Genomic DNA, 71444 nt, shown 5'->3' with positions numbered 1-71444 from the left:
TAAATGGATAAAATATATGGCCCTAGTGCAGGGGTCGGCAACCTGCGGTTCCAGAGCCGCATGCGGCTCTTCAGCCTCCTTGTAGTGGCTCCCTTTGGCCTTGACAAATTTAATTTTTGTTTTGTTTATTTCTATTTTACTATTTTATTTAGTTATCTTGGAGTTTGAGGTGATAAGTTTAACATCTTATTTTTAAAACGTTTTTTTTCTTAAGGCTATAATTTGTCAACTAAAATATACGTCACAGCAACGTCTATAGCCCTCGCCTTTACCTGCTGGCGGCTTTTGGAGTGTGCGACCCCTGCACTAACCATGAATAAATCCCAAAAAAGAAAAGTCTCAGAAGAAAATAGAGAGTTTAATTCTGCGTGGACAGATTAATTTGCCTTCACCGCCAACGATGCTGGCTTACCTGTGTGCTTGATATGTGGCGAGAAATGATCGAACAACAAAAAATGTAACGTTGAAAGACTTTCGAAACAAGCACTTAGCATTCGCTGAAAAATACCCAACTGAAGATGAGCGAAAGAGAGCAATTTCGGAACTGCAACAAAAAGGTGAGCAGAGCAATCATACTTTCAAGAAGTGGATCACCTCTTCACAGTCAACTACAGCTGCTAGTTTTGTGGCAGCTCAGGAGATCGTACGGAGGGGGAAGCCGTTCACGGACGGAGAATACATGAAGGAATCGTTCATAAAAATATCAGAGCATCTGTTCTCCGACTTCAAGAACAAACGGGAAATTGTTCAGAAAATTAGATAAATGCCTCTGTCTGCAAAGACCGTCAAGGACAGGACAATTAAAATGGCAACAAACATCACCAGCAAGCAAATTGATGACATCAATTCAGCTCAAGCATTTTCAATTGCCTGTGATGAGTCCAGTGATGTGAACGATATTGAGCAGGCAGCTCTGTTTGGCAGATATGTGAACTCTGATGGGCCGCAGGAAGAACTGATTGAACTCATACCGCTAAAGGGCCAAACGCGGGGACAGGACATTTGTGAGGCTGTTGTTGGTTGTCTACAAGCAAAAGGAATACACACCACTCACCTGGCGTCAGTGTCTACTGATGGGGCACCCAGCATGAGAGGAGCACACAAGGGCTTTGTGAATTTATTTCAAAAGTCACTGGATCAAGAGCTGATGACGTTTCACTGCATCCTCCACCAAGAAGCACTGTGCGCTCAAACATTCCCCCATGAATGTGTGGAAGTGATGAACTTAGTTATCAAGATAGTGAACAAAATAATTGCAAACGGGTTAAGCCACCGACAGTTTTGTTCATTGTTAGAAGAAGTCGACAACGTATATTCGGATCTCCTGCTGCACAACAGAGTCCGGTGGCTGTCCAGAGGAGAGGTGCTGAAACGCTTCGCTACCTGTCTGGAGCATGTGAAAGCCTTCGTGGAAAGCAAAGGCCTCAGCTATCCCGAACTGGGAGACCTCGACTGGCTGGAAGAGTTTTACTTCATGGTGGATATGACAAGTCACTTAAACACGCTGAATAAAAATCTCCAAGGAAAGGGAAGCACGGCCCTGCAGATGCTGGAGGATGTTTTGGCGTTTGAGCGCAAAATGACAGTGTTCGCCCTCCCTGAGAAAGTTCAAAGAAGCGAAAAATCACATATATTGTGATGATTTCCACCGTGCCATTATTGCAATGCAAGCTGCATTTGGAGAAAGATTCAGATTCAGAGTTCAGAAAGGAAAAAAACACTGTCACACCCCTGGACATCGACCCATCCCTGCTGAACACATCCGCATTCACACGAGTAAGTAAGCCCGATCTAGAAATTGAACTGGCCGACATAGCGGATAAAGATTTATGGGTTACCAAGTTCAAATGCCTGACAGCGGATCTTGAAGAAGTCACCCGTCAGAAGGCTACCCTCGCTAAAGAGCACAAATGGAGTGAGATTGAAAAACTCCCCAAACCCGACAAACTTGTTTTTGAAACATGGAGTGCCATTCCGGACACGTACATGAACATGAAAACGTATGCTCTTGGGAGTCCTGTCCATCTTTGGCTCAACATACTTGTGCGAGCAAGTTTTCTCAAGCATGAACTTCATAAAGTCCAAATATCGCTCCCGCCTCATAAATGAGAGTCTACAGTCCTGTGTGAAGATCAAAGTCACATCTTACAGCCCCGACATAGGGAAGATCTGCAGCAAACTTCAGAAACAGATGTCACATTAAACAGGTAAGAACAATAGCATTTAATAGGCTAATATTCTTCAGAAAAAAAAACCCATTTATTTCAGACCCAGAGCTGATGTAGGTTTTTTTGTATGTTCAGGTGCTTCAGTTGATTGCTGGCTGAGAAAAAACCCGAAGAGGATGAGAGCACACTGAAACGGACTTGTCACAGACGTTCCTAATTTTATGTTTACTTTTTTAAAGCTGTTAAGCTGCAGCTAAATGTTTTATTTATATTAAAGTGGTGCTAGTTTTTATTTTAATTTTACACAAATATAGTAAGGACTCAAATAAGCCTGCATAGTTCACAGTTTAATTTATTTCAAAGTAGGCCTACACATGCACACTGCATTTCTGTTTGTTGTATTCCGTGGTTGTAACAGGTAAAATTTAAAAAAAGATTAAAACTTTTAAAAGTTTATAAGCTCTGTTATTTTTTGCGGCTCCAGACTATTTTTCTCTGGCAAAAGAGGGGGCAAAATGGCTCTTTTGATAATAAAGGTTGCAGACCCCTGCCCTAGTGTGTGCCAAATGTCTTTTATAACCCAAGAAGGAAGAGGGTCCAAAGAACAGGTTGTTGAGCGTGCTGTTGCAACAATCTTTGACAATTCAGACAATGAAGGGAGCTGGAAGTCTGTCAATCCCTGTCCCCTAGTGACAGTAGGAGCAGCAGCAAGTAATACATCAGAAGTTAGTGACTGTGGTATTTGCAGTCTGATGTCCTCAACTCTGTCATTAAAAAATGAAAGCAAATCCTGCGCTGTCAGTTGAGAGCAGCTGGCCACCTGGTTGGTCTGGGTGAGCTTTGACACTGTATCAAACAGCAGCTTTGAATCATGCTTATTACTCTCAATTAGATGGGAAAAGAACGATGCCATTGCAGCTGACATGGCGGACTGATATGCAGTCAGACTATCCTTCCAGGTTTGATAAAATACAATTAGTCTGGATTGACGCCACTGACACTCAGCCTTCCTGCATTGTTTTTTAAGAGTTAAGACATTTTCATCCACCCAGGGAGTAGGACTCTTTTTAAGTGACTTCTTGACCTTTGCTGGTGCCACCGAATTAAGCAGGCCAAGGAGAACAAGATTAAACTGCTCAGTCAGGTTATCCACTGTAGGAGCTTTGCTAAAAACTGAGTCAGCCAAGTCAGGCAATCTTGAATTAAAATCCTGTATGGCACTTGGGCTGATACAGTATAGCGAGATAACCTCGATGTCACCATTCCTCTATCCGAGGCCAGCGAACATGGGATAAAGATCCATCCATCCATCCATCTTCTACCGCTTATCCTGTATTCAGGGTGGCAGGGGGCTGGAGCCGATCCCAGCTGTCATTGGGTAAAGGCAGGGTACACCCTGGACAGGACGCCAGTCTATCGCAGGGCCAACATGTAGAGACAAACAACCATTCACGCTCACATTCACACCTACGGGCAATTTAGAGTCATCAATTAACCTATCCCCATCCTGCATGTCTTTGGACTGTGGGAGGAAGCCGGAGAACCCGGAGAGAACCCACGCTTACACGGGGAGAACATGCAAACTCCACACAGAAGGAACCCGGGGCTGACCCGGGAATCGAACCCGGGACCCTCTTGCTGTGAGGCGAGAGTGCTACCCACTACACCACCGTGCTGGGATAAAGATGTCAAATAAAATTAATGAATGGTCTAAAATTGGTAAAATACAGAGTTCTTTAACTAAAACAGACAGCCCAAAGCTTAAAACAAGGTCTAAAGTGTGGCCATGAGAGCGTGTTGGTCCAGACACTGATTGCGTGAGGTTAAAGGAATCAATTAAGTTTAAAAAGTCTTATCCTCACAGCATAAATGAATGTTAAAATCTCCCATGATTAAAATCCTATCATAAAAAGCAATAAAACTAGCTAAAAAGTTGGCAAACTCAGAAATAAAATGCTCATTATACTTGGGAGGACGATAAATAACAGCAACTAAAACCACAGAGTGATAATTAATAGTAAACAACTGCGATGTAGCACAGTTTACAGACTGTCTACATTTCAGAAAGTCATTAAAAACTGAAGCCACCCCTCCTCCCCTCCCTGTCAGTCTCGGGGAGCTGAAAAAGCTCCAGCAAGGGTGCAACTTCACCATCACGCAGCCAGCTTTCCGTCAGAAACATGGCATCCAGCTGATGTGTTTCATAAAAGTCCCGAAGGACAAACGTTTTATTTGAAAGGGACCCGGCATTAGTAAGTGCCATTTGGACCCTTCGCTCCTGATCCTGAGGGATAGCCGCACAATGCAGCCGACGCAAGTTGTTTGGGTTGGTCCCACCTCTCCAGCCCTGCCTCCTCAGTGTCCAATATTAGGGACCCTTTATCAAATATGTTAACATTAATTACACAAGGGGATTTCAAGACATTCGATGACACCACTTACCCCTTCAAAAGGCTGCAAGAGATGCAAACTCAAGTTAGCTACTTTTGGAAGCCCTGGAGCCAATTTGCAGGTCCAATGCAGATTCCAAAGGCGATCCAAAGGCAACGTCCAGGATGTCCATGTGAAAGTCTCTCTAAGTGGTTGTGTTCAGGCAAAGACTCCAAAACCGAGGAGTCCGGGTCTAAGGAGAAGGATTTCCAGGGTACCATACTTAATCCTACTTGTCCTGGCAGAGGATCAATTTCGATGTGGACCAGCTTGCCTGAGAGGTACGATCTTAAAGATCGAGTGGGAGGTGATGCGGCGATCTGCCTGAAAGGGTGCCTGCGTGTGGGCGCATGTGACGGCGGCCTTGCTGCGTCATGCGCGTAACAGCGGGCGTGCTGCTCCCCAGAAAAACGTAGAAAGAAATATTTTCAGTTCAATGCCCACGAGAAAAAAACAAGAAAAAACATTCTCGTTTCCTATACCTACAAAGACCATGTGGAATCCTTAATTTCTACTGGATGACAGTGAAGCTTGAACCTCTCCCACATGGAAATTGCCAGTTTTCAGCTATGGCTGATCAGTTAGCAAACCTGGGAATCTTCCGGTCACCTGCAACTTTAAGAGAAGAGATTGTATCGGATTTGTCTGCAAATCCTTTTACTGTTGATGGTACATCATAGTCTTGTTTTGTAGATGGTAATTGGGATGATGACATAAACCATATGGGTGAGGCTGGGACTTTTGGAGATCACACCACTCTCCAACGAGCTGCACAAATGTTCCACACTCAACTTCTAGTTGTTTCAACTCTTGACATGGATGCTACCTCAATTGTTTCACCCACTGAAGGATACCATGAGGAACTGCCCACATTGGTTCTTGGTCACATTGCAGAAGGGCATGGGGATCACTATGTCAGCCTTCGTGGTCCTGTCAGCTCCTACATAGAGAGTATTCAGGATCCCAGCAAGTAGACACACCGCACCAAGGCTGGCATCAGAAGTGGAAGTTAACAGTGGTTTTATTCTTGACATTCCTTTGGTTAGTTCCCCTGAATCTCCTGTCAATGTATCACATTCTACCATAGTATCCCCCATCACCCTGCCCGTAGAAATGCTGGAACTAATCAAGTTCACTCTTGAGATGGATATGATATGTTAGGAACACTGAGATATTCACAGAAGGATGAAATGTTATTTGTTGTACCAAATTGTTACAAAAAGTTGTTAAGCAAAGAAGCACTGACTTGGAATAGTTTGGGATAGTTTGTTGTTATTAGGCCACTGTCACCACTGTCAGATTTGTGTCACCACCATTTGATGGAACTTTATTTATTTAAATGGATATGCTTACAAACTGTTCCTCCAATCCAGTTAATTTACTAAAGTAATTGTCTCTTTGAAATAGGGTGACCAGATCCCAACAAACCAAATGTGGGACAATGTGGGACACATTACCAATGCTGAGAGGGAGTCTAACATTTTGATATAATGTATATCTAACTTTAAAAAAATGAACATTTCTATTACATCCCTTAGCTCGTAGTACAGCCAAAAAAGAAAGGTACAATACATTTCACCCAGTGATATACAGTTTCCCAGTCTTTGTTGTAGCTGCATCGCCTCTTTTTTGTTGTAGTTTCCATCATTTTCCGCCAAAATCCATGCCTGTTTGTGCTCCGATCAAGTAGTGAGTCGAGACTGTTTTCAGCATAGCAATGTTGCGCAACAACACGTTACTCCACTTGACTCAACGTGTGCCCAGTTTGATTGACAGCATCAGCATCAAAGAAACAGCCCCGTAATGACTGTAATGACAGCCTTCTCTGTTTTCTACGCAGCCATTGGATAAAAGCCAGACGTAAATAAAAAAACTACAGCTGCCAATCAAATTGCGGGACATCATCTCAATATGCGGGACGCGGAAAATGTGATGAAAATGCTGTGCAGTCCCACACAAAGCGGGACATCTGGTCACCCTACTTTGAAATCATGTAAATTTTATGTCAAATATTCAGATTTTGTTTATTTAATGCTAATGATAAAAGTTGCATGATGTAAGAGTTCTTAAGAGTGCTTCTATTCTGTCCCAGCTACAGTAGAACAGAAGAGACGGTGGTTGCGTTGCATTTCTAATGACAATGTGCCGGCTACGGTCCGTGTTAGCTTGTTTGTGTGTGCTAACCACTTCACATCGGACTGCTTCAGTAACGAGGGTCAGTACAAAGCTGGCTTTGCCTCGACACTGACCCTCGTATAAGGATCTGTCCCAACCATACGGGACCCAGCAACTTCACCTGAGCCACATAGGCGAGCCATAGCGGTACATTCACCATAAACATTGGTGCATGCTACTGCTAGCGTAAGTGGCATCGTCTCCGTGGACGGAGCTCATTAGCATTTAAAAGTGCAGGCACAGAAACAGCCTGTTCTCAGCGACTTTTAGACAGCTGAAATTCAGGACCATGGATGGGTTTGGGGCAATGTATATCAAATACAGTGTTGTTGGACCTCTGACAGCTGTGTGGAATTGATGAAAAACAGTATAATATGGGACCTTTAACAAATACTTAACAATAGCCAAACTTAGAAAACATGTGTTTGCCACAAAGCTTATTTTCTGCAATGATCCAAAATCCAATGTATGCTCTTTGTTGGAAAGGGCGGAAAGAGACACAGATTCTTCTTTGCAATAATTGAAAATAAATAAGTGAAATCCCCAGTTATTGGTCAAATTAACTGGAGGTTTAGCATTAGAATGTGTTTCCTGTTTCACTGCAACAACAATGCAACGTATAAGCACCCACGGAGGAAACATCTCAAATAAGTTCAATAGATGAGACGTCTAGTTTCAATTTGGGTTAGTTAGGGTTTGTTTTGTTCATCATTCTTTAAATGAACCAGACGTTTGTCTTTCACGAGCTAACCCGCTCGTCACTTTATTATTCTTCTGTGCCCCTCATCCCGAGTGCCCAACGTGGGGCAGGACCGAGGCCCCCCTCTACTGGTTACAGATAGCAATGACACCTTACTATCAGCACATCCTCCCTTCTTTGAAGTAATGAACTGTGAGCATAAGAAACATATGCATGAACACATTCATATGATGCCAAGACGATAAATCACAATTATTGAAAATCACAATTACAACATATTCAGCTCTGCATTAACTTCTTGCTAACTTTTCTTTTTTTTTTTAACAGTAGAACTTCAGCAACTATCATACTGATTTATAGGTCAAGTCTAACCGGTCTTTTGATCTGACGGTCAGATCGCCTCAGTACAGGTAACTCTGTGGCAACATTGCTTGTGTCCACCTGTACGTGTCCATCTGATGTCAGCTCAGGCACTGTGTCAGCCTGTGACACAGCATCTTCTCCATCTGCATCATCAGTTAGCGTCTTTTGAACAGTCTCTTTGGTTTTTAGAAGGTGACGCCGGTTCCTTCTGAACACATGTCCATCCTCAGTTCTCACTGCATAGGACCGAGGCCCTATTTCTTGAAGAACCGTCGCTTTCTTGTTCCATGCATCCTGGTCTTGGATCCTCACCACATCATCCTGTGCAAGTGGTCTCAGAGATCTTGTTGACTTGTCAAAACGCTGTTTTTGTTTCCATTTTAAGTTCTCCATTTTCAACTGTATCTCTGTTTTCTGTTGGTTCTCCGTGTAGCGGGGCAGAGTAGTGCGCAGCTTGCGATTCATCAAAAGTTCCGCTGGGGAGAGACCACAGTCAAGGGGAGAAGACCTGTAGCTCAGTAGAGCCAAGTATGGATCCGACTTGCTGTCTGTGGCCTTTTTCAGAAGCTGCTTAATGATATGCACTCCCTTCTCCGCTTTGCCATTTGCCTGCGCATGCTGGGGACTGGAAGTGACATGATGGAAACCATATTGTCTTGCAAACTGCCGCCACTCATTGCAGTTATAACACGGACCATTGTCACTGACTACAGTCTCTGGTATTCCATGCCTGGCAAACATGGACTTGACATGTGTAATAACACTGTTAGCAGTTGCATTTGCGAGCAGAGCAATTTCTGGAAAGTTGGAATAATAATCAATTACCAACACATAATCTCTTCCATTGCAATGAAACAAATCTGTTCCTACTTTCTTCCAGGGTTCAGTGGGAAGATCAGGAATCAACATGGGTTCCTTGGCCTGTTTACTCTGGTGCCTTTTGCATGTCTCACATTTTCCAATCATATTTTCAATGTCTTTATTTATTCCAGGCCAGTATACAGAGTCTCTGGATCTCCTTTTGCATTTTTCAATGCCTAAGTGTCCCTCATGCAGTTTCTCTAGTATTTCCATTCTCAGGCTGTGTGGAATGACAATCCGTTTGTCTCTCAATAACAGTCCATTCGCCACACTTAGCTCAGATCTGATGTGATAATATTTTGGACATGAACCTCTGGGCCAGCCGGTTTGGAGGTGTTCTATCACAGTCTGTAGCTCCTTGTCTGTAGCAATCTGCTCACTTATTTGCTTTATCTTGGCATCTGACACTGGCAGAGACTCAACTACCATGTTCACATGGTTCTCTACTTCTTTCTCAGTGGAGCTCACAGGACTCAACACTGGAGCACGTGATAGTGCATCGGCTAACACGAGATGCTTGCCAGGTGTGTATATCAACTCGAAATCATACCTTTGCATCTTCATGATGAGGCGCTGAATCCTCGGCGACATCTCATTCAGGCTTTTCTTGATGATTGACACAAGAGGACGATGATCCGTTTCAACTGTGAAGATGGGAAGTCCATAAACATAACAATGAAAGATTTCGAGTCCATAAGTCAGTCCAAGACACTCTTTTTCAATTTGTGCATATTTGCTTTCCGTCTTTGTCATGGATCTGGAGGCATATGCTACTGGCTTCCAGCTTTCTCCTTCTGCTTGCAGCAAAACAGCACCAAGCCCATCTTTTGAAGCATCCGTGGAAATTTTCAGTTTCTTGGTTGAGTCATAATAAGCGAGGACAGGAACAGTTGTCAGTGTGGTCTTTAAAGCCTTCCACTCTCTCTCATTTCTCTCTGTCCACTCAAACTCTGTTGAATCACGAAGGAGCTGTCTCAACGCTGATGTTCTGACCGACAAGTTTGGAATAAACTTTCCAATGAAGTTTATCATGCCCATGACCCTAAGCACACCTTTCTTGTCAGTTGGTCGTGGCATGTCTAGAATGGCTTTTATCTTCTTTTCATCAGGCTCAATGCCCTGTGCAGATAGTTTGTCGCCCAAAAATGTGATTTCCTGCACACCAAACAGGCACTTGGCACGGTTTAGCTTCAGCCCATTCTCACGGACTCTCTGGAGCACTTTGATCAGTCTCTCATTATGTTCTTGAAGGGTGGACCCCCAGACGACCACATCATCGACATAACAACGAACCCCTTTTAGGCCCTCCAACATGGTGTCCATGGCACGGTGAAAAATCTCAGATGCTGAGATTATGCCAAATGGCATTCTGAGAAACCTGTACCGTCCATAAGGTGTGTTAAACGTGCAGTATCTTGAGCTTTCTTCATCCAACTTGATCTGCCAGAATCCCTGCGCTGCATCAAGTTTTGAGAAGTATTTGGCTCCTGCCATTTCACTTGCAATCTCCTCACGCTTTGGTATCTGGTAGTGCTCACGTTTTATGTTCTTGTTCAAATCTCCAGGATCCATGCATATCCTCAGCTCTTTGTTTTTTTTCTTTTTATCCACGCACACCATCGAGTTTACCCACTCTGTAGGTTCCTCCACTTTAGTGATGACGTGCAGCTGGGACATCCTGTCCAGTTCCTTTTGGTGCGTGAATCACTGAGTTTGCACCTTCTTTTAGTTGAATTCTATATGTGTATGGCAGACATCCCATTCCTTTGAAGACATCATCAAAATGGTGAACTAGAGAGTCCACTGTGCCTGAGCATGCACTTATTGCTTCTGAGCAATTAATGTTATAGACTCTCCTCACCAGGTTCAATGTCTTTGATGCAGTCCCGCCCAGCAGTGACTCACGGCCCTCAGGTACAACTGAAAACAGTACATTGTATGTTTTATTTTTCACTTTTACTTTGAGTCTGCACTGTCCCATGCTTTCAATGTCTTTCCCATTGTAGTCCTTTAGCGTCACTTTCCTCTTCATTATTTTGGGCTTTTCTTCCATAGCTCTGATTTCTGTCAAGCTGATTAAGTTTGCCTGTGCACCTGTATCAATTCTTAGTGGTACTACTGACAAAGAAAGTCTCATTCAAGTCAGTTTCTTCCACTATTCTCACTGATTTTGGTTTACCTTTGGAAAGACACTGTTTTGCAAAATGATTTTTTCCATTGCATTTTGCACACTTCTTGCCATATGCAGGACACTGCCGGGGTTCGTGCCGTCCACCACAGCGTTTGCAGGAGTAGCTCGCGTCGTCTTTGCAATTCTTTTGTGGCGAGCCTCTTTTCATTTTGTGTTTAACCACAGCCACGTTTGCATTGTCATTTCCAGCAGTGATACCTGTTTCACTGAATGTCTTTGCATGCTGTAATGCTAACTCACTTGCATGGCACTGTCTCTCTGCCACCTCTAGTGTCAGCTGAGGATCCCGCAGCAGCCGTTCCCTCGTCCGTTTATCATGGATCCCATACACAATTTGATCACGGATCATGGAATCTTTCAGCTGCCCGAAATCACACGACTGTGCCTTCAGTTTTAAATCCGTCACAAAGCAATCAAAAGTCTCTTCCGGCTGCTGCATCCGGGAACGGAACACGTACCTCTCATATACTGTGTTTTTTCTCGGCGAGCAATGTGCCTCAAACTTTTCAAGAACTTTGTCGTATTTACCGCGGTCGTCGCGGTCGTCACGCTCGTCGAACTCGAAGGTGTTGAAGACTTCGATGGCTTGGGGACCCGCTACCGTGAGCAGCAACGCAATCTTCCTGGCGTCGGGCTTCGAGTCGAGTCCAATTGCCGCCACATACAGCTCGAATTGCTGCTTGAAGCTTCGCCAATTGCTGTCGACATTCCCCACTAGTTTCAGTCTCTCTGGTGGCCTCAGCGTCTCCATCTCGAGTCGACCTTCATTAGCTGCCTTTTACTCCTGGTACCATGTTTTGTTCATCATTCTTTAAATGAACCAGACGTTTGTCTTTCACGAGCTAACCCGCTCGTCACTTTATTATTCTTCTGTGCCCCTCATCCCGAGTGCCCAACGTGGGGCAGGACCGAGGCCCCCCTCTACTGGTTACAGATAGCAATGACACCTTACTATCAGCACAGGGTTTAGTAGATGTTTAGTCTGAGCCTATGTAATTATGGTGAAATCTGTACCATACGCAACTCTTGGTCTTTATCACGAGGGCTAAAGCACAGAGGAGACATTGAAAAGATAGTGCTCAATGGGCTGGAATATAAACAGGTGTGTTGCTTAAGCAAAGTTCAAATGGAAGATTCGTATAGGCATTTAGCGATAAGCACTAAGGGAATGTCAGCTGAACGTACTATGGACCGACAAATCCAATTTTAAACATATTCAATCTCACCACTAGACAGCAGAGGGCCCAAAGAAAAATGTCTACCTAGATATTTAGTGGCTCAGTAACGATCTGGGGTCAGTTGTGCTTTTCTGGACCGGCAAAATAAACTCACAATGGAAGGGTATTTAGGAAAAAGGTTCCAACCGTATTCTTCCCTGGCATGCAATACTGCGGGGACATCGACTAAATGCAGGTTTGAATCCTTTCATTCTTGTCGTCTCCGGCTGCTGAGTGTCGGACTTGAACACACCTGGTTTTCACATTAAAAGCACACAAAATATGTTCTACTGAGTTTTAACTGTCGCCAGCTGTTTCACCAACAGAACATCACCGCCACCTTGTGGTCAGTTAGAGAAGAGGGGAATTTGTTGTCATGCATCACTTTGGCATAATGTTTCATGTTCCATGTGACGTGGACGTTTGTTTGAAGACTTTAATTCCACAATGACGAAGATTGGGATTGTGTTGGTGTCTTCGGGTCATTGTGCAGTTAAGGATTTTCTTCAGCTACACTTATTTTCATTTATGTATCATGTCATGTATCATCTGAAGCTCAGACCTTCCTAAACTGGGTGAACTGTTCTCCAGGTTCATTTTCACCCAGAAAAAGCAGATTTTTAGTTGGTCGTTCAGATTGTTGTTTGAAGAGAGGGTTTCTTTTCATTTTTCTGAACTGCTTCTTTTATTTGTGTTACAAATGTTATAATTATACCCACGCATACATCTAAAAGCAAGTTAAAATAGAAAAATATATTAAAATAAAATTCCCAAAACATCTCAATAATAAAAAATATGAAAATAAAATATATTTAAAAATAATACATGGAAATATTATATTCAAGAATATTCACCTAAAACTGTAAGATATAATTTTTTTAAAACAATAAAACTAGGACACGTTGAGTCAGTGATTCAATAACATATTTTAATTTTTCAGTGTTTTAGTATAAAAATCCCACCGGCCTGCTGTCGGCTGGTTTCCGCTCCCGTTGGCTATAACTGTGGTTTTTCCCAGAGAATCAGCTAAAGTACCAAATCTATTTACACACAACATCCACATCCAGAGGGGCCAAACAAAACAACAAGTCTACCCATCGCTACCCCGCCAAAAAGAAAACAACAAACACTATCACCTCACCTCTCAGATTTAATGCTATCACTGATAAAAATAAAATAAAATAATAAAAAAAAAAAAACGTAAGATGAGGAGGGGCCTGTACATACAGCTCCTCATGTGCCCGTAATATTTTCTTACAATACTCTCTCTATAAAGTAATGCATATACATTTTCTGCTTTACAATAAATTAGTACAGGCACATTCTCTTCTCTCCTACAGCCTACTGTAGATCAGTACAGGTGGAAAAGATGATTCCGTGACATTTTACAGAAGACTTGAACTCATCACCGCACACAAACAAAAAGGCTGAAAACCCTAAAAAAACAACTAAACTGTAAAAAAAAAAAAAAAAAATAGTGGGAAACTTGTGGGCAGCAGTTTTTTTTGGTTTCCGTGTGAATGATGCACTTTAGGCATTTAAACTTTGAGAGCATCTATATAGATTTTATATAAATATGTACAAACGAAAAAAAAGTCCAGTAAAAACATTCAGGTAAAAAAAAAGATGCAAACATTTAATGCCAAAGACAATAGAACTTGAAGCTTGAGAACTCAATAACTTACAAAAACGGTAAAAAAAAGGAGCTGAAATAAAAATGTTCATTACAGTATGCATGTTTGTTTTCTCTGTGTAGAGATAGCACCAGCAGAAACACCGACACCGTCAGTGGATCCTCACCTCAACACATAAATATCTGGACACCATGTACCAACCAGAGGGAATAAATTAGTGTCAGGCCTTGTACAGGTATTTACAGGAGCTGCTGCTGCAGTCACACACACACACCCACACACACACACCCACACATACAGTCATACATGCACACGTGCGCGCACACATTTACAGGAGCTGCTGCTGCAGTCACTCACACACACGCGCGCACAACACACGGTCACAAACACGCACAGTCGCACACACACGCACGTATACACACACTCTTTCATGGCAGTGAGATTGTTGCAGCAGTCTTGCAGCACATTTTTTGGAGGTCAGAGGTCAAATCCGACACATTCAACAGGTTAGACCCGTGATTTTCAGTCCTCACAGCCCAGCGTCAACTTCTCTTTCAACTGTTTGCACCCGCTCACTGAGTCGTTTTCGTTGCATAGCTCTTTGACAAAACAAGATGGACGTCACAAGCTACAGTATTTTCGACGGGGGGGGGGTACAGATGTTTGGGGAGACATGAAAACGATGTGGTTCCAGTTTGCAGGAAATGGTAAACATGACGTGTGTGTTTGTTTTGCGTAAGAGGCAGAAACTGAGCACCTCTGCAGTGACTGTCCAAACAAACAAAAGGCTGAAGGAGGGGGGGTTTCAGAGGTGGTGTGTGTCGGGGAGGGGGGGTCGGGGTTCAGTCCGAGGTGGCGAGGCCGGCGCTCGGCTCCAGCTCGCCGCCAGCGCGGTTCAGGTGGTTCATGGCTCGGTCGAAGGCGAGCCGCACAGCTTTTCGGATCCAGGAGGATCGAGCCTCTGTCAGCTTGATTTTGTCGAGCGTCTGGTTGACTCCGAAGGGAGCCATCTTGGATCTAGGAAGCCATTGCCTGAGGAGAGAGCGGACAAGAAGTCAGTGCGACACTAGTGAGCCGTTCATGTTCCCGAGGCATCTCTGCTTTCTGCTGACTCGCATAAACGCTTCACACGGCCACAGTCACAACACGCATCTCTCAGAGGAAAACTCTTCCTCTTTTCATGCCATTTATGAAATATTTAACTCAACAAGTTATGCTGATGACACTCTCGTCTTTCCTCAGATGACCAGTCCTGTGACTCAGCATATCACAGTGACTGGATGTTGCAGGAGTATCTCTCCAGACAAAACACCACCTGTGTCTGTCTTTGGTGGCCCAGAATGAAAATCATCCATCTGTAATAATGGAGATTCAGTCCAGATGTTTGGGTGTTTTCTTGGTTGCAGATCACATTTTACTACTTGTATTAACTCAATCACTGTGTCAGCCTTTTATTATCTTAAAATATGGTGTTCTGGGGAAAAGGATCTTGAAAAGCTGAATCATGCTTCATCTTTTCCCAGGTCTACTAAAAGGAATCAAAACGTGCCAAAAAAAACAGCTGCCAGACTAAAGAAAGACTTTTTTTAGTCCTTTTTTTGTTTTTATCTTAGTGAGTCAGTGAGTTCCTCACCAACTGCGCTTGCTGTCGAAGAAGTGGACGAGGAAGAGTTTCTCTGCGGACCTGAACTGCATCCGCTCTCCGGCTCTGAGAACGTCCAGCGGTGGCTGGGGAAGCCCGTTGTGCCGACCCCCCATCCTCCGCGCTCTGGGGTCCGCAATCTGTGACGACGGAGGAGGAGAGAAAAAAAAAAAAAAAAAACGGATGGAGACTGAGTGAAGACGCCTCCACACAGTAATAGGGTGGAGTATTTCCTGGCGGCCCCCAGCCACACAGAAGAGGAAGCCTCAAGCATGCAAGGCTGAGTCGAGCCGCAAACGCTCTGAGCGAGGCGGCCGACTCCACACACGCGCACTTGCTCACACACACACACACACACACACACACACACACACACACACACACACACACACACACACACACACACACACACACACACACACACACACACACACACACACACACACACACACACACACACACACACACACACACACACACACACACACACACACACACACACACACACACACACACACACACACACACCAAGCAGTCCATGATCGGCCAGCTGGGAGCTCCCGCATGGCTGTGAGCACAAATCACGAGCTACAGCACGCACAATGGCAGAGGAGCGGATGGTAATGAGACACAGACGGGACTGGCACTCACTCACCAGGGCGGGGTAGGAGGGATATCCACTACATTTAGCCCAAACTAGTTTAAGAGGCTCCAGAACAAATGGAGAAGTGGCGGAGGGCTTCCACACCTCTACAGGAACAACGATAAGCAAGTTATGAAGTATTCAATGCAAACAGACACAGAGCACAACCAGTCTTAACACAGCCACACGAACCAGAGGACACAGACACACAGCTGTTTCTTAAAGACTGCCTTTAAAAAACTGTTGAGAGGCTCTTGATGTATCATAGATCAGGTCTAATCTATTGAGAGTAATACAGGGTTCACCCAGTGAGCCGGTAGCACCAGCCAGTTCTGACCAGGTCTTACAACTGTCCGGCTCTGCCATGTACACTCTCATATCATTTCAGTTCATTTTCAGTGTGGCGTTGTGGACTTGGAGCTCGTCATGATTACTAATGTGGTTAGTAATATTAGTTAATATTAGTAGTGACAGTGATACTCGTTACCCAGAGAGGTTGGAAGGAGAACGCTGGCTACTGAAGATCTACTGAATGTCTTTAACCATTCTAACAGTGAATGAAGACTGACTCGGCTCTACAGGAACAGTGTTCCTTACTTTCATTCTCTTCTGTCCCCATCACCAGCTGATGTGCTGGTTCACTTTTACACTGATCTGGATATTTAGCTTCCATCTTCATCTTGTGGACCTGCTTTCACTGTTGAATCAGTTTGACATATTGTAGACCAGCGATGTCCAATCTTATCCAAGAAGGGCTGGGGCCTGTACTACGAAGCAAGATTTGTGCTTAGCGGGGTAACTTAAGCGTTAACTCTGGGTTTTCCGTCCTACGACGCTGGTTCACTTCTTACCGGGGTAGATCGCCATGGTAACTTACGCTGTGGAGCTAACCTGCTCCGGAGCAGGTTATGTTCCTGATAAGAGATCAACGTGGAGAAACACACCGCCGACTGACCAATCAGCTGTCTTGGTGCGCCGACATAAAAAAAAAAGAAGCTCGGTGGATCGTGAGAGGGTCTCGTAGGAGAACTATAGAGTGTACAGAGACCGGCAAAACCCTTTTGTCTGTGTCTGATGATGTTTTTTATGAGAGATACAGATTCTCATCGGAGGGAAAGACTTTTCTTTGTCAGCGTACAGCCTACTGACCACTTTGAATTATGTTTTTATATTTATTTGATTTGCTCCCAAGTCCGTTTTACACCGCCGGGATTGCAGCTGAAAGATTGAGGCTGATATTGTCATAAACCACGTTATAAGAATACATCCATGCAACAAATTCATTGTTTTAAAGTTATATGTTTGTCCTTTTATTGCGGAAGGACATCGTAAGAGTTAAAGGGACTAAAGAAAGAGTGACGACACGATTTAAAAGACGGCCACAGGGCGGATTCAAACCGTGGCCGCTGTAAGGAGCCTTGGTTCTAATGGTGATAACTCCACCACTAAGCTATCAGCGAAGTTGAAGATAGCATGTAATCAGTCAGATCTAGTAGTGTCCTTATAATGGGGTAGTGATATTATACTCCTAATACTATTAATACGACTTCCGCATTCACACAGTCGGTGAGTTTTTGCCAGCTGTCCTTCCTGCATTTGGCAGATGAAACGGTTGCCTTTTGCCTGCATTATATGTTTAACTTTTTCGTATTTCTGTAAGATTATGGTTCGCTTCTCATACGTGAAATACGCCGCTCCGCTGCCGTAGACTGATCCATGTTTGTGATTGGTCAAATGCTGCAAACGCCGCCTCTTTCATGTGCACGCGCTCATAGCTGGACAGGTAAACCCTGGGTTGAGTTAAGGAGTTGATAACCAGCTTCGTGTGACCGCTTATCTCTGATTGCCTTTGTTAGGGTAACTCAAGCTGGATCTCTGAAAGATACCCTGGGTATGTTGAACTCGCTTCGTAGTACAGGCCCCTGGTGTGGGTCCAGGTTTTGTTTGTTTACATGAAGGGAAAACACATATATTTCCACGCGGTTTGGCCTCTCATTTACATGAAAACGCTGTTTTTAACCACAGAAAACGATTATTTCAAAAAACTCCGGCCAAAGTGGAGATTTCCGATAATGCCAGTTATGTGTTATGTGTCAACTGGGAGAAACAGGGTTTTAGGTTCTCAAGCGCCACAGGAAGTTGCTCGTGTTATTTGTTATTGTTGATTCTGAGGATTCTGATTGGCTTGCATGGCTTTATACTTCTCCCTACACTGCAGCCCATAGGTTTGGCATAGTTATAATGGCGCTCAATGGCGGATTTATGCAGGTTGAACGATATTGTGTGCATGATGTAATTTTTGAAAACAGAGGGGGGGGGGGGAATATTCGTTTCTCTAAATACCCTGCTACATGTAAACGTGGCCTTAGCCCAGCACTACCTCACCTGATCCACCTCATCACGGTCTTGATTGAAGAGCATGGCTAGTTTATTAGTTGAATCAGGTGTCTGAGTGCCGGGCTAAAACAAAAACCTGCACCCACACCGGCCCTCCTGGGGAACCGCTAACACTATTCTGTCTGCTTCTGAACTCACTTTATTATTTCCCCCAGAAATGTGATAATATTCACTCAGAGAGTTGGGGGCGTGGCTTATCATGGGGTCAATTCACTTTAATCCAGGGATCAGCCAATGTCTGAGTGAAGAGGCTCCACTGGCTGTGTAACTACATTTGACTCAGTGTTTTTGTAGCTCCAAGAAAGATAATAAATCTCTCTAGTGGATCGCATCTCATTCATTTCAGGACTCATTAAACTTGCATTCACATATCAATAATTCAAGTTTGTGAACTTCATTTTGAATCAGGACTTTCAGTGTTTGGATTATGAGCTTGGGAAACATAACGTGTCAGATTTAGTACTCGCTACATTTGTTTTAGTGCTGCTTTCTAATATAGTTGTACAATCAGCAGCTAACAGACAACTGACTGGATAGTGTTGGTTGAGTAGCAATCATGTGAGCCAATAGTTCACTGAATCAAGCAGAAAATAACCGACTTTTCTTCACTTCCACTTTGTCCATCACATGTTTCCTGTTTGTGGAGCTCATTCAACACTTCCTTTTACTGAGGCTGAAACCAAAGAGTCTCTGCTGACTTCATCGCCGGCCACCATGAGCCCAGTTTCAGAACCAGTGAGGGTGGAGGAGCAACTGGTTTGGTAAAGATTTGATTTAAAAATGTACTTCACTGCTCTTTGGGTAACATTATGGAACGAAGAAACAACGTATGCTCACAAATAAGCAATAATATTATAACATAGACGTTTTAATAAGTTGAGTAACTCAGCAGACAAAGAGAAGAGTTGACCAACCAAAGCGTGCCATGCAGTTTCATGCACATTCATCAGATGACACTGAGCTGGCAGACGGAGCTCTGCTCACCTGGAGACATTTTAGCAGCTTTGGGGAACTTGCCATTCTCTATGCACGTCACCAGAGTGTTCCTGTCGTCCACGGTGCTCCGGCGAGCCGCCGGCGACCGCCCTTTACCGCTTTTAGACACGATGACGGTGCTGAGGAGACAAGAAGAAACCCGGATATTACATAAAACAAATCATCAACTCAATTAATCAGTAACAGTGATGGATTGTGTCTCCTCCATCTTTGGAAGTCAGCCTGCACTGCCTTGATGCCACCATTACAAACAAAACAAACAACTGCTTGTTACAAGAATAGAATATGTGAAATATAATGTAGTCCTGTTCAAGTTTTATTTCTCATTATCATACTTATTTTGGTCCATTCTCCCATTTGATGACTGAATTATTATTGCCAGGTCCAGTATTTTAACAAAATCCTTTTTCCTCCTCACCTTGTGCTACAGAGGACGCTTCCGCGGGAGGAGATGCTCGACTCGGAGGCACAGCGGCGCCGAGGCTCCAGCAATCGGGGAGATGGTGAGATTTCTTCCTCCTCCACCACAAAACCGTTCGCAATTCCTGGAGGGAGAAAAACACAGGAAACTGAGGGTTACGGGCTGTGATCGTTTCATTATTTCTTTAACAATACAGTGAACGTTCTGTCACTGGGGAGATCCTATTTTAGCTGAGACATGACAACCGTTCTCTAATTCAGTACCTGTACCGAGGCGTTTTATCGGTGACTCCTCGTCCTCCTCCTCGCCATCAGCGCTGCTGCTGCGTCGTCTTTTCTTAGGCAGGAGGAGCGTCTCCAGTCGAGGGATCACCACTGACAGGAACGTTTTGGCGCCCAGGGGCGGCGGAGGCACAGCGGATGCCTCATGGGTCTTGAGTGGTTTCTGTGGGCTGGAGCTCTTGGACTTACGGAAGAGGATATTGTTCCGTCGGTTGCACGCACCAGAGGTGTCGGTGTGGATGCCGCCGTTGGGGAGCAGCGGGTCTGGGGCGTGCCCGTTGGGTGTGTCTGTGGGCACTGAGGTAGACGTGTCGGTGTGGCCATCAAGCTCCATGTCGGGTTTGACAGCCGTGAGAGGGGGCGGGGCCGAGTCGCAGGGTGAGGTCTCGACCTGCGAGAGTGAGGTTAAAAGCTCTAACGTTGGTGGAGGTAAAGGCTTCTCCTCCTGAGGCATGCAGGACTCTGACGGGGGTTCGAGTAGTGGTTTCTCCTCGGATTGTTCGGGGGTCAGGGGAACGGGTGGAGTGTTTCTGAGGGACTTCTTCAGGCTCATCTCGCTGCGCACCTCCATAATGGTCTTTTTGAGCAATTTGAGCCTCTTGCTGCGGGACGGGCTGTTTTTCATGGCCGTGCTCAGGTCCAGCTTCTCCAACAGCTCCTTCAGCTGATCCTCCAGAGGGGTCAGCTGACGGTAGGTGGGGCTCAGCAGCCGGTCCACTGGAAGAGAGAGAGAGGGAGAGGCAGACGGTCACATGACATGATCATGGTATTATGTGCTCACTTCAGCACTCTGGGGGCCCACTCACTAGGCAATCGGCCCAAGCACGTTTGACCCCCAAAATCCAGTTTGTTTGTTTGTTTGACTAGTCCTTGGGCGGTTGGAAGGTGTGCTTTGGCGTGGTACAGTTGCTCATGCACAAGCACGGTTACGCAACATGGACATGACATCTAATTGAAAGAGCCATTCCTCTCATTATCGCTCCACTCGGATAGCATCCCGCTCCACTCAAACCCGCTCACACAGATGGATTCTGGACTCGTGAAGTGAGCAGTACCAGAGCACAACTGCAACGGGACGTAGGGCAACACTCCGTCCTTATAAAACAATGCTGCTCCGCTCACATGCTCTGATGCAGACGTCGAGTGTGTATGTGCAGAAGTGACAGTAAAGTTGCATAATCATGTACTCTGTGGTGTACACTATTGTGAAGACTCTGAGACGCCTCTTCTTGGAAACTACATAAAGCCATACATGTGTGGTATTATGATGTGATGATGTGTAAAAGATATAACGGTGCTTGGGCCCAGTCGGGCGGGGCAACAGGGCCGAGTGGGAGCGCGCCCTACAGAGACTCTGGAGCTGTTACCGGAGAATTGACTGTGTTTCCTGAAAATCAATCGACTTACCGTCCTCCCAGGAGAAGGGGGGTGGCGTCTCCAGTTTTGGGACTTCGGGCAGATGCAACCCGCTGGGGAAATCGAAACCGATTCTCTCGGCCTCTCTGCGGGCCCTGCGGAGGATGGCTCCTCCGTGGTCCTGCATACGCTGAGCTGCCTTGTAGAAAAACGTGTCCTTGGCATTGTACTTCATGCAGTTGAAGATAATGAGGTCGAAGTCGGCCTCAAAGTCCTCTAGGCTCCTGTACTCATGGGCGTCGATGCGTTTCCTCATGGTGGAGAAGTCCATGGGGTTCTTGATGTGGTCCAGGTAGTCAGGAACCTGAACGAGACAGAGGGACACTTTTGAGACTGCAGAAGGAATTACTTTAGCATCATTTCTATTTTAAAACTTAACGAGGTGACGAGTTAAATGCTCATTAGCTGACCTCAACGGACGTCTCCAGGACGTCAACACGTCCCTTGGTTGTTTCACAATAAAGGTCTTGCCTTTCACATTAAAACACAACCAGGAAGTGAGGTTAAAAACTGTTAAAACCAGTAGCTTTTTGTTTATTCTGTAGCAGAAAAAAAACTGCTTCAGCTGTGAAAAGTGATAAATGTGGTAAAGTTATACATAGGGTTTCCCCATGGCAGCACAACTGAATGTATGCAGTGGAATCTATAGCTACCAACTAGTGGTTTAAGTGGTGAATGCCTTATTGGTAAACATGCTTATCATGGCTTATATCACTTTCAAATTAACCATTTTTGCACATTTTAAATGTTTTCTGGACAATTTAGTCTGTCTGTCACCAGAACTTGTAGTAACGGCTACTGACTTTAATGGGACCCGAGCAGCACCACAGTGACACTGATGGGTCAGGCAAGCAGTAGTGAACTAGTGACCCACCTCCTTGGGGCTGACGGGCTGAGCGAAGATCGTGTACTGGTCCTTCTCCTGTAGCTGACTGAGCACGGCTCTCAGCAGGATGTTGAAGGGGGTCAGCTGGACCTCCAGCACCGACTGCTGCAGCTTCATCTGACGAGACAACAGACACATGAGTCAGTGATCTCTATGGCACATTGATTATATTGGAATTCACTCAGAGGAATCACCATGACCAGATCGTCATGCTGGTAACACAGCTAACAGCTCATTTTAACGAAGGGTGCTTTGACTTGCATCATGATGCATTCAAGCTATTTAGTAAACATGAGTATTAACGCCATCAGTCAAGACAGTTTGAAGCTAATGTACGTACATGACTCCAGATGTGTACCCCCTTACCTGTCTGTCTCTACATGTCAGTCCTGTGATAGACTGGTTACCTGTCTGTCTCTACATGTCTCCCTGTGATAGACTGGTTACCTGTCTGTCTCTACATGTCAGCCCTGTGATAGACTGGTTACCTGTCTGTCTCTACATGTCAGCCCTGTGATAGACTGGTTACCTGTCTGTCTCTACATGTCAGCCCTGTGATAGACTGGTTACTGATTACAGGATAAGCGGTAGACGAGGATGGATGGTAATCATGTACAGGAGGACATGTTTTCACAGCAATATAAAATAGATATAGAGAGGGAATTTTAAAATGTTCAACTTAGTAACACTAGATCTAAGCCGCTTAAAATGTATAATTAAAACTACTAAAACCAAGCATGTGTTTTTATGGAAATAACCACCATAGATGACAATAACATAGAAAGATCTAGATAGTATTAGATAATAAGTATTATTATATAGAAAATTGCTAATCGGTGCAATTTACTACATTGGGGTGTGAAGCATGACCCACTAACACCCTCCCTCGACCCCCCCCCCCCCCCCCCCCCCCGCAAAAAAAAAAAAAAAACTCGGATCGTAGCACTGTTACTCTTGAAGTACTACTTTACTCAGATGAGGACCTAACACTTGTTCTATTTTTAGCTCTTACTGCATCGGCAATGATACGTCGTGGTTTCTTTGTTTCCTTCTTTTGACAAATGTACTTATTGTAAGTCGCTTTGGACAAAAGCGTCTGCTAAATGACCTAAATGTAAATGTAAATGTGTGAAAAAGACAAAATAAAACAGAAATTCAACTCAACAGTGGAATCTGGGGGGCTTTGGTGAAACCCGGCTAGCTGGTCTGTGTTTCTGATCGCTAAGTGGTCAGAAATTTAAAACATACCCAGACAGGAAACCAAATGTCATTATTTATAGATAGTTTTGATTTCAAATCGAGCTTTGATGGAGAGAAACAGTGACATAGTAGTCAAGTCATCTTTATTTATATAGCACCTTTCATACATAAAAATGCAGCCCAAAGTGCTTTACATTCAAATAAAATAAAATAAAACAAACCCTTTTAACATCCCCACCGAGGGCCGTCCAAGCCCACGACTACAGGGGACACCGCCACAGAGACCACCCCAACCCAGACAGATAGGGACCCATACCACGGCCATAAAGCCCTGGGGCAGGACTCCCCAACTATCCAGGCCTGGACAACCCCTAGGACGGCACCCCCGCAGGCAGGCCAGACAGAGCTCCCGGAGTGGAGGGCCCCCATGAGGAGAACAATGGAGCTGGAAACTAAGAGACAATAAATAAAACTTTAAATGATAAAGTGGTTCTACCTCCTCCCTCTTGAGCTTCTCTCTCTTCCTGATGAGCTCCAGCAGCAGGCGAGCTCGCTCCAGGTCATGGCGGAGGCGGTGCCACTCCTTCAGCTGCTCTTTCAGCGCCTGATTCGTCTCCAAGCGGTCCTGCACAAAACACAGAAACGTAATTTCGGTAAGAAGAACGCCATTAAAGGATAATGCTCCACTGTAAGTGAGTGTCGTGGGCACTGACCATTTGCTTGACTTTGGGTGGTTGAGGGTTGGCCTGCAGCCGCCGGATCAACGGCACGTTGTTCCTCGACTGCCTCTTCTGCACCCAGTAGCTCAGCACCCGCTCAACAAACACCCGCTTCCTCTGAACCGCCACCTGATTCAGGATGGTGTCGAAGCTGACCCGGGGACAGAGGAGATATTTGTCAATAAATAACCCTCATTGCAGAGGGGACCTTCCATCAAACAAGCTTTAAAACGTTGGTGTTTAAATGCAGCTTGTAAAGAGTAATTACAGTCTGACTGCTTGTGTTTCTTGACCCGTTGGACTTCTTCATTAACAATGTCATTTCAAAAATAAGACCAATGTTGAAATAAACCAGAATTCCGTTTTAAAGCAAAATACAACACTCATATACACCCATAGCAGCAAGCGGCTATTTAAAGATATTGTGGAGTAATGTCTAACTGAGTAGAGAATGATGTCACTCTTCCTCTGTGTGGTTAATATGTGAGCTTCTCTGTGCTTTATTTACACAGCCAGGCCGCTCACGTGTGCCACCGCTCTGCACTGCTTTCATCTGGTGGTTCGAGCTGACAGTGGTGTCCTGACCGGCAGCATGGTTGTGAACGCGTAAACCCACCCTCCAGTAAACACGGTTAGGTTTCAGCATGTTTGCTGTAGTTTGCACCGTTAGGTACAAGGTGCTGGCTCAGGCACCACCATGTTGAGAGCTATGGAGTTCTCCCAATCTGGTATCTTGCACCTTTAAATTGTAATTGTTTTCTTCCTTAAGCAGACTGGTCACTACTAATGTTTAGATGTAATGAATAGATCTTCTCTGAAATGGTCATAATAAAAACAGTGGTTATTGTTACAATTATCTGAGTGTATTACCACTGAAATGTTATTCAATTGAAACGAAATTGAGAGAAAACAGACTTGAGTGCCGACTACTAATTTGTGTGTGAGGTGCATTCTGGGAGTCCTGTTTGCCTGCCTACCTGGAAGCTGTGATACTGGGCCCAGAGTTGGTGGGGGTCTCAGGCTCTGGTTCTGGTTCAGGTTCCCCTCTCTTACTCTTCTTCTTTGCCCAGCCCTTGGCGCGAGACTTCCCCCTTTTGTCGGCCCTCTTGTGGCAGGCTCCGTTTTTGGGGTGCGCCTCCTCGTAGATGCTGAGCGGCCTGCGGTCGCAGCCTTGGGGTGTGTGGCTGCAGCAATAGGCAGTCTTTTTCACAGAGAAAGTGGCGGCGCCGGATTGAGTCACTTCTTTGACAGGCTCCATCTTCATGTAAATGCCAGCCTTCTGGGCGCAGCTGACATGGAAGGCAGTGTAACAGTTGATCTTGTCACACTGAATACATGCTCCCGCACCCTTTTCTTTACACAGATAGCAGGTGAGCTTCCAGCGCGCTGGTGGGATATTGCGAACGCCGTCGATGGGCTCGATGAAAACGGTGTCGGAAAACCCGACCTCGGGTACCCACAAAGCACACACCACATGACCCCAGCGGTCATCATCGGTCTTCTTCAGGGCTCCGCCTCTGTTAGGGCAGAAGACACACTCAGCGGGCCGGGACGGACACTGCAAGCAGTGGCGGCACAGCCACTGGCCCTCTGGGATGTACGGCACGCCGTAACACTCCTGGTGCACGGCGATGTTGCAGGAGTCACAAAAGAGAATGACGTTGCTATCGGCTCCGTCTCCATCCATGCAGATGCAGCATACGGCGTCCTCATCCACCAGCGATTGCAGGTCACTCTGACCCTGCGTGACTGCGTAGGACTCCTTCTCAAAGCGGTCCATGAGGAACTCAAACAGGTTATGTGACACCTGGCTGATGCCCTCGCTCTTCCTCTTTTCATTGATGAGCTCCAACCAGGCGTAGTCTTCCTCGTCCATGTCGTACTCCACCTCTTCGTCCAACTCCTCGGCCGTCCTCTCTGTGTATTTGTAATATGCTGCTGGCCTCTTGGGCACCACTGGCAGGTTGTATTCAACCGTTCTAACCTTTGGCTCCAGCAGGCCGCCGGTGCTGCCATGCGTGGCCATGAGTGCAGCATTCTTCTTCTGCTGGTTATTTTTGAGGCGCACAGAGCGCACCAGAACCTGCTGGGGCTTCTCGTTGTTCTCCTTGTTGCTGTTGCATTCCACGATCTCCTGCGCCGTGGGGTCGTCGTCATTGATGACATCCAGCCTGTCATAGATGCTGAGGCGGTGCACGCGGCCGTCCACCTCCAGCTCCACTATCCGCTGAGCCTGTGCGTACGTTAGCGTCTCCCGGTTGGGTGAAGGCTTGATGGGAGAGGAATCTCTCTTTAGCACTGCAGATCGGTGATGTCGACTTTTCTTCTTCATTCTGAAGCCGTAAACACCCTGAAAACCAGACAAATTCAACAACTGTGTCAATGACTCACTTTTGTGTTGTTGTGGCAACAATTCTATTGTCATTAACCCTGTGGAACAAGGACCAGCACACAGAGCAGTGTGTGTTGGATCTAACAGAACCTGCAGTAATGATGGACAGCCTGAACCCTCAGTAAGCCTATGGCAGGAACAACGATGGGCAGCTCATGTGTTTACACAAGAATGTAGTCACCTTTCAGCCTTCAATCAAAGACGACCAGAGAAATCTGTATACTTGTTCGGCAGCTCTATGAATCTATCAATGATTACTTTATTACCAATGGAGTGTGTCACGTGGTGCAGACAAGTCTCAACTGTTTACATATGGGCTGGTTATTGTTTGACTATGTATAATATCTGTATGATACCTAGGGGTCTGCGATATGACGATATTAGATTGTGAACGATTAAAATGTCTCAAATGTCTCCGGATCTGCCTTTACAGAGAGACCGTTAGCATCGTGCTACAGTGCACATGGAAACAGTTTTTGTGTGTAAACACAGAAGTCTTGTGCGTTAGAGCCGACCGTCCACACGGATCCGGCGTTTTTGGTGCCTGAAAACGCACTTTTTTGAAACCAGGTCCCAGGGTAAAAAAAGAAAAAAAACGCTGCCTCTCCATTTCCTGTTCGTGTAGACGGCAAAGACGCATACGATGATGTCATCAGTACCTCTGAGCTAAAAAGGATTATGGACAGCTTGTAAACAGCGTGCAAGTTTTCTGCACATTATAGCTTTATTAGATCTCTTCCCCTCCATTTTTGGTGTATTTTTGTAGCAGAAACAGCATCACATAAGGGCCTGGAACATGCACTATTTCTATTGTTTTAAACAGGCTTTTCCTTATTGTTCCGTTTGTATTCTACTTTTCATGTTTATGAGATTGTTACATACTGCTACCTCAAAAAACAGAAAGTGAATAGACGGGTTTTGCTGAGGATCTGTGTCTAATAAGCTACCTGACTGTTACAATTCCTACCAATGTTAGATTTTGTTTTAATGTTATGTACTTTACTTGAGTGTTGTTGTTTACCCTACCCTGTTAACCAATGTTCATTTGTGGAGTTATGCAAAAGTCTCTGATTGTACTTGAGTACATGTCAGAATTCTTGTTGAATATTCATACTTTGCAGAATTGCACTTGCACATTTGATTCAAATCTGTTTGAAAAGGTACTTTGGCCTAAATGGTCTGTTATTCTTTCAGTTGTGTTACCTTGTAGGGTTATATTTTTTTAAATAGGGAAAATAGTTTTGTTGTACTCTTCAGTAACTTGCAAAATAATCTTAAAAACCAACATGAAAAGGAATTGTGATAAGATCGTCGTGATCCTCCCTGAATAAATCGTGATATATTTTAATTTTTTGCCATATCGCCCACCCCTAACGATACCTGAGTTTTGTTATGGATACTATCCCCAATACATGGTTCATAATTTTCCTTTTGTTAACAATGCTAAATTGCTAAATGTACTAGGGCTGCACAATTGTGGCCAAAATCATTATTTTGATCAACATTGAGTGCGATTATTTATTGATTTTAGGAAATATACATCTTTAATGCACTTTCACATTTAAATAAATAGAGCACTCCTTTCACTTCCACGCTGTGCTACATTCCTGCAAATGTACAAAATAAGACTAAAAATATGGTTCTTCTTCACCTGAATTCAGGTGCATTTTTGTTTTGCCTTTCTGCTCTCTGTTAAAATGAGTAATACAGTAGTACATTTACATGAGTATATCACTCTTCTACTCTGCAGCCGCAACAGCCAGTAAAGGTTTTTCGACAGGCTGCATATTAATAGTGTTCAACTGTTGACTCAAAGTACCAAAATCTTGGATTTGATGCCAGAAATATTGAATGTTTTGAATTTTTGATTAAAAATTACTCACATTTTATGTCAATTATCAAATAGTTGCCATTTTATGTCCATCAACGCATCGTTTCAGCTATATATATATATAGAATATTCATACATATATAAATATATATATGTGTGTAAAGAAATAAATAATAAATGCTTTCCAGCTCTGTTTTTATCGTTTGCATGTATTTGCATTCACACCTTGTTACACTGACAGCGAATGAAAACTGGAGTCAAATTCAAATTCTAATATTTTCTTGATAACGTAGATGGAAATGACCATCACAGTATCCAAGAGTACAATATTGATATATTTAAACGGTCAATCTTTGACTGACCAACACTGCAAAAACAAAAGACGGTCAGTTAACCCTCATAAAGAACAAAGAAAACCAGCAGTACTTCAAGTTTGGTACTTGGTACAATTTTGAGGTACTTCCTCTTTACTTGAGTATTTCCATTTTATGCTACTTTGTACTTCTACTCAGCTACATTCTGGGGCAAATAGTGTACTCTTTACATACATTTGATAACTTAGTTACTAGTTATTTTGCAGATTTATATGAATACAAGATATAAAGCAAGTTATGACAAATAATTCTCCAAAATTGCACCTTTACCTCCTATAAAATTGTTCTCCATACTTATCGATGCAATGATAGGTATTCAGTAATATAATAGGATTCTGAAATAAGCCAGTCTACATGATGCATTTTCAACTTCTGGTACTTTGAGAATATTTGAATTCTTCCACTTTTCAGAAAGGTGTTTTTAATGCGTGGCTTTTGCTTGTAACAGTACGTCTACACTGTGGCATTGGTACTTCCACCGCTGTTTCAGAGTAACCGATCACAAAACGCGTCAACATACTTGCTATGTTGTGCAACAAGCACTAAAACACTGTGTGCAACTGCTGCTGTGCAGTGAAGTTGAGCTTGCAACTGTGCATGTGAAGAAGGCCGGTGTCCGTTTGTGTTCATTTATGAGGTCATGTTTTCAGTTGGCTGCTGCATGTTGTTACAGCAAAGGGGGCGGAAACAGATTGGCACTGCGATAACGTTCGCTGCATGAATGAAAGAAATGTACCGAGAGCAGCACACCCTGATGGCTGACTACAGCGAGCCCTCCGCGGGCTCGTTAGCAGGGCTGAGACCGCCGAGGGCTGCTTGTTGTTGGAGACCATCGGCTAACAGCGCCTGCAGCTCGTTCGGTTTCTCTCTGTTGAATTGTGTACGCTACCCACCAGCTAACGTTAGCTCCTCTACGTTACCCAACCACAACGTCGAGCTCTGTTATTAATCGAGCCAGCTTTAAAGTGATGTACCAAACACACGTCTGCTAGAAAAAAGACGACCGGTCGCTGTCCTCCTAACAGGCGAGGGCCTCTCCAGTGGCCGGTAAAAAGCATTAGGACACTCCGTCCACAAACCTGGCTAACGTTAGCATGCTATCTTAGGTCCTAAATGAAGGGGGAGGAAATATGGCGACTTACACAACACAAAAGTGTCTCGATTAGAAAAGTAGGCTTTTCCTCAGAGTAGCGGGGACTGCTTTTGGATTTAAACCAGCTCGGGTCGCAGGAGACTCATGTTGAAGTGGCGACTTAAGCTGAACTTACCTCGGTATTCTCACGAATTCAGCTTGTAAAAACAGCAGCAATGGCGGTGCGGCCTGCGGAGCAAAGCGACAGTTAAATCCACATTCAGTCCGCTCGTCCAACGGCGGCCGCGGCTCGCGCTGCACCGAGTTAAACTTGAGAGTGGCCGACTGGTATCCAGGGCGACGGAGCTGCTTTCCGAGTGTTATTACTGTGATCAGGTGAATTACTGATCGGTTTGACTTTTTTGAAACAGCAGAGCTCAGCGGCCGCCCGAGCTTGTCTTCCCCCAACAACAATGCGGTTGTGCGAGTCCTCCTTACGTCGTGACGTCACCGCGTACAAACAAAGTACGTAGTGAGGGCTTTTCCATTTTGGTATGCGCTGGTTCCAACTTTACTCAAGTACTGTAATATAGTACAAACCCCAGGTACTTGTACTTTATTAGTAGTTCCGTTGTATGCATAGGTAAAGATTGTACTATATTTGTATGAAAGTTTTAGCTATTTTACAGATTAAAATTGTTCTACCTTTTCAGGTCCATTGAAAAACCACAGCTCTTTGAGTTGACTTTTTAGAGATAGGTGGTTCTCACGGGACAGCAGTGGTCCAAACATGCAGTGATTTTATAGAATATGATGCACTGCTTCAGAATAAAGCACCCAACAGTGTACTGTATAAATTATTTAATTGGGACAACCTTAAACATCTACAGCAGCAAATAGCATACAGACAAAAAGCCTAAAAGTTGATTGAATAACTCTTGAATAACAATTCACGTAAACCACAGCATGTCGGATTCCCCTCCGAGAAACGTTTTGAAATATAAAATGTTCACAATTCCTTGAGCCTGATGGATGAAGGATCTGTCACAAAATTCTCCACATAAAATCAGGCTAAACAGTAAAACATACTCCTCTGATTGGAAACAACATTGATCAAGGGCATGTTCAGCCGAAGCTTAGCACAAAGACTGGATGTGGGAAAGGGCAAGCAGTGTCCTCTGCTTCTGGTCTTTGTGCTAAGCTCAGCATCCACCTATCTGTTTTGGACGCACATAAACAAAACTGATTTCCAGCTTGTTATTAGAAAGAAGAGGCTTTCCCCAAAATGCCGACTGTTCCTTTCACGATGAATCTTTCACCGCCCTGATACATCAGCAAATGTCTGATGAATCAGACGGACTCAGCCGGTGGATCCATCTCGTCTTGACTCTGGTTGGCACAGTCGGACACAGTGTCTTCTCTGGACAGCAGGTTGTTTTTGCGGAGGTGGCAGGCCTGCTGGTAGGGGGGTCGTATGGGCGGCTGGGTGGGAGGTGTGTACTGGTACTGCTTTCCAGCACCCAGCTGAAAAAGAGAAAACATTGCTCACTTCCATTCCACTGGGACTTTCATATAACAATGTTTCTGTGTTTCACTCTGATTCACCCAGTAAAGACAAACCCGGGTCTCCTTACCTGCAGAGGGTAGGTCCTGTCCGAGTCAAAGGCGCTGAGGTCACCACACGCCAGGAAGGGGACAATGACACGGTTCGGACCCGCTAACTGGTTAAAGTCTACATCTAGGGGACAGAGACCAGAATCATGCAGGAAGACTAAAGAATGATTCAATTCATATTTGAGCTACAGGAAGAGACACGACAGGAATGCAACCTTTCAAATCACATGATCCTCCCTTCACAATGACATCCATAACAAATAACACACATTCACCAGTAGCTTACTGATTCTTCTTCTCTTCTTGTGCTCCTGCATCATGTTTTAGTGTTTACCATTAACCCATCATTTAGCCACAGGGATCACTGTTCAGCAAAAGTTACTTTAGCATTAGTGATAGGTTACTATCATTAGACATCCACTTTAAAGACAGAAGAGGCAACAAGACAATGAGGATGAAACATTTAAGATTTTTTTTGCATTTGTCTAACTGATCTTTTCAAACATGAAACACATGTTTGCATAATAGAACAGGAGCTTTCAAATAGGGAAATTAGTTAAACAGAGCCGGCTGAGCTGTCAACAAACATGAAGGGAAGTGATGCTGCTTCTGTCTTCCAGCGGTTTTGTGATTCTGTTCTAAAGTGCGTTCACATGTGGTGTTGTCCTGATGGGCGTGTAGTTACCATAGGAATGATCCAGCAGAGGGTTGGACATGTTGGGGATGTAACCTTCAGGAGGAGCGTAGTTCTGACAAACAACAAAGGCCTCTACACACACACACAGACAGACAGACAGACAGACAGACAGACAGACAGACAGACAGACAGACAGACACTATAAGTCAATGTGTCAAAATTATCACAATGTAATTGTTTTTAAGATTTGGTGCACTAAAAAGGTGTATAAAGAGTAAGAGCTCACCGATGCTTGAGTTCCTGCTGCTGCGAGGTTTGGCACAGGTCACACCACGGAAGAAGATCTTCAGCTGAGAGTACAGCAGCGTTACGTCTTTACCTCTGAAGATCTGATACACAAGAGGTCAACATTTATTTCAAACAGAAATTATATACATATATATACACGCATATATATATATATATATATATATATATATATATATATATATATAAATAAATGTTGACCTCTTGTGTATCAGTTCTTCAGAGGTATACACACACACACACACACACACACATATATATATATATATATATCTCTCATAAATGTCTATAGAGTATATATACATATATAAATATATATTCACATCTACATATATACACACACACACACGTGTGGCGAGTTAATCGAGTGAGTCCATCTGTGTCCATGGCTAATCTCTCATCCTGCTGCAGGAAGATGGATCCCACCCACTATATGGTGAATTTCAACTTCTCCCATCAGGCCGTAGGTACAAAATGCCTGCCTGCAAAACAAAGAGATACAGAGGCAGTTTTGTTCCCTCAGCTGTCAAAACGTTAAATAGTCAATAAGTAATTAAGCCACTCACTAACTTATTATCCTATGGATTGTATTTATTTATTTATTCTGACCTGTTTTTTTTTTTTTTTTTTGTATCTGCCATGATGGCTTGCATTTAGTATTTATTTATCTTTTGATAGTAATACCCTTTTGTATGCTTCCTATCCATATTCCTATGTCTGGAGCACTGTTGTCACTTTTATGTCTATGTCGGTCGATGATGTTAATGTTGTCTGCGTGTGTGTGTAAGCAGCCAATTCTTTCTTTGTACCTGCAACCAAATCTACCATCCATCCATCCATCCATTTTCTACCGCTTATCCTGTATTTAGGGTCGCGGGGGGGCTGGAGCCGATCCCAGCTGTCATTGGGCGAAGGCAGGGTACACCCTGGACAGGACGCCAGTCTATCACAGGGCCGACATGTAGAGACAAACAACCATTCACACTCGCATTCACACCTACGGGCAATTTAGAGTCATCAATGAATCTATCCCCATCCTGCATGTCTTTGGACTGTGGGAGGAAGCCGGAGAACCCGGAGAGAACCCACGCTTACACGGGGAGAACATGCAAACTCCACACAGAAGGAACCCGGGCCGACCCGGGAATCGAACCCAGGACCCTCTTGCTGTGAGGCGAGAGTGCTACCCACTACACCACCGTGCAGCCACCAAATCTACCTTCGGGTACAAATAAAGTTACCTTACCTTACCTTATTGCATAATATTTTGGATGGCCAGTTATGGCTGCATGCTCAAGGAGTTCTCATGGATGTGTTCTCAAAACACCTTTTATTGCCCCTTTCATAGTGCCAGTGACTTCCTGCTGACTAGTGGTAAGATAAGACAGCTGAGTGCATCGCATCACTCATCATTCAAAGTCCTCCATTCCGTCTGCTGTCAGGCTCTTAAACCTCCACAGTAGTCTTTGGAAATTAACACTTAATACGAGTTAATTATATATGAGTTTCTATTGCTTATGTATCATTGCATCAACCTTATTTATTTAGACTTTTTTTTCTCTTTGGTTTATTTTTATTCGATTAACTACTACTTTTCTAATTTTGAACTGTACACTCGATGCCCAGTCTATTGTTTTTCTCTCTGACATACTCCTGTGTCCAGTCTGTTGTCTATATGTACACTTTGTCTAGGCTGTGGACTGCTAAACTGAATTGCCCTTTGGGATCAATAAAGTTGCTTGAACTTGAACTCTCACATGTACAAGTCTATTGTTGAACGGAGTCGTAGACTTGCACGTGTGTCCATACACACTCTGTACATGCATACATACATGGAAGTTAGTTTTAGGAAACAAAACTACTTAGGAAAAGAACACGGTCGATGTAATTTGACTGACTAAAGACTCCCGTGACTCGTCACTCACATGAGTCACGTGACTACTGACAGTAATGATTCACGTTACTAACGACTGATGTGACAAAATGTCAACTCCACTTCTAGTTTTGCACAGAACATAAACACACCAGTCTCCTTGAAAAATGTCCCCCACCCACACCAACCCACCCACCCACCCACACACCCACACCCACACCCACACACACACACACACACACACACACACACACCGTGGAATAGCATACATACGCAGCCATCTTTCTAGTTACTAAATTATCTGAATAAAAGTTGGACTGACCTTGGCCACAAAGGTCCCTCCTGGTTTTAGGACGTGAGTTGTGATGTTCAGAGCCTGAGGGACAAACGGGTGTCAGTACTACATCACAGACCAACAGGTGAACGCAAACGAAGCTCTGCACTCACAGCCAACAGGAGCTGAGCCTGGATGTACTCGTCCACGTCATGGAGCCCGGTGACTATGGAACCAGAACAGGAAATGACATCAGACAGCTGAATGAAAAGGGAAAAAAAGCAGGCGAGGACAGACAGGAAGTGGGTGTCTCACCATCTGGAGCTCCATCACACACCACCAGGTCAGCTGGCTGACCCTCAAAGTGACGGATGATCTCCTGAGCTGTTGACACCTGAGAGGAGGAAGATGAAACAGCTGGATTTAGTATCAAATCCTGAATCAGTGCCCAGATTTAGTTCCAGGAACGTGAAACCCCAAAAGGAACCAACAACTAACGTTATGTATTATGTTTCAGTAATTGTAGAGGAGAAGGTTTATCAGAGTTCCATGTTCATTCATTGTCCTCACCTTGGTGATGTCTCCCTGAATCTGGGTGACTCCTGGAAGAGGAGCCATGGCCTGCAGGTCCACAGCCACAATCTTCACTTCCTCACCCCCCTCACCCTTCTCCTCTTGCCCTCTAAGTGGAAAACAAAACAATGACATTATCGGTATTAGAAAAGTATCAGGTGAGTCTACGGTTAATAAAAAAAAAGAAAAGAAGTGAAACCTGAGTTTCCGACTTAGGACCTGACTCCAGCTGCCAGGGGCTGCACACAGATCAACTGCTCTGTTCACACCTGAGTGACGAAAAATACCTTAATAAATAAATGTTTGACAAATCAGACATCTAATAAAGACGAGCACAGCCAGGACAGATGCACGGATGGAGACCAAACCATTTTCAGGGGGCTATACTGAAGGCGAGGGTTCCCGTTAGGTTCAGGCGTCTCACCTGTGAACAGATTAAACTCGTGGTCGAGCTGCAGCAGCTTGAAGGCGCTCCTCGCTCTCCAGCCCTCCTCTTTGGCCAGACGGTAGTAAATGTCCCGCTTGTCTTTAGAGGAGCGACCCATTCTGACCTCTGACCCCTCTGATGGACAGAAAACCACACACTCACTAGTAACAAACAGCCACATTCGTACTGGTTTCTCCTCTTACAGTGAAATCGATGCAATGATGATAATAATAATGATGGCTCGTGATAATCACTCATTTTTATATTCTTCCTATTTATTTTTTTATTACCAAGTACATTTTTATTATGTATTGGCAATGAACATTCGTTCTAACATGACAGCATAACTTGCTGTCATGTTAGAACGAATACTATCACTCCGTCTTTTCCAACCAAATTGCAATGTGACAAACGACTATGTTAAACAACTATGTCAAGATTTTTCACAAATGACTGGCGATTAGTTTATTCTCTGTCAGCCGAAATGAAAAGCGCATCTTAGTGAACACCAAATGTATTTGATCATAACTTAGTTAACACTGGCATCGTGCTCAAGTCCCGTTAATCAGATCTAATTCACTTTTTTAACGGGGTTTGGCGTAGAGAGCACAAGAAACGGTGAATTTCATGGCTGTCAGAGCTTATGGGCTAATGTTAGCTCAGCGTATGTCGCAGAATTCAAATGTATACCTTTATGCTAAACAATACATGTACAACAATAACACCATTTCTCATTTAAACAGTCTATCTACTAACAAACTGGTTTGCTTACTGTTCACGTGCAGCTCCGGGGTTGACCATAGAAGGACCCCTGCTGACCTGATAGCTGTCTCTGAAGCGCCAGTTCAAAATGACGTTACACATGAAAAACCGACAATTTCTCCTAAAACATCAAATACTGGTATTTATTTTTTCACGACTATTTCGGTGATGAAGACTTTACCAATACATTTTTCCCTTGCAGTACTTTCAAATGTGTCTCTGTGGTCTCAGTAACAGCCACACGGTGTCGCCGCAGATACGTGAAACTGCTAAAATTACTTTTTATTGTTCTGTATGAAAGATATATATATATATATATATATATATATATATATATATATATATATATATATATATATATATATATATACACATATATATATACACACACACACACACACATACACACTGTAACCTGAAAACATTTTTAATTTCAATTTAAGTTACTCAGTAATTTCGACATTCGCTTCCTTTAAGTCAACTATGAGCCTTGATAATCCCATGAAATGATCAACAAGAAAAGAAAAAAAAATTATGATGGCATTAGATTCTAAATTCATTATAAATAATAAATCCATCCATCCGTTATCAAGCACTTATTCTGTTCAGTGTCATGGAATAAATAATTAAATGGTCACAAAATTGAGTATTTGTTCCAAGTTGCAAACTTATGTCATTAACCCCTCCCATCAATAACTCACTGAAACAATAGAAATACAGTTTAAAGGAGCAAGAGCAAACACATCACACAGTAGATCAGTTTATATAAACACATTTAATGTGGAAGATCTCCATGAAAAAAATAGTTTTCTGTCAGAATTGTATATTCAACACCAAAAATGGAAGGAATCAGTTAAAACACGAACCAGAACACAATTGTATTCTTGTTTTCAGGAAGAAAAAAAAATACAAAAATGAAAAACATTTTAGAAAAGTTAAGACATTTTAAATAAATAACCAAATGACGAGGAATGTGTCTTAACTAAATAAATAAAACGTACAAAATCTATATATTGATCGATAGATGGAGAGAAAATACACACAGTACCCTACATTCAAAATACAAATCTGAATATTTGCATTGATGCTGCATTTTACACCCAGAGACTGAGAGAGATCAAATGATGAGAAATCTTTGTGGCATCAATACTGATACTCATCATCATGTACACACACACACACACTCAAACATCTCAAACAACAAACAGCCCTGATTAAACAATGACAACAAGCAACCAGCTTTCATGAGGAACCTCAACCCTAGAAATATGAAGATTTGCCTCAGGAGTAAACCTGAAAATGTATCAGTAGAATCAGTTAGAAGAAAGAAGTAGTAAGAAGTACTTTAAATCAACATTTGTGTTGATTTAAAGCCTGTATTCTATTCAGGAAAAGTCCTCACCCGTGTTTACTCAGACACAAGGAAACACTGCAGTATAAGATACGTTTGTTACATAACAAAATGTTCATACATTTAGGTCATAAATTACCTAAATGTAAATACTCAGAATAAAAGTATCCAAAGAGTCATGTTTTGGTATCAGAACTGAGATGTTGACTGTGTGTTTCAAATCTTCCACCATGCCAGCAGGTGAGAGTCCTTTGCCTGTTCTTCAAAGTCCTGGGGGCGTTTTGACATTTTGGGAAGCTGAGAAGATCCATCCAACGCTCTAAATGTGAAGCTGCAGACAGCAGCCAGTTAGCTTAGCTTAGCACGGAGAATGGAAACGCGGTTAAAACAGCACCAATAAAACTAGTTAAAAAAAAATTTTCATTGGAAAATAACTCGCCTGGATTCTTCTGTATTTTAATCTATTTTGGGTTGGAGTTTTACTATTGAACTAAAGAAATCTGGAAAGAACCCTCCACTCTTTCAGAACGAGTCACGATCTGCAACTCGCAGCAGCTTTCAAACTCAAGGCACTGAAACAAGAACACCAGCTGCTCCATGTTAACAGCAGGGGGCACTATGAAGCAATACAGAGTCCACCTCATCCTGAGCTGTGACCTCCGCTTGGTCCCGTCACCAGAAGCAACGTCCCTGCAGCTACAACGCCACACACATGAGGTTATTTCAAAGCAGGCAGCTGTCAATCAGCCTCGCGCTGACCAATCAGAGGCTCTCCTGGCTGGAGGAAGAGGAGTCAGCTGTGATGGCATGGAGCGTGATGCCACCATTGTCTGTGTGCTGCTCGCCGCTGCCCGTCACCCAGGGGTGGAGGAGGATCTGTTCCAGGGTCGGCCGGTCGGGTGGCTGTTGGTTCAGACACCAACCAATCAGCTGCTGGCACTCTGCGACAGAAATTCGAGGAAATTAAGAAAATTACATTTTTGCGTTGCGTTTCTTTTCCAGGGATGGACATGGATGTAACACCTGGCTCTGCGATCTCACCAGAGCGGACTCAGACTGACCTGGGGAGACTTGGCGTCTGAAGAAGACCTGTGCTGTCAGGATCTCCTCATCCTCCTCGAAGGGAATGTCTCCACAGACCATGTCGTACAGCAACACGCCGAGAGACCAGACGGCGGCCGAGCGGCCGTGGTACCGGCGGAACCGGATCCACTCCGGAGGACTGTACACTCGCGTACCTGGAGAGAGGAGGGGGGAGGGGCTTTAAGTATTTTATACGTTCGATAATCTAAGACAGTGATCTGGTCGAGGCCCATAAATGCTGCCGTAGTAGTGACAACAGTAACACTAAATGTGCAGTGTCAGCGTGAGTGTGTAGTAGGAGACAGAAGATCGTCATCATCATGCCACTAGTTATCCACTTCTGGAAAATAGTTCCTGAGCAGAATAAAGACACTAACATCATCTGTCCTCACCCTGCATTAAAGAAGCGGTGCATGACGGGATGGAAGTCACCGACGACCTCAAGCCTTAAACTAAATTCAAGTCTGTCAAAAAGCTCTTAAAAAAGGAAGTGAGCACTGGACATAATAGCCACACTTACTTAAAACTTCTCACTTTTCCAAAAACTTCAACATTTCAAACAAATATGTCTCTAAAAGTTGTCCTCACTGCCTAAAAACACCCCCCTTCCTGAAGTTGTCAACACAAACACACAGACTCACCATCAAACTCAGTGTATGCGCCGTCCTTGAGGAGGGCCCCCGAGCCGAAGTCGATGAGTTTGACCTGACTGGTCCTCAGGTCCACCAGCAGGTTCTCGTCCTTGATGTCTCGGTGGATGACGCCACAGGCGTAGCAGTGACGCACCGCCTCCAGCACCTGCAGGAAGAAGCCGCGAGCCGCCGCTTCGTCCAGCGCGCCGCGCTCCGTGATGTAATCAAACAGGTCCTGGCCCGGCTCGGGACGCTCCATCGCCATCAGCCAGCCGTCTGCCCGCTCCCACCAGTCCAGCAGCCTCACCACGCCGCCAAACGCCCCACCCACCTTCTTCAACAGCACGATCTCAAGAGGAACCACCGCACCACACTGAGGGAGAGATATATCACCAACTCACTTTCCACAATACATTTCTCATTGTAGACAGATCAGATAAAAGCAATACATGCAAAACAATGAAGTACTGTCAAATACTCTTACGGTTAAATATTTGTATTTACATTTAACAACTTGACAAAACTAAATGTTATGTCATGCTCAATAACGACAATCCTGCTCACGACCCATATCGAAACCCGTTCCACCACATCCCAAAGGTGCTCTATTGGATTGAGATCTGGTGACTGTGGAGGCCATTTGAGTACAGAAAACTCATTATCATGTTCAAGAAACCAGTCTGAGATGATTGGCGCTTTATGACATGGTGCGTTATCCTGCTGGAAGAAGCCATCAGAAGATGGGTACACTGTGGTCATAAAGGGATGGACATGGTCAGCAACAATACTCAGGTAGGCTGTGGCGTTGACACGATGCTCAATTGGTACTAATGGGCCCAAAGTGTGCCAAGAAAATATCCCCCACACCATTACCACCACCACCACCAGCCTGAACCGTTGATACAAGGCAGGATGGATCCATGCTTTCATGTTGTTGACGCCAAATTCTGACCCTACCATCCGAATGTCGCAGCAGAAATCGAGACTCATCAGACCAGGCAACGTTTTTGCAATCTTCTATTGTCCAATTTTGGTGAGCCTGTGCGAATCGTAGCCTCAGTTTCCTGTTCTTAGCTGACAGGAGTGGCACCCGGTGTGGTCTTATTTGAGTTACTGTTGCCTTTCTATCAGCTCGAACCAGTCTGGCCATTCTCCTCTGACCTCTGGCATCAACAAGGCATTTGCGCCCACAGAACTGCCGCTCACTGGATATTTTCTCTTTTTCGGACCATTCTCTGTAAACCCTAGAGATGGTTGTGCGTGAAAATCCCAGTAGATCAGCAGTTTCTGAAATACTCAGACCAGCCCGTCTGGCACCAACAACCATGCCACGTTCAAAGTCACTTAAACCTTTCTTCCCCATTCTGATGCTCGGTTTGAACTGCAGCAGATCGTCTTGACCATGTCTACATGCCTAAATGCATTGAGTTGCTGCCATGTGATTGGCTGATTAGAAATTTGCGTTAACGAGCAGTTGGACAGGTGTACCTAATAAAGTGGCCGGTGAGTGTATGTCCTGCTTTGTAATTAGTCTATTGTCTATGCAAATAGTGTTTTTAATTTTTTTGTCAATGTTTTCTTGTACACTGGTCTCTGTTAAATCTTGGTCCCAATGACACTGTCTTTTTCATTCAAATATGAACGAAATACAACTGAAGTGGTAATCAATCTGAAAGGAAGTTCTTAGAAAACAGTTACTCTGTAGGTATAATCTCACCAGAGAGCTCCACTCGGTCACTCTGTCCCTGCACACATGCTTCACTGCCACCTGAAATAAACAGAAAACACCATTAATACGCAGCATCTATATGTATATAAGATACAATATGAAAGTGTAGAATAAATTATGTCTATGTTAAAAACACATAAGAGCCGTCATAATGAAATTCGATGACCAAATTAAGGGATTTCCGCACCAGTTCTGTATGATTTTATGAAATTATTATTAAACTACTTCCTGTTCCCCAAAGGGTATTACGTGAAGTAGCAAGATACGTTTTCAATACAAGAGGAAATAAAGCTCCATAGACAACATTTCTTTGTGAAAACAAAGACCACATGCCAGGGAGAACTGGGCTGTGTAAAGCTGCACAGCTGACAAGTGAAACAGGAAGTACATGAAGAGACACTGTCTGCCAAATAAAAGCACAGTCAAAAAAGGTGGTTTTCACATACACAGGATTTCAACTTGGTGTTTTGGTTATTTAAAATAAACATATTAGGAAAAAGAATTATCAAAAGCAAGTACTGCCCACATGAAGAAACAAATAGAGAATATTAAAATGTACATAAACAATGAAAACACGATAATATATACAATATATCTGTTAGGTACAGCAGCTGCTATACTCTGGAGATGTTTTAATTGAGTGAGTCCAAATATATCATCATCTAAATTCAAATATTTAAATAGTAATCAAAGACACAGTTACTCTGAAAATAATCTGGACCCTGACTCCTTCTAAGGTCTTTTTAGAAAATAAATATACCTACAAAATTGGATGCAAACCTTAAATCTCATGCTTTAAGATTTTCCATTAAACAGCTTTAATATGAATATTACCAATAATGTGCTGAGATTGTCAGCTGCCGTTTCTAAATTCAATAATGTTTTGACCAGAGCTCCTTAGCCAACGTGAGACGAGATGTTTACAGAACAATGCTAATCTGCAAAGATGAGGTACATCTCAAAAGGTGTACCTCTTGTGCAGAGATTATTTTGTCACCCAGTGTTTCTCATATGGGCAGTATGGGCATCCGCCCAGGGCTGCCTTCGTGGAGGGGCGGCATGAGCGCCCGCACAAAAAAAATCGTCAAAATTAAAGCAATTTTCAAAATAAAATACCGCAATTGACAAATGCGTTATTTGTGTATCTAAACTCGCACTGGGAAACAGGAAGAGAAAATACATTTAATAAATGTGAAGAGTAGATAAACAAATATGTGTATTTCAACTGTATATCTACACTGTCTACTACCATACACACTCTCTCTGTCTCTCTCTCTCTCTCTCTCTCTCTGAACGGATAAATAGAAGAAGTGTACTAACTTTTTGGTTACAGAAACATGGCATATTTATTTTATGAGGTTATGATAAAAAAAAATAGCTCTGAATGAACAATAGCTGAGCAGAAGCGCTTGTCGACCGTCGCGGAGAATTACCGTCTGGTCTGAACAGGGGGGCAGGGGGGGGGGGTCCATTTGTGTGTATGTGGGGGGGGGGGGGGGCGCTGGAGGAGAGGGTCGCCCAGGGCGTCATGAAACCTAGGACCTCCACTGTTGTCACCTATTGTTAACAATGTGAAGAACACAACACGTTTGAAGACGATAGTGCGGCTTTTATTTTGAAGGCACAACCGGAAACGCAGCCACGTGCAGCGTGCAGCTTGGTGCTTTAAGCCGCGGCCATGTGCTGGGATCAAAACAAAGCAAGTCCCCGCTCTTACCGGCAACCCGTCCGCGAGGCGGACAGCCGAGTAGACCGTGCCGAATCCTCCGCTGCCGAGCACCGAGCCCAGCCGGTACAGCTTCTCAAACGGCTGCTTCTCCGCTTTGGCTAAAAAAATAACAAAGAAGATACACATCAGGACTATATATGATTTGAACGGGGATCCTGTAATGTTGCGCCAAAATCTGTACCCCCCCCCCCCGTAAAAACCCGTTTATAGCCCGGTGTTTTGCCCCCTGCGTGCTGTTGGTGCACGGTTCCCCACTGACTCTCAATGTACTTGTTTTTATCCGCTCATAAAATACTCAAAAATCCCCGAAGATTTACGGTCACATAACCGAACGTCCTGAGATGACCCAGTTGTTCTCGTGCCAGCCGTTTAAAAATGGTGGACTGTCGACAGCATCAACTTCATCTCAGATATCGAGAATTTAAACGATGTTAGCTTTCTGGTCAAGTTAAAACACACACAAACACAACAGTAACACATGTTGGCACAACACCTGTCTTTCAGACTGTTTCCTTAGGGCTTTCGCAGTATTTTGTAAAAATAACGCAGGGCATGTATACTTGTTAATGTACTGATAAATTCCAGAGGACAGCAGTTGGCTGGACATGTTCAGCCGTTAAAGTGTTGTTTAGCGGCATGTCGTTAACACGTTACCTTGCTGCAACTTCGCCGGCACATCCATGCTGGACGAGATGTGAGAGAGGGAGCCCAGTTTAGAGCGCAGCATGCTCGTGACCTCTCCCGAGAAAATCACAATACACGTGGAAAATATTCACGGAAATGTTGACGTAATGAATCCCAGATAACAGCAGGGTCGTCGCTTCTTTCTACGCGCAAAATGAGACGGTTACACGGCGAAAAGCCACCCGTTAGTCCCGTTCAGCCCAGCCAGACAGTCCCCGCATCAAACGAAGCTCGCCGCTGTGCCTCGTGTCTCTCACCGCCGGTGTCAATATTTACAAAGATCGGATAAATCCCTCCGCCTGCCGCCACTGAACGTTTAATAACATTAGAGGAACCTCCGCTTCGTACCAAAAACTAACAAGTGTATAAACAGCTGTGTGACGCGTGTTACCGGTTCACGGTGAATATAAGTCGGTGACGTGAAAAGGGAGCCCCGAACCAATGCGAAATAGGCGGTCTAATTTTTCGTAGTAGGACAGGCGCAGGGATTCAGAGAGGGTCACTTCGGCAGTGCTGCGGCTCATCAGACTGTTAGAGAAGCTGCTTCAAAAATAATCACATCAGAAAAATCTTAATAATTATAAAATAATAATAAAACCACCCATTAAAAATAAGACTGCTAATGACAATAATACAACGTTTTAATACATATTACTATAGTGAATATAATAACATATCTATGACAAAATCCCATTGTTTATCTGCAGGTGAACCCATTGCCCTCATCCTGACTCTATAGTGGTTTCCTACATTGCCCAGAATGCCTTACAAAAACACCACCGTCGCAAGCATGAGAAAAGTAAAATGACACTGATTTTATTGTAACGTCCATTTCAGTTTCGTTTCCATTTCGTAAAACCTGAAAACATTTTGTCTTTTGCTATATAATTATCCAATTCCATACACATTCCGACAATATGTTCATATCATTGGATACATCTTTATGAATCAAATCCAAATGAGCTCATTATGATTATTTAAAAATGCAATGATTGATTTCGGGGCAGCAGACACAAATTGTAATTTCCACATATTAGTCGTGTCCCAATCATGCACGTGCAGAGGATGTTACAGCGGCTCACATTCACTGAAAGGCATTTCTTTAATCATTCAATAAATATATTCTAACACTAATTTCACAACATTGTTAAAGGGCTATTACAACATATATATTATTACTATTTAAAACAAACCTGTGACAGATGTTGGTACAAACACAGTTACATGACAGTTAAAGCTATGGTCTTCGATTTGTAATAAAATAATCCATTCAGTCTATCAGTCGTAGGCCTGCATAGAAATTGACCAATGGGAGCCATTGCTCCGGAAGGCTCCCATTGGCTCGTACCCTCCATCCAATCCCCTCGTCTCCCCTGCTCCTCGTCATCCCGCCTTGTCCCCTCCCACTCCCGCCTCGTCGACTCGTGGAACTGTGAGGGGAGGAGTTTGGTTGGGGGGGACGGGATGCCTTTTTTCAAATCTGTCTCAGAGGCTCAACTGATTTTCAGAAGGTAGACCATAGCTTTAAGGATATATTCACGGCTTATATTGTGGTTTGTAGGAATGTCTTTCTCAACAGCAAGGAGGAGGGGATCAGAAAAGCCATCTTTACATTCCACTAAAATCACGAGAAGGAGAGCCCTTCTGAGGAAGATTTGAGACTCTTTAGCTGCTAAATGCTCCACTTTGTTGACCAGCTAGTCTCAAACGGTGTCTGTCTGCTGTTACCTTTAAATAACTTATTTACACCCCCCAACGTAATATAGGCAAGGCAAGGCAAGGCAACTTTATTTGTATAGCACATTTCATACACAAGGCAGACTCAAAGTGCTTCACATCATGACATGTCATACAACAAAGTGAAAAAAAATAGAAGAATTAAAAGAAAATAAAGGACAATTTAAAAATGCATTACAGAAAGAAAAGGAGAATAAAAACATATTTGCAATAATTAAAAACAGTTTTCAGTCTAGTTTTAAAAGTGGTCAGAGTTGGGGCAAGTCTTACATCTTCAGGAAGTTTATTCCAGCCATTTGTTGCATAGTGACTAAATGATGCTCTCCCGTGATTGTTGTTTACTCTGGGAATCACTAACAGATTGGTCTCAGAAGATCTTAGTGGTCTAAAAGGCTTATGTAGTGGGAGCATATCAGTGATATACTTCGGCCCTAGACCATGTAGTGATTTATATGTGAGCAGGAGGATTTTGAAATCAATCCTCTGACACACAGGGAGCCAATGTAAGGATTTAAGAATTGGTGTAATGTGCTCACATTTTTTGGTCTTTGTAAGAACTCTAGCAGCAGCGTTCTGAACAAGCTGTAGCTGCCTGACAGTTTTTTTTTCGGAAGACCTGCAAGGAGACCATTACAGTAGTCTAGCCTACTAGTAATAAAGGCATGTACAAGTTTTTCTAAGTCTGACATGAGCCCTCTAAGTCTTGCTACATTTTTGAGGTGATAGTAGGCTGATTTTGTTACTGATTTAACGTGACTGTCGAAATGTAAATCAGAATCCATAATAACCCCAAGATTTCTGGCTTTGTTTGAGATTTTCAGGGACAGAGAGTGAAGGTGTTGAATTACTTTAAACCTTTCTTTTTTAGCACAGAAAACAATTATCTCAGTTTTGTCCTCATTTAGTTGTAGGAAGTTTTGGCACATCCAGTCTTTGACTTGCTCAATGCACTGGCACAGAAGATCTATGGGGCGATAGTCGTTTGGTGATAGTGCTACATAGATTTGGGTGTCATCGGCATAGCAATGGTGGTCAATGTTATTATTTTGCATGATTTGTCCTAATGGGAGCATGTAAATGTTGAATAAAGTCGGCCCCAAGATTGAACCTTGGGGGACTCCACACGTTACATTGGTAGGTTCTGATACAAAGTCGCCAATGGAAACAAAATAGTTCCTATCTTGTAGATATGACTTGAACCAGCTTAAGACTGTGCCTGAGAGCCCCACCCAGTTTTCCAACCTGTCCAAGAGTATTGTAAGGGAGGTAGGGGACTACAGCTGATTCGTTAGGGTTGATACAGCATCCAAGGTGGTGTGTCGGTCAGGACACAATAAAGGGGGAAGACCGGCGTCTCTTCAAAGGCAGGGTTTTATTCTTATGTGTACACACACGGGCAGTTGTTTTGCAGTTCTGAAATAATAATAAACAATAATAAACAATATTATTTCTGATGAGTTTTTTATGCACTCACATGAACCCTATATATAAATGTATACACGTATCTCCTGTGTATTCATCAAGATTTGTACTCAAGCAACTTAGATAGACATGGGATATATACACACACTCCCCTCTGCTGGCTAATCGAGGGAAAAAGAACTGGTCTCTCACAGACTGCGCACATGTCGGCTCTCAACGAGCAATTAACGACAGAAAAAAACCCAACAACATTAGCAACACGTAACTGCTACGCATAATCAACTTTTAGGCTGTAGAAATTACATTGTGATCTGTAGCAAGGTGAGGATAACAAACACGGCAGATAAATACACACATTTCTGCCGACACGTTTAACAGGTTAACGAGGCAATAAAAGATACTAAATACGTGACATGAACGATACTCACGTTTGTTCATTCACTTTATACCCGTAGTGTTAAAACAGCACACCTCCAAAAACACACGTCAAAAAACACAGGTAATCTTCGAGTATCTCAGGTACATAACTAACTGGAAAAAGGAGCGAAAAGTTCTGTTAACATGACCGAAGGCTATCGTCTCTCTGATGTCTTCGCACCGTACCGTCACCACTACCCGTAGCAGCCGGAAAAAGGCTATGCTCCACCTTCAAAATAAAAGCCTTTTATACAGCCGCCCCCAAATACGGAGGTGTTTATACTTCTTCTGAAGTTGCTCTATGGGGTAAGTATGCTGGGCCAAGCTGAGGCGACCAGATGTGAAAGCACCGTCGATCTTATAACTGACCCTAGGGTTTGCAGTTGGGGACACATGGAAGGATATCTTATGTCCATGGAGCACCTGGATGTCCTGCCGGACCGTCCGCAGAGGAAGATCTTCTGGGGGCCCCTTGATTCCCAGTGATTTGGCTGCAGATGGTAACAACATGGACCGCTCTGAACCATCATCCAGTAGAGCGAAGGTGCTGAGACTACGCTCTTGATGATGTAGAAGCACTGGGACAACCTTTAACATGACCCGATTACTGACTCCAGGTCGGTCGAGGTAGAGGGAGTCAGAGGCAGAGCTAGTCAGGCAGCTCTCCTCCTTCCTTGTAGCCTCCTTATTGCTTCTCTCTGGCCTCAGGTTTATCTCATGGAGGGCTAGGAGGTGTTTCCCTTGGCAGATGCTGCAGGGTTTTTTCAGCGTACACTGAGCTGCTTGGTGGTTTCGTGCGCAGCGCCAGCACCGCTTGTTCACTTGAATCCATTCCTTGAGTTGCTCTTTAGAGAGTTTGGCGACCTCACTGCACTGACTGAGGTAATATTCATCACTCTGACAGTATGCACAGTAGGCTTTCTTGGCAGGTATCTTCCTTACCGGATGGGAAGTAGAGACGTCCTCAGCCGGCTCTCCGAGGCAGTGTAGGACCGTCACCATGCGTTGCCCAGGACGAGTATCAGGCCTAGGAGGCTGTCTTTCCTTGTTGGTTCTGGGGCTGACTTGGCTGTCGAAGCTCATGCACCAGGACTCGTAGCTGAGCCACTCCGACAGATCATGCAGGGTGTGTGAGGTCCCAGGCTGCTTGTACTGATGGCGTCGGAAGTCAGCTCTCTGTTCCGCAGGAAGCTTGGTCAGGAGACGAGCTACATGGGAGCCGCAACTGAGTTCGATCTCTCCCTCTGGGCCTAAGGTCTTGAGTAAACCCACTAAGGATTGAATCTGAAGAGAGAACCTCTGAAAGGCTGCAGAGTCACCACGTCTGATTTCAGGGGCTTCTAGGACGCTAGCTATCTTCTTTAAAGCTAGCTGATGAGGCTGGCCAAATCTGCTGTACAGAGCTCTCATGGTGTCAGTGTAGGGGGTGGGGGAATTCAGATAAGCATCAGCTATTAGCTTAGCTTCCTCCAACTTCAAGTGATCCACAAGGATCTGGTACCTGAAGAGTTCCGTAGAGTCTGGGGGGAGTAGATTCTCCAAGGTGAGGCGGAGTCTAGCGAACTCACTGGGGTCTGGCTGAATGAGCTTAGGAATTGTAGGTTTGGGACCTCGATACACTAATTCCGACACAGAAGCCTGTACCGGGTGGTGAGTGGGGAGAGAGCTGGGCGTCACCCTCGTGGCCGTTGGGAGAGGTACTGGGGGTCTTGAGTCCGTGTAGGCAGGAGCGGGGTGAAAGAGTGACTGAGAGGGCTGAACCAGGGTATGAGGCAGGGCCTGGGCATAGGGGGTAGGATGGGTGAGATGGTGATTTGGGGAACTGCGAGGAGGGTGGTTCTGGTGGTTGTCCTGTTGCCCCAGGTTGAGGGCACCCATGCCCTTCAGTAGGTCGTGCTCAGGTTCAGGCCAGGGTGGAGGAGCAGGCCAGTCCTCCTCAGCTTCTTCCTATGACTGGAGTGACATGTGATTGGGCTGGGATGTAGCTGCACTGGCTTCGAGGGGTCTGTAGCTGCTGTGACTTGAAGCTGAGCAAGTCGGCTGTTCCATATCCTCCCTCAATGAGCGGGCTACATCAATTAGCTCCTTAATTTCTTTCCGTGCTTCGTGGAGTTCCTTTAAGGTAGACTGAAATACCTGTTGGGATTATAGCAGCTTTGCATTCTCTTCCTGAATGGCTCGGATGTCAGGATAGAGAGAAGGGTCTCTGTAAGAGCTCCACTGGGATGAGGTGGGAGCTCCAGGTAGGATCTCTGGAGAGTTTCTCCTCTGGAGGCGACCTGGGGCTAGCTGAGGTGTCTCGTAGTGAGCAGCATCCCTAGGGAAGCCAAGGGGAGGCTGAGGTGAGGGAAGGTGACTCAGATTAACTGGACCAAACTGGGGGAGGAAAGCAGCCTTCTCTGGGGGAGGGGGGGAGAGTGGCGGTCGCCACGATGATGAGCCTCGAGGATGATCATTCGTATAGTCCACATCATAATCTTGGAGCCTGGCAGGTCGACGTGTCTGACGCTTGGGTCTCACATCAGTGAAGAACTCTTCCTCTGGCTGCATCTTGAATGCTGTATCCGGCTCGAAGGACCAATGTAAGGGAGGTAGGGGTGTTGCAGGACTGGTCGGCGGTGAAGTGGATAAGGACAGAGGCAACTTCTTTTCCACAAATAACGCTTTTTATTTTCCTTTTTTCGAAAACTTTTCCTTTCAAAATGTGCAAATATTTACAGCGTCCCAAAATAAAGTCAGATGCAGAAAATAGCCTAAACAAAACAAAAGTTGCAACATGCAAAACAAAATGGCTTCAAGTTTGCCAGGCTAAATCCCTAGAGTGGACCCTGAACAAAACTGAACTACAGCCGACCGTACCTTACAGCGAGACATCCTCACTACAATCCCCGTCTGGAGCATTCTACAGGCCTTCTATACCAGCAGCTCCTCCCCACAAGACGAGCCCAGTTGCAAACAAATCAATTAACTAAATAACTAAATTTCCACATGAAAATAAACAACTGAAAATAACAAACACAAAACACATAAACACCCAAAATAATTTTAAGTACACAAAACCCCTTCTACACATAATAAACTACATTTCCCCCAAACCTGGTAAAACACCCCCGCCAACATAGTATGCGCCACCCAGAGCGCGCGACCCCCGCAATATCTGTACAGCGAACCAGTCCCTCGGTTTCGCCCGAGAAGAAGGAAGTGATTGGAGTTGCCAGTGAGTCTACCGGAATATCAATGTGTTTGTACGTTCGCTTCAACATTAAATTGCCAAAACGACCTTGTGTGTATGAGTGGTTTGTTACTGGTACAATGTTGTGTTAACAGATGAATGAATGTTTAGAAATATATCGCCTGTTGAAACGCGTGTGACAGTGTCTGTGGTTAGCGTAAGCGTCACGGCTCACTCTGTGACATTTCCCCCCCCTTCTGAAAATGCCCCCTGTGGCATTCTAGACAGGAAATCAGCTGTGCAGTTCATCTTCCCTGGCCTGTACAGAACATCAAAGTCAAAAGGCTGCATGGCCAAGAACCACCTGGTGATCCTGGCATTGGTGTCCCGCATACTCCCCAACCAGGACAACGCTCTGTGGTCAGTTTCAAGTACAAATTTGCGCCCCAACAAATAGTACCTGAAAGAGTCCAGTGCCCATTTTATAGCAAGGCACTCTTTTTCTACAGTTGAATAGTTCTGCTCCCTGGGTAGCAGCTTACGGCTAATGTAAGCCACTGGCCGCAGCTGTCCTTCATCCTCCTGCAAGAGGACTGCACCCAGGCCACGCTCAGACGCATCTGTCTGCACCGTGAACTGGCGCTCGAAGTCTGGACTGAGGAGCACAGGCTCTTGACACAAAGAGTCCTTTAAGTCCCGGAATGCGCTCTCACTCCTCGTCCACTCCACCTTGTTGGGTTGGTTCTTGCGGGTCAGCTCTGTCAGCACAGACGCCTTCTCCGAAAAGTTCGGTATGAAGCGCCTATACCAACCCACAAGACCCAAGAACGACCGCACCTGTTTCTTGGTGGTTGGCCGCTCTGCAGACAGGATCGCTTCCTTCAGTTTGTCAAAGTCCATGTTGTTTCCAGGGTCCCTTGCAATGAAGGCGCTTCTGGCTTTGCCTGTTAGCAGTGGTATGAGGTGGATTGCCCAGTCCTCCTTCGGCCACTCACAGGCTGCTGCCAGCTTCTCAAACGTCGTCAGATAATGGTCGATGTTGTCTGTCTCTTCAAGCTTTGGCATCTTCAGCTTGTATGGCGTCTTACCCCCTCTGGTGGTGGCTGCGGGCGGCTCAGGTGTTAAACTGCGAGAAGGAACCGGCGTGCTCCCTCTCTCTCTCCCCGCCTCCACATCCAGCTGGAGTTGGGTCACCTGGTGGGTAAGGACGGAAAACCGCTGGGCTTGCCGGCTAGACTCGTTCTCCAGCTTTTCATCTCTGGCTCGCTGCACCATCATGAAGGACTCGAACATTCTTGCCAGCCGGTCCAGTGAAGAATCAGCTGCGTTGGCGGCAGCTCTTGCTGCTGCTGCTGTCGCCTCTGCATCACCCCCAACTGCTGCGGTTGCTGCTGCCGCTGCTGCTGGTGGTGGTGGTGGTGGTTCTTCATTGGTTTTGTTGGTTGCCTTCCTGGTCGTCATCTTCTTCTTTGCCTCTGCCTTTGTCTTTGTCTTCGTCTCTACCACTCCAAATCCCACTTCTGACACCACATGTTGCAGGACTGGTCGGCGGTGAAGTGGATAAGGACAGAGGCAACTTCTTTTCCACAAATAACGCTTTTTATTTTCCTTTTTTCGAAAACTTTTCCTTTCAAAATGTGCAAATATTTACAGCGTCCCAAAATAAAGTCAGATGCAGAAAATAGCCTAAACAAAACAAAAGTTGCAACATGCAAAACAAAATGGCTTCAAGTTTGCCAGGCTAAATCCCTAGAGTGGACCCTGAACAAAACTGAACTACAGCCGACCGTACCTTACAGCGAGACATCCTCACTACAATCCCCGTCTGGAGCATTCTACAGGCCTTCTATACCAGCAGCTCCTCCCCACAAGACGAGCCCAGTTGCAAACAAATCAATTAACTAAATAACTAAATTTCCACATGAAAATAAACAACTGAAAATAACAAACACAAAACACATAAACACCCAAAATAATTTTAAGTACACAAAACCCCTTCTACACATAATAAATTACATTTCCCCCAAACGTGGTAAAACACCCCGCCAACATAGTATGCGCCACCCAGAGCGCGCGACCCCCGCAATATCTGTACAGCGAACCAGTCCCTCGGTTTCGCCCGAGAAGAAGGAAGTGATTGGAGTTGCCAGTGAGTCTACCGGAATATCAATGTGTTTGTACGTTCGCTTCAACATTAAATTGCCAAAACGACCTTGTGTGTATGAGTGGTTTGTTACTGGTACAATGTTGTGTTAACAGATGAATGAATGTTTAGAAATATATCGCGTGTTGAAACGCGTGTGACAGTGTCTGTGGTTAGCGTAAGCGTCACGGCTCACTCCGTGACAAGGGGACTACAGCTGATTCGTTAAGGTTGATACAGCATCCAAGCTGGCGTGTCGGTCAGGACACAATAAAGGGGGAAGACCGGCGTCTCTTCAAAGGCAGGGTTTTATTCTTATGTGTACACACACGGGCAGTTGTTTTGCAGTTCTGAAATAATAATAAACAATAATAAACAATATTATTTCTGATGAGTTTTTTATGCACTCACATGAACCCTATATATAAATGTATACACGTATCTCCTGTGTATTCATCAAGATTTGTACTCAAGCAACTTAGATAGACATGGGATATATACACACACTCCCCTCTGCTGGCTAATCGAGGGAAAAAGAACTGGGGCCTCATGTATCAATGTTGCGTACGCACAAAAACATGGCGTACGTAATTTTCCACACCAACGTTCAGATGTATCAAAAGTGAAATGAGCGTGGAAATGTGCGGTGTCCCACGGCAGCTTCATGGCTGGCGTACGCACGTTTCTACAGCTATTGTTCCTTTGGCGACACTCTGAGGTGATGCTGGGAAACTGTTAATTATGTGAAAACAATTAGTCCTCAGAGTAATGTGCACATCAGAGACACATTAATGGACAATTAACACACACGTGTTTGCAATCATATGGATGGATATAAAAGCATGCACAAAGTGATGAAAAAATGGCATTAACAATGGCAGCCTTGGCCTTGTTAGAAGACATCGCAAACGGTAACATCAGACGTGAGAGGGTGTTTAGAAAACGGGAGGATATGTTAGCAAATGACGACAACTGGCTCATGAGTCGTTTTAGGTTGCCGAGGCCAGTGTTACTGGAGCTGTGCGCAGAGCTGCGGCCGGCCCTAGAAAGAAACACAGCCAGGAGCCAGGGGTTGTCCGTGTCCACACAGGTGCTCACCACTCTGCGGTTTCTGGCAACAGGAGCCTTCCAGAGGGAACAGGCCGACCGGTCAGGAGTGTGCCAGTCCACTCTGAGCCGAGCCATGCCAGCGGTGTGGGACGGGATCATAAGAATGTCATCCAGGTACATCAAATTCCCATACAATGCTGTTGAACAGGCCAACATTAAAGCGCAATTTGCAGCAAGAGCCGGTTTCCCTAATGTAATCGGAGCTATTGACTGCACACATGTTGCTGTAAGCGCAATCACAGGATGAATTTGTTTTTGTCAACAGGAAACATTTTCATTCAATAAATGTTCAAATAATATGTGATGCACAAATGCAGCTCACCAACATCGTGGCAAGGTGGCCTGGTTCAACGCATGACTCGTTCATTCTTACTAATAGCATGGTTGGTAACAGGCTGGAGGCTGGCACGGTGCGCGATGGGTGGCAGTTCTCGGTGAGTAAATGTATCCGTTTAATTGCGCCCGGAGTGTAAATCAGCACAATGCCCATTTGGGCACGTGCATTCAAATATGTGCATTTGTTTTTCCCTGGTGAAAATAGAGTGGCAGAGCTATCTAACAAGCCCTTTATTGTCTCCTTGTGTTCAGTATTTGTGTCGATAAACGCGTGCGTAAAGTTGGAAATGTCACACTGCAGTAGCCACGGCGCACTTCTGCAGTCATTAATATATATGATAATATAATATATAATATATTAATATCCTCCTGTCCCCCCGCCCGTTGCGGTCACGCTTCGGCGGTGGGCCGAAATCCTCCGCTTCACCTCCACTTTCACGTCGGACCATTTCTTTTTTATTTCAGGTATTGTGCGCTGCTCCGACCCCACAGTGTTCACTGCCTCACACACACGCTCCCACTCACATTTCTTTTTTTTGTGTTTATGCCTGATGAGAGGCTACCAAATAATACTGGTCTTCGAGTCTCGACTTCGTTTAAGAGCGTTTCCAGCTCAGACTCGGTGAAGTTGCGCTTCTTCCCTTTACTCATTTTGTAGATCTGATGGTGCAGAGAGGGGAATCCCCGGTGCAGGCCCTATTTAAATGCATTTGCATATTTAAATAGAGGCGTGGACAGGGAGGAGTTTAGCACTTCTACATGTGCGCTCAATTCCACGTTGATTGGGATGTACAAAGGAAAAGTGCTTGGATCCATGCGTACGCACACTTTGATACATCTGATTTTTTTTGTGCGTACGACAGTTTCTGGATTCTAGCGTACGCCATGTTTCAGTAGGAAATCCACGCAATTCTTAGTACATGAGGCCCCAGGTCTCTCACAGACTGCGCACATGTCGGCTCTCAACGAGCAATTAACGACAGAAAAAAACCCAACAACATCAGCAACACATAACTGCTACGCATAATCAACTTTTAGGCTGTAGAAATTACATTGTGATCTGTAGCAAGGTGAGGATAACAAACACGGCAGATAAATACACACATTTCTGCCGACACGTTTAACAGGTTAACGAGGCAATAAAAGATAGGCTACTAAATACGTGACATGAACGATACTCACGTTTGTTCATTCACTTTATACCCGTAGTGTTAAAACAGCACACCTCCAAAAACACACGTCAAAAAACACAGGTAATCCTCGAGTATCTCAGGTACATAACTAACTGGAAAAAGGAGCGAAAAGTTCTGTTAACATGACCGAAGGCTATCGTCTCTCTGATGTCTTCGCGCCGTACCGTCACCACTACCCGTAGCAGCCGGAAAAAGGCTATGCTCCACCTTCAAAATAAAAGCCTTTTATACAAGTATTGAGTGGTCGACAGTGTCAAATGCAGCACTGAGGTCTAATAGCATTAATATTGAAGTTTTGCCAGAGTCTGTGTTAAGACGGATGTGATTTACAACTTTAATAAGGGCCGTCTCGGTGCTATGAAAAGGTCGAAATCCTGACTGGAAGTTGTTGTGGCAGCCAGTTGAAGCCAGGAAGTGATTTAGTTGTTGGAGGACAACTTTCTCAATTATTTTACTTATGAAGGGTAGATTTGAAATTGGTCTGTAGTTGTTGATAATAGAGGCATCTAGGCTCCGCTTCTTTAGAAGAGGTTTAATGACTGCAGTTTTGAAGGCCTTTGGGAAATTGCCTGATTGAATGGAGTTATTAACTATTTGCAATACGTCTATTGATAGGCAGTCAAAAACATTCTTAAAAAAGTTGGTAGGTAAAGCATCAAGGCAGCAGGTGGATGATTTTAGATTTGTCACCGTTTCCACTAGAGCTTTAGAGTCTATGGCATTAAAGCTTGCCATGATTGCTGTGTTACTTTTGCCTGAACAGGTTGGTGATCCAACTTTTTTGTTTGAGATATTGATGGCGCGTCTGATGCCTTCAATTTTATTAGTATAAAAGAATGCAAACTCATTGCATTTCTGCGTGGAATGGAGTTTAGCTGGTATTTGTGTTGGGGGGTTGGTCAGTCTGTCAACAGTTGCAATAGGGTTTTCGCCTTATTAGTGTTGTTGTTTATGATATTGGAGAAGTATGTTTCTCTCGCACTTTTTAAGACTAAATTGTAGGCCCGGAGGCTCTCTTTATAGATGTCATGGTGAATATGAAGTTTAGTACTCCGCCGAGATGGCATTTTTAAAGAGTACATTGGCATGTTCATTGATGTACCGCTTTTTGACCTTATTTGATTCTGTTTGTGTGTCAGGAATGAAAGCAATATTAAAGAAAACACAGAAGTGATCAGACAATGAAGGATCAGTCACAAAAACATCAGAAACATGGAGACCTTTTGTGATAATCAGGTCCAGGGTGTGTCCCTTACAATGAGTAGCCTCTTTCACATGTTGAGAAAGGTCAAATGTGTCTAGAATATTAAAAAGTTATTTTGCACCCTTGTCATTCAAATCATCAATATGAAAATTAAAGTCACCGGTTATAACTAGGCAGTCAAAATCAGTGGAGATGCTAGACAATAATTCAGTAAAATCATCGAAAAAATTTGATGAATATTTAGGTGGCCTGTAAATAATTAACAGGAGAACTCTGGGAGAGCATTTCAGCACAGCACAAAGATATTCGAATGATGGAAAAACACCAAGTGACATCTGTTTCCCCTGAAATGTATTTTTAAATATAGCAGCAACCCCTCCACCTCTTTTCCCAGATCTACAAACATCAATAAAATTATAGTTGGGGGGTGCTGTCTCGATCAGAATGCTTGCACTGTTATTTTGTTCTAGCCATGTTTCAGTTAAAAACATAAAATCAAGTTTTGAAGTGGTAATAAAATCATTGACTAAAAATGATTTGTTATTAAGAGACCTGACATTTAGCAGACCCATCCTGATGGTGTATTCCTACACAGTAGGACTTCCTACACAATATACTGTATTCCTACACAGTGTGAACAAAACCTCAGTGTGACAGCTTCCTCTTCTTGTGTTGTCTTGTAAGCCAAGGGTTCTCAAACCTGACCCTTACAGGGGAGAACATTTTCCAAGGACCCCTCATCATTGTACCACAGATTAAGCACATTTCAACCACCGCTGGAAGTATGAGTTCTTGTGCGATGCTGTTTGGTTTCTTACTTTTAACAATCCATTGAGCGACCAAATAGGAACCTTCTGGTCTTTCTCTGAAGTTGTGGCCAGGTTCATCATCATGGTTTCTGTCGGTGTATTCCTAGCTCTTTCCTAAATTCTGGGTGCTTTGTAATCAGATGTGTCTTTAGCTTGGCTGGCTTTATGGCTGCGTTCGCTAGCACCTGAAGACACATGACACATTCTGGTCTCCTGTCGCTGTTTTCAATAAAACCAAACTTCATATAAGTCATCATATTTTCTAAATCTGGCTCGTTTGGTCTCAGCGTAGCATGACCATGTGGACCGACTCAAATATGTCTGCATGGTCACCAGCTAGCTAGCTGGCTAATAGGCCTCTGCCAAGCAAAGCAGTGGGAGTGAATTGTGATTGACAGATTGACGTGATGTCACAATCATAGCAAAGTTTCTATTGGTCCAAAGTTAACGTGGGTGGGAGTAATGGACACAATATGCTTGTGTTAGTGGCACAAATGGTCCCCATCTGTAGATATGCAATATTTAATGACACAGCACAATTTTATAATTAATAGCAAACATATCCCACACTCCCCTGTGCCTGCTCACAAACTGCTGGTGCCAACGGGATTGGAGGCAGCAGCCAGGTCACATGACCTGTATCACTGCCCCACTACTCAAATGTAGGTCAGCCCCTCCTCCCCTGCTCCATAAGTGAATGTAAAGAGACAGATTGACAAAGAGCTGCTGTTGTTCCTCAAACTGATCTGAACTCCACTCAGAAGCTGTTAGAGAGGTTAGACAGTCCGATAGTCACCTTTTTAGTTTAATGTTGGAGTCTACAAACTGTTCAAATTTTTTCTCTAAGTTTTATCTCCCAAAATGTCTTTAAATAAAGTATATGGCGTCAGCCTTGTGTTCATTTCAACTGTATGTTGCTCCATGTCCAAATATCTAGATAAAATACAGACTACTGGCCTTGACAAAGAGTATGGTGGTTTTTATTGGGACTATGTTAAAAGTAGTGTACTGTAAAAGTAGTTCCAGTGGGATTTTTTGATCCTTAAAATGTGTTGTCTGTTTTATCTTGGTGAAAGCAAACTCTCTCCAAACTCTCTGTGAATGGAAAACAACCTATAGTCATATTGCCCACTACATGAATGTAACTCAGGCCATTTGTTCTCTTCTATTTTTATCTGCGGCTATTTTTGAAAGCTGTGAATGAACTGAGAGCAAAGCGCCTAGTCTCCAGCTCTTCTTCTGGACTTTTTGAAATGCTTCAACCTTTTAGTTTCATTTGCCTGGAGGATGTTTTCTTGAGCGTCACTGTCAGAGAATAGCAATGTCAGCGCTTTGCTGTGAATCGGCGGACGGCGCCGGCCGTGCAGAGGAAAGACATCAGCTGTGCTGTTCCTCGGCTAATTTGACCATCGTGGTCGGAGACACTCATTTCTCTGAAGAGAAGATGTTCCTCGTTCAGACCTGCGACTATTTCCGAGCGCTGTATCGTTCCGGGATGAAGGAGTGCTGGCAGAAAGAAATCCACCTCAAGTGTCTTTGTGCTCGAGGGTTCTTTATCACCCTGGCGGTGTTACGAGGGGAGATGCCTGACCTGGACGCGGACGACATTGTTGAAGCCATTGAATGTGCTGCTTTCCTGCAGGCGGCACCGCTCGCAAAGCATCTCATCAACCTCATTGACTCTGACAACTGTTTGTTGATGTATCACACAGCTGCAACCTTTGGCCTCGTGGATCTGTACCACGCTGCGGCGCTGTTCATCCGAAACATGTACGCTGACCTGGAGGCCGAGGTGAAGAAATCCTTAACGCCGGAGCTGATAGCCTACGTGGAGTCTTTGACTCCAAGTGTTCTCGTGGCGGTGGGAGCGCATGTGACCTGCGGTGTGGATGAGACGATGCACACCGCCTCCAGGACGGTCTGCTACCTGGATGAACCTGGGAACAACTGGAAAGTATTGACGGATCTCCCACCACAGGCGAGCACCTCCATGGCTGGGGTGACTGTCTTAGACAACAAGCTTTACATCGTCGGAGGAGTTCATCGACTTCACAGACAAGTCGTCGACTCTTGTTTCTGCTACAGCGTTGAAAACAACAGCTGGAGCCAGATCTCTAGTCCAGCTCAGCTGCGATACAACCTCAGCCTCGTGGGGGTAGAGGGTCACATTTATGCCATTGGAGGAGAGTGCGAGCGGACGGTGATGTCATCTGTGGAAATGTACGACGTAAAGACTGGAAAGTGGGGATTTGCTGCTCACTTACCTCGACCGGTGGCGGGAGTCGCGTGCACCAAAGCCATGAGCGCGATATATGTGTGTTTATGGAGGCCAATGGAGACCACGGAGATCTACAAATACGTCCCAGGGACAGATGAGTGGCGGCTGGTCACCATGCTGATCCGGCACCAGAGCTATGGCCACTGCATGGTCGGCCACACGGACAACCTGTACATCATGAGAAACGGGCCATCAGACGACTTCCTGACATGCCTCATGGACTGCTACAATCTGAGCTCGGGTCAGTGGTCGTCTCTGCCCGGACACTTTACCAACAGCAAGGGTTTGCTGTTCACGGCAGTGGTGAGAGGCGACTCTGTGCTCACGCTCAACAGGAGCATGACTCTGGAGTACGCGGTTGGCGGCAAAACCTGGAAGCCCCGACGGCAGATGAAGGGTTTCCCCCAAAGTGGATCCTTGTGGACGTTTCTGCTCCGGCTGCCAGACGCTCTCATGCTGCAGTAACGGCTTCACTTCTGGAATTTATTGGACATGTTTCCACACGTGTGCTGGAAATACATTTGAACAATAATTCCTGTGTGTTACTTCTTTGTTTGATTTGATTTGATTTATTTATTTAAAAAGGGACAATGCACATTAATTAACATGAGCAACAAAGTCACACACGTAAATGTGCCAGATTTAGCCATACAGGCTAATTTTCATCTGCAGTCCCTGGCAGGTTGATGACATTTAAGAAAACATTAAAAAGCATATAGGAGAGAGCAGTACAAACACATAGACACAAGAGCACAACAATTAAAACAACACCAGTGTTAGTTAAAACATAAAACATACACATGAAAGCAATTGATAAGACAGCATACTGACATAAAATAAAAATGTGTAACATGTAGCACATTTAAATACGTTAACATTTAGGCACAAACAAAAGCATCATGCACAGACAATGACCATACACAGTATAGTACAGACAAGGAGCGTAAGTGCACAAACTACAAGAAAGGACAGAGTAAAGTACATTCATCCTGATTATGGCAGCATGTCTGAGTTTTGAATAGATATTGTTTTATAGATTTGGAAAATGATTTCAAGGATATGATGTTCCTTAGTTCTGTAGGGATAGAATTCCAAGTATGTGCTGCTCGATAGGAAAAGACTGACTGCCCAAAACTATTGCTATATGCTATAAACTAACTTTTTTCCGAGGAATTTTACAATCCCCTCTTGCAGATGCTCTGGTAGATGTGTTTAGATTTTGTGTAATGAATTCATTGAGTGGAGGGGGAGCCATACGATGAACTATTGTATATACAAGTAAGATATCAGCTAATTTAATCATGTTTTCCCAGTTTACTAAATTGTATTTAGTTAGGATTTTACAATGATGATATGATTTTGACTTTTTATCCAACGTTTTTAAGGTTTAAGGTTTATACAGTGTCTCAACTGATCTTAATGTGGTCCGTCCTGTTTGTGTCCAACTGGTGATACAGTAGTTCATGTGTGATAAAATCATGGCATTCATGTACAACTTTGAGGCCTCCGTAGTTAGATTATTCCTGATGTGTCTAAAATTTGCCAAATTAAATTTGATTCTGTTCACTACTTTTTTAACTTGTGACTTAAATGTAAGTTTTGAGTCTATTAATATCCCTAGATATTTAAACTCTTGTACCACTAAGAGTGTCCTTCCTTCCACCGTGACAGGAGGATCTGGATCTTTATTGGCAGATGAACCAGCGTCGTAGGACAGAAAACCCAGAGTTAACGCTTAAGTTACCTCGCTAAGCACAAATCCTGCTTCGTAGTACAGGCCCCTGATTAGACTCAACACTAATCGGTCTACAGCAGTGGAGCAGCATATTTCATGTACGAGGAGCGAACCATAATCTTACAGAAATACGAAGAAGTTAAACATATAATACAGGCAAAAAGCAACAGTTTCATCTGCAACATGCAGGAAGGACAGCTGGCAAAAACTTGCAGACTGTGTGAATGCGGAAGTCATATTGTAAGGCAGCTCATCATAGTTAAGGTGATGCTCTTGTTATGTTGCTATGTGTGTGTGTGTGTTGACGAGTGTGGCGAGTGATGGTTGTTGTTACAGGTCACGTGGGCACGCGCAGGGATGTGGGGAGCAAGCCTGGAGTTCAAGTAGTTGTTGTTCTGGTGGTTAACGGTGCTCACGGCTCATTGCATGGACATGCTAGCACGCTGTCTGTGCCCGAGCCAGAGACCATAACCAGACACAGAGTGTTATACGTTTATGAAAGTTACGTCAGTAAACGTCCATTACGAAGACCCCTTGTTGTGTGAATTATTTCCCATCCACGCACGAGTATTACCACAAGCCGAAGCACAACAATATTAATAGTATTAGTAGTAGTATAATATGACTGCCCCATCATAAGTACACGAGTAGATCTGACTGATTGAATGAAAGCAGTAACTTTGCTGATAGCTTAGTGGTAGAGTTACTGCCCCATGTACTGCGGCTCCTTGCAGCAGTCCCGGTTCAAATCCGCCCTGTGGTTGTCTTTTAAATCATGTCTTTGCTCTCTCTTGTTCCTTTAACTCTTATGATGTCCTTCATAAGAGAAGGCCAAACATATAACTTTAAAATAATGAATTTGTTGCTTGGATATATTCTTATAACGTGGTTTATGACAATATCAACCTCATTCTTTCAGCTGCAATCCCGGCGGTGTAAAACGGACTTGGGAGCAAATCAAATAAATATCCATCCATCCATCCATCCATTGTCTACCGCTTATCCTGTATTCAGGGTCGTGGGGGGGCTGGAGCCGATCCCAGCTATCATTGGGCGAAGGCAGGGTACACCCTGGACAGGACGCCAGTCTATCGCAGGGCTATCAAATAAATATATAAAAACATAATTCAAAGTAGTAAGTAGGCTGTACGCTGACAAAGAAAATTATTTATCTCCGATGAGAATCAGTATGGCTGCACAGTGGTGTAGTGGGTAGCACTGTCGCCTCACAGCAAGAGGGTCCTGGGTTCGATTCCCGGGTCGGCCCGGGTTACTTCTGTGTGGAGTTTGCATGTTCTCCCCGTGTAAGCGTGGGTTCTCCGGCTTCCTCCCACAGTCCAAAGACATGCAGGATGGTGATAGGTTCATTGACGACTCTAAATTGCCCGTAGGTGTGAATGGTTGTTTGTCTGTACATGTCGGCCCTGTGATAGACTGGCGACCTTTGCCCAATGACAGCTGGGATCAGCTCCAGCCCCCCCCCCGCGACCCTGAATACAGGATAAGTGGTAGACAATGGATGGATGGAGAATCAGTATCTCTCATATAAAATATCGTCAGACACAGACAAAAGGGTTTTGCCGGTCTCTGTACACTCTATACTTCTCCTAAGAGACCCTCTCACGATCCACCGAGCTTCTTTTTTTTTCTTCTTATCTGCGCACCAAGAGTCAGTCGGCGGTGTGTTTCTCCACGTTGATCTCTTATCAGGAACATAACCTGCTCCGGAGCAGGTTAGCTCCACAGCGTAAGTTACCATGGCGATCTACCCCGGTAAGAAGTGAACCAGCGTCGTAGGACGGAAAACCCAGAGTTAACGCTTAAGTTACCTCGCTAAGCACAAATCCTGCTTCGTAGTACAGACCCCAGGCCCCAGGGCTGATTAGGACAACAACAGCCAGGTGTGGAGACACAAGGGCAGGCTATGGTGATTGGGGAGAACGAGAGGCAAGGCTGATGAGACAATGAGATACAGCTGGGAGACAGAAAAAAGAAGGGAAACAAGACAGGAAGCAAAGCACGTGGCAACACAAGACAGAAGGACTACAAAATAAAACAGGAAACCAACACTACAAAAACCCACAGTCATGACAGGAGCCATTCATCAGTGTCTATAGATCCATATTGACTTGCCAGCTGTACTAATGTCACAAGGTCCATACAACTCATGTAACACATGACATGACATAAGTGCAGCATACAACTAACCTCATGACACTGGAATATTATAAGTCAAAACTACTCAACCTACTAATTAACCTATACCACCAAATTAAAAATTCCCATCACAGTTGCAAGTGACTGGAATCTAAAGAAAGTAATATTATTTTATAAAGGGCTGCACGGTGGTGTAGTGGGTAGCACTGTCGCCTCACAGCAAGAGGGTTTGATTCCCGGGTTGGGCCCGGGTTCCTTCTGTGTGGAGTTTGCATGTTCTCCCCGTGTAAGCGTGGGTTCTCTCCGGGTTCTCTGGCTTCCTCCCACAGTCCAAAGACATGCAAGATGGGGATAGGTTAATTGATGACTCTAAATTGCCCGTAGATTATGAATGTGAGCGTGAATGGTTGTTTGTCTCTACATGTCTGCCCTGCACTCTTAGAAATAAAAGTGCTAAGTAGAACCATATAAGGTTATTCGGCTTGTCCTCATAGGAGAACCCTTTTTGGCTCCAGGTAGAACCTTTTATAAAGGTTCCACCTGGAACCCTTTTGGAAGGTTCTACCGAGAACCCCACATAAAGGGTTATACCTAGAACTGTGTGCGTAAGGTTCCACCCAGAACCCCCCATGAGATGTTCTACAAAGAACCCACGCAGGGAGTTCCACTAAGAACCCTTTCATATTTCAAGGTTTTCATCTAGAACCTGCACAGGGAGTTCCACTAAGAACCCTTTCATTTTTCAAGGGTTACGTCTAGAACCCACACAGGGAGTTCGACTAAGAACCCTTTCATTTTTCAAGGGTTTTATCTAGAACCCACACAGGGAGTTCCACTAAGAACCCTTTCGTATTTCAAGGGTTTCATCTAGAACCCACACAAGGAGTTCCACTAAGAACCCTTTCATATTTCAAGGGTTTCATCTAGAACCCACACAGGGAGTTCCACTAAGAACCCTTTCGTTTATCAAGGGTTTCATCTAGAACCTACAAAAGGAGTTCCACCAAGAACCCTTTCATGTTCAAGGGTTTCATCTAGACCTCACACAGGGGGTTCTAAAAACATCCCTTTTCAAAGGTTTTCACAAATAACCGTCTTGTCTTCTGAGGGTTCTATAAAGAACCATATTGTATTCTACAGATCAGTTTAGTTCATATTATATTGTGGTCATTTATCATGTTGACATTGAACAAACATTCAAAACATTTTAATGAGAAAAACATTTATTTAAAGATAGTCCAACAGAACAGGCTGTGTAGGTCCCAGGGGCGAACAGGTCCAGTGGAATCAGCAACATGACAGGCCAGACACATCATGCTGTCCTCAGTCGGTGAATTTGTGTAATCTCCAGCAACGGTGACATGGCAGAAAGGGGAGATAAAAAAGAGTTTTAGTTCCATCAATCCAAGGTGCATTTACTGTGCCTTATTGTAAGCTATCTACAAACAATAAAATAATGCATGGTCCAATGAAAGGAATCAGAGTACATACTGTATGTAGTTATCGTGACAGTGGAACAGAATCATGAGAAAGTGAGGGAACCCCACAAAGTTTTCACATTGATTTAAATAATGTTAAAATACTTTTCAGTGTTATGTAACAAGTACTCAAAATGTTACGTATTGTAACAATAATGGAAATCTCGGCAAAGCCCTCTTTTTCAAGCCAATGGCACACTTCGGCTTTTGTCCAAGCTGTGTAAGTCATTTCTATAAGAAAACAAACAAACAAACAAAACATAACAAGAAACAAATGCTTAGTCCAACTTTCACCATAAAGGTCCTCAGCTAGGGTCAAGCATGCTGAAATAAGATATTATATTTAGCTCACCTTGATTCTCTGAAGTTTCTTCTGTTCTTCTTTGTTCTGTTCTTCTTTGTTCTGTTCTGTTCACAGTAATCACTATTGGTATGTCACACCTGGTTTGTAGAGGGTGAAGACCAGACTATATGGTGCAATCCATGGGGCAACCAGCTCTTAACTCACACATGACGGCCACCATGGGGCCAGCTCTCAGGCCCAACACACCAAACCTTGCCCTTTCCCCTGGGAGATCAAGGTTCAATTCCTGGCATCAACAAACCCTGATGCAGTAGCCCAAAAGTCAGTGTTTTTTTAACATAAGTTAAGGCTTGGCCTCTGACATCAAAGACCTTCCTTTATCACTGAACTTATGTGCAGCTTCACAACTTGACTAAGCCAGTCAGCAGGGTACAGCAGCAATGGGATGAGGCCGATCATGGAAAAGTATGAGGAGGAGACAAATACATGAGTAAAATTAACTGTAAAATAAGTGTTTAATATTTTTCAAATTGTCTGTCACTAATCCACACATCACCTAAATAGGCATTAACATGGTCACTCTGCATCAATCAGGCCTTGAACTCACAACTTCAAACTGTATCTCTAGATCACCTGACTTGTAACCACCTTTCAAAAGCCTTTGTCCAGTGAATAGTATAGCTCACTTAGATGCCCCAGAAAGAGGGGTTATATCCTTGCTGTAGGGACCCAGGGTTCAATTCCCCTCGCTGCTTCTTTGCTGTGTGTCATTTCCTCCTGAACTAAACTTTTTTTTTTTTTTTTTGGCAAATTTAGGCAATTCTGAGCAACAAACAGGAGAATAGGAAGGCAAGACAGTTGACATTGTAATGTTGCACATTTTGAGGCTGAAATCCACAATTTCTGGAACCAAAGACTATTGTCTATTGCACTGAGCTAGTGGCAACTCAACTGTGGCTTCACAAATTGACTAAGCCATTCACAGTCAAAAATCAGTGTTTGAGGTAAAATTCTGATCTGTTTTTGTCAAACAGCATCTACCATGACTCTAAAATTTTGTACATTTGTTTCATAAAGCCTACAAGGTATTTTGATGTATTACCATTATCACCCTTGCTGGGGCTTCAACCCACATCGTCTGGCACCAAGAACAAGCTCCTAGCCAACTGAGCTAATTGTCGGAAAGTGCAATCAGCAAGGTATGATATCTGTCAACATGGGAATTGATACTGTGACCTAAAAGCAGAAGTCACAGTTTGTACAGACAGAGCTAAACAGACAAGTGATCAGCTCCCTCTGTCTGACCACTGACATGAAGGAACTGTCAACTTGGCTGTGTGAGTGAGTGTGGCGAGTCAGAGGAGTCCCTGATCTACACATTCTGCTGGATAGCTCAGTGGGTAATGGTACAGACTTTAGATTTGGAGGGTAGGGGTTAAAATCCCAGTCACAGCTAATCTTTGCCTGGATCAACAAGATTTGCTGATGAAGGTCTTGCTTTCTTATAATTAATGGTTGTGAAAATAAATTGGTAAAAGAACATTTCAGTTTCATTATTTGTATGTCTGATCAGAATGTGTAAGGTAATAGACTAGTATGGTGGACCTGATGACTCAATGCAGCAGGCTGGTTAGCTCAGTCACTACTGCCAGTGACTTGAGACTGGGTGGCAGGTGTTCAAATCCCAAGATGGGCAATTATGTTGCAGTTTGATCAACAGGATCTGGAGAAGAAGAAAAAAACAAATAAACAGAAAAAATGCATATGAAAAGTATTTGGATCAGTAGTCACAATTGGAATTGTATTTTGCACCATTATTGGTAAGTGTTATCAGGAAGTATTCCCTGGTGACACAGGATCTTATACCCATGCTTTCAACAATCCCTGAAGACCTCTTTCTTCCAAAAACGGTTCTCTGGATCAAAATAGTTCTTACTGGAACCCTTAGCGTTACCAAGAACCCCTTTAAAACCCTTTATTCAGGAAAGGGGTTTTAAAGGGTTCTCTCGATCAAAATGTTTCTTACTGGAACCATTAGTGTTACCAAGAACCCTTGAAAACCCTTTCTTCAGGAAAGGGTTTTCCTATTGGAACCCCTATTACTAAGAGTGTGTGATAGACTGGTTACCTGTCCAGGGTGTACCCTGCCTTCGCCCAATGACAGCTGGGATCGGCTCCAGTCCCCCCTGCGACCCTGAATACAGGATAAGCGGTAGACAATGGATGGATGGATTATTTTATAAAACGACTAAAGAACCTATTTAAAAACACTGTCGTGTGTGCAGCCTTCCTGGCTTCTTGGCTGATGTGCATATAATGCACTCACTCCAAGCAATTAGAATCCCTCATGAACATGCAGAATCTAGAAAAATCCCTGTTTCATCAACAAAATTGCATGATTTTTGAGATTGTTTGATTGTTTACATTTTGAACAGATACCGAATGTACCTGAATATGTTTGTCAAAGTTAGTTAAAAATCAAAATCCTCCTTCTGGCTCAAATTTGAGTTCAAAATCCAGTTCTTGTAAGGAACTATTTTTCCAGGCGTAATAACATTCAGCCCAATGGCTCACTTGGCTCTGTTGTGATTGACAGCTCAAAGGGCAGTGATCAATGATTGGCTGTAAGTTAGGCTTGTGTGAGTTTCAGGCTGAATGATGTCCAACTTCTCCCAGTAAGTCTTCTTCATATTCATGCTGGGAGTGTTGGGAACATGTGTTCCTTGTGAGTGAGTGAGCTTCTTTTTGAGGTCAGTGTACACTGAAATGAGTCCCTCTTGAACTTGATATTAGCGGCTAGCTCCACCCGGCCACTAACATAAACTGGGAGCAGCCAGACTTAATAACAAGTGCACCCAGAATCTGCTTCTAGCTTCAGATGTGATTTGATACCAATGAGTGAATTTGAATGGCTTTTATTACAGTATGTTTAGATAAAATAACACCACAGTGATTTTCACAAGGTTGGATTACCTAAACCCAGAGATACTTCACAGTCTCTGGGTGTTTTACACTGTTTCATCATGAATGGTGGTGAACGGAGCGTTGAAACGGGTCGCTGAGCTCTGCTAAAGAAAACACTGCAGACACTGATGTACACGATGTGTTGAAGACAGGAAGCATCTCTGCTAAGTCACAGTTACACTGGTATGGACCTTTAAGTATCATTTTAGTAATTATCCATCTCTTTGTAGTTGTGAATGTTCCGTCATAGAGGTCAAGGTAATCTTTGAAAGCTTCATCATCGTAAGCTGGACTTGCTTTCTGAAGATGATTCTTCAGTTTGGAAGTTAAACTCCTCTTGAAGCAAAAGCAAGCCAAGTTGTATCTACAATAAACGTCTCGAAAAACTTACATTGATGATTGATGAAGGCAAAACTAGAATATTAAAGTAGATCTTTTATGGAGTTTCTAGAGGGGTAGAAATATGTAGAAGCATGCCCGCCTTGATTATTAGTTAGTAAGTTATTGTTTTATTGATTTGCTTGATTACTTTCATTTCTGTTGCATTTAGAAATGTTTTGTTGCTTTGTCATGTCAAAGAGTCTAATGAGATGGTGCCTTGTAATAAATGTCATATACTTCACATGACATGGTTGTTTATCTGAGGGTTAGGGTTTGTTTGTTTCTTGAATAATGGCAATTCAATCAATGCACTTGTTTGAAATAAAAACAAAGATTTCATATGCATCTTGGAGAGACTGGGAGCCATTTATACTTCTTCAAACTCCGGCTTCATTGTATCTCAAACAACCTCCCAGGGTGGTTTTAACAATCCAACTCAATCCATCCACAATGCCTCTCGGATGCATCTGCACTTAGCTTCTTCATATCAGGTTGCTATAGTCCAAGATACATGACATGGAAATGGAAAAGCAGTCAGAGGCTCTCTGGTTAGATCAAAGTTATCTGGAGGGGAAGATGAAGGCAAAACCAAAGGTGAGCGTCCCAAAGGGAGATATTGTGCACCTGAAATTTCTAATGTTGATGTAATGTAGATGTCCAGGTCTCTCTTGTAACGTGTGCTGATCTCATGTGAACAGATCATTTGATCCCATGAATATGTGATCATTGTCTTGCATTTAGACTCCTGTGTGTCCTTGATCGATATTTATGTTTTCTGATGCTATTAAAGGTTCAGATGTGCTTGAAAAAAAAAAACATTATTATGTTTTCCATTATGATCGATTAAAACTACAATTTTAAATGTATAATAAATATTAGATTGAATGTTTGAATACAACATTAATACAATAGTAGTCATTGAAAGGGAAGACGTTATGTGTTTGGCTTTTTGTCCTCCATCAATCAGGATCTGTTTTCTAAATGTCAATCTGATCATCTCAAGCAGTCAGTCTCTCGGTGCTGCTGGCTCCATGTAAACTGCAGTGTTTGTCCTCACATAGAGCTTTCCTGCAGCAGCCTTTGCTTCCTGTTGGCGCTGAGCAATGATGATGATGGAGGCAGAGCCAGGCACCACCGGGCAGGACGCCAGCCGCTTGCAGCGGCGCTAAGAGAGAAGCCGGGGTCAGGCCGGGACACGGCGCTCTGGCCGACGCCCTCCACAACCTGCAAAGCTGGAGTCTGGGACTGGAGCCAGGAAGCAGAGCTCCGAATCAGTGATGGATGAGCTTCTATCTGTGGACATTAATCAGGTTATCAGGCTGACCACATGATATGAGGGGCTGCCTTTTAAAATGGTCAAGACTGACTTTAATAATCAGATAATCAAAATGAAAAACAATATCAAACACAAACTGAAGATCTGAGGCTGCAAAATCAGCTTTGTTAAAATGTTTTGAATAATGCTTATGTTTTTATTGTATATTATTGTTGGGTATATTATTTTTTATGGTATTTTTTAAATTTTAACTTTACTTACAAATGTTTTATGTTTTATAATAATATGTTATTATTATGATAACATTTTATGCTACTTAATACTGCTCGCTATATCTCAGAGGTAAATGTCATAATTTTTACATCACTTTGACTCCAGTGGGTTTTGGTCCTTTGCTCAAGAGGGCTGTAAGGCTTCGTCCCAGTAAACTCAAATAGATTTTCAATATGATAAGGTGTACGGAGCATTAGTCTTGATCATGTAATGAGGAGACAAAGCAAAGGTCAGCTGTTTTCTTCACACCTCTAAAGTCGGAGACTGACACACTGAAGAGACTCCTCGTGTCCAGCCTCAACGCAGGAACAGTGTGACAGTGATGTTGTGCTCTTCTTCTCTTTATTTTCCAGGCAGACAGCTGGCAGCTTTAAAAACATTCAGACTGCCTGCTAACAGGCGAGCATGTATTTGTTTTGACTGCAGGTCAGCAGGGTGACGCATGCTTTGTGATCTCTGTGATTACATGCCGCATGTTTTTATCCAGCACTGCAGGAATTAGGTCAGCCTACATACAGTCCTGACACACACACACAGACACACACACACGCTGGTGGTCCGAAGAGGTGATGTCATTGTCGCCGCGGTGACGTTGATCCTCACCCTGACATCATTCAGTCGAGCTCCACCTCTTGCCGACCTGCTGTCACAGTGAAGTTTATAATCCATTAAAAATAAATTAGATCAATTAAAGAATTCCTTCATGTATCCCTGAAAATAACGAATATCCCTTAATTTGTCCATTCATTTCAAAAGACAAAAAACAAAACACTTTAAAAACACCTTCATATGAAATGTCCATTGTTACTAAATTAAATACAATAATGTTTGTCTTTGTGACGCAAAATCTGCATATGGACAATAGGGACATCTCCTTACCATTATTTTGGAGAACAACTAACTCCCAAGTAAGAACCAATATTTGAATATTTTGGCTTTTGAGTGAAGTCATACTGAATAATTCTAGCCTCTCAGCGACTGAGTGTCTCCAAGATGACCAATTAAGGCTTGCTAGCATTTCATTGGCTGAGTGGGAGGGGGCTATCTGAATGTTGATGCCACCTACTTACCGTCTGTCAGACAAGGAGAGGGCACATCGTCGACCAGTGAGCAGCTAACAATGGTACGTGATCAGGGCTGTTTGTCTGTCTCTCCCTTTCATCCACAAACATCCCTGCCAACATGTTTCCTTCTAGATATGATTCCATCTGTGGCGAGGTTATAAATAATGTCTACTTACTTCAAAGAATGATGCACTAGACACTTGATTGTGTCTCATTGCAGTGTATTATAGTGATATGAGGGAGAAGATATTAAACTCTGGGTTTCAGCAGGCCTCAGGGCTTGGAAAATCTATACAGGGAGATGTGTG

General features: G+C 43.9%; 4 protein-coding genes across 6 annotated transcripts; 1 reads left to right on the top strand and 3 right to left on the bottom strand.

Moving 5' to 3' along the window:
- Positions 1 to 13019: 13019 nt before the first annotated feature.
- Positions 13020 to 30472, bottom strand: LOC311019022 (bromodomain-containing protein 1-like). Of its 2 annotated transcripts, XM_084018181.1 has the most exons (12): positions 30206 to 30472; positions 25318 to 26690; positions 24335 to 24491; positions 24118 to 24246; positions 22410 to 22538; positions 21527 to 21839; positions 20102 to 20836; positions 19836 to 19962; positions 19406 to 19536; positions 16037 to 16131; positions 15373 to 15521; positions 13020 to 14771 (listed from the first exon to the last, which is right to left on the bottom strand). In XM_084018181.1, exons 2-12 carry the CDS (start codon positions 26670 to 26672, stop codon positions 14582 to 14584), a joined length of 3510 nt encoding a protein of 1169 aa, XP_083874307.1. In that variant the 5' UTR covers positions 26673 to 26690; positions 30206 to 30472; the 3' UTR covers positions 13020 to 14581. The 2 variants fall into 2 exon arrangements, with proteins under 2 accessions (XP_083874307.1, XP_083874308.1); XM_084018182.1 differs by lacking the exon at positions 16037 to 16131 and having other exon boundaries at positions 14610 to 14771.
- A 383-nt stretch (positions 30473 to 30855) lies between these two features.
- ftsj1 (FtsJ RNA 2'-O-methyltransferase 1) lies at positions 30856 to 36623 on the bottom strand. 2 transcript variants are annotated; one of them, XM_084018201.1, is made up of 11 exons: positions 36486 to 36623; positions 35711 to 35848; positions 35486 to 35555; positions 35284 to 35395; positions 35029 to 35107; positions 34887 to 34939; positions 34762 to 34815; positions 32547 to 32649; positions 32309 to 32392; positions 31644 to 31747; positions 30856 to 31533 (listed from the first exon to the last, which is right to left on the bottom strand). In XM_084018201.1, exons 2-11 carry the CDS (start codon positions 35829 to 35831, stop codon positions 31360 to 31362), a joined length of 954 nt encoding a protein of 317 aa, XP_083874327.1. In that variant the 5' UTR covers positions 35832 to 35848; positions 36486 to 36623; the 3' UTR covers positions 30856 to 31359. The 2 variants fall into 2 exon arrangements, with proteins under 2 accessions (XP_083874327.1, XP_083874326.1); XM_084018200.1 differs by having other exon boundaries at positions 35284 to 35555.
- Positions 36624 to 37962: 1339 nt separating this feature from the next.
- Positions 37963 to 43920, bottom strand: LOC311018149 (serine/threonine-protein kinase pim-3-like). Its single transcript, XM_084016962.1, has 6 exons — positions 43654 to 43920; positions 42988 to 43097; positions 41259 to 41309; positions 39551 to 39914; positions 38888 to 39064; positions 37963 to 38767 (listed from the first exon to the last, which is right to left on the bottom strand). The coding sequence occupies exons 1-6, from the start codon at positions 43724 to 43726 to the stop codon at positions 38589 to 38591; spliced, it is 954 nt and encodes a 317-aa protein (XP_083873088.1). The 5' UTR covers positions 43727 to 43920; the 3' UTR covers positions 37963 to 38588.
- Positions 43921 to 58474: 14554 nt separating this feature from the next.
- On the top strand, positions 58475 to 59970 carry kbtbd13b (kelch repeat and BTB domain containing 13b). Its single transcript, XM_084017262.1, has one exon. The coding sequence runs from the start codon at positions 58548 to 58550 to the stop codon at positions 59967 to 59969; it is 1422 nt and encodes a 473-aa protein (XP_083873388.1). The 5' UTR covers positions 58475 to 58547; the 3' UTR covers position 59970.
- Positions 59971 to 71444: the final 11474 nt, after the last annotated feature.

The sequence above is a fragment of the Eutrigla gurnardus genome, assembly GCF_963514095.1.
Source record: "Eutrigla gurnardus genome assembly, chromosome: 9".
Classification (NCBI taxonomy): Eukaryota; Metazoa; Chordata; class Actinopteri; order Perciformes; family Triglidae; genus Eutrigla; species Eutrigla gurnardus.
Note: the sequence above shows the minus strand (reverse complement) of the source record. Positions and strands in the feature narration are given on the sequence as shown.

Bases quoted from the DNA above. Each gene is read 5' to 3' on its own strand.
- LOC311019022 (XM_084018181.1), bottom strand. From the start codon at position 26,672: ATGAAGAAGAAAAGTCGACATCACCGATCTGCAGTGCTAAAGAGAGAT. The intron at 24,247-24,334 runs GTCAGTGCCCAC...TGTTTTGTGCAG, and splicing joins CACCCAAAGTCAAGCAAATG to GACCGCTTGGAGACGAATCA. The intron at 15,522-16,036 runs GTGAGTGAGTGC...CCGTCGTCACAG, and splicing joins ATCCCTCCTACCCCGCCCTG to ATTGCGGACCCCAGAGCGCG.
- ftsj1 (XM_084018200.1), bottom strand. From the start codon at position 35,831: ATGGGTCGCTCCTCTAAAGACAAGCGGGACATTTACTACCGTCTGGCC. The intron at 34,940-35,028 runs GTGAGACACCCA...CTGGTTCCATAG, and splicing joins GTGTGATGGAGCTCCAGATG to TCACCGGGCTCCATGACGTG. The intron at 32,650-34,761 runs GTCAGTCCAACT...CTTGTGTATCAG, and splicing joins GAGGGACCTTTGTGGCCAAG to ATCTTCAGAGGTAAAGACGT.
- LOC311018149 (XM_084016962.1), bottom strand. From the start codon at position 43,726: ATGCTGCGCTCTAAACTGGGCTCCCTCTCTCACATCTCGTCCAGCATG. The intron at 43,098-43,653 runs GTAACGTGTTAA...TTATTTTTTTAG, and splicing joins GCCGGCGAAGTTGCAGCAAG to CCAAAGCGGAGAAGCAGCCG. The intron at 39,915-41,258 runs GTGAGATTATAC...TCTCTCCCTCAG, and splicing joins TGACCGAGTGGAGCTCTCTG to TGTGGTGCGGTGGTTCCTCT.
- kbtbd13b (XM_084017262.1), top strand. From the start codon at position 58,548: ATGTCAGCGCTTTGCTGTGAATCGGCGGACGGCGCCGGCCGTGCAGAG.